The sequence below is a fragment of the Eucalyptus grandis genome, chromosome 7 (genome assembly GCF_016545825.1).
Source record: "Eucalyptus grandis isolate ANBG69807.140 chromosome 7, ASM1654582v1, whole genome shotgun sequence".
Classification (NCBI taxonomy): domain Eukaryota; kingdom Viridiplantae; phylum Streptophyta; class Magnoliopsida; order Myrtales; family Myrtaceae; genus Eucalyptus; species Eucalyptus grandis.
This window is the reverse complement of record NC_052618.1, coordinates 25544830-25616918: the sequence shown is the minus strand read 5'-3', so window position 1 is coordinate 25616918 and position 72089 is coordinate 25544830. Positions and strand designations below refer to the sequence as shown.

At 39.3% G+C, this 72089-nt stretch overlaps 4 protein-coding genes and 2 non-coding genes across 6 annotated transcripts; all 6 read right to left on the bottom strand.

Moving 5' to 3' along the window:
- Positions 1-14934: 14934 nt before the first annotated feature.
- LOC104455286 lies at positions 14935-15598 on the bottom strand. Its single transcript, XR_005553143.1, has one exon. It is a non-coding gene; the product is annotated as an uncharacterized LOC104455286 (transcript).
- A 6934-nt stretch (positions 15599-22532) lies between these two features.
- Positions 22533-23468, bottom strand: LOC104453135 (hypothetical protein). The gene has a single exon (XM_010067657.3). The coding sequence runs from the start codon at positions 23438-23440 to the stop codon at positions 22763-22765; it is 678 nt and encodes a 225-aa protein (XP_010065959.1). The 5' UTR covers positions 23441-23468; the 3' UTR covers positions 22533-22762.
- Positions 23469-44423: 20955 nt separating this feature from the next.
- Positions 44424-45237, bottom strand: LOC104453134 (hypothetical protein). The gene has a single exon (XM_010067655.3). The coding sequence runs from the start codon at positions 45218-45220 to the stop codon at positions 44543-44545; it is 678 nt and encodes a 225-aa protein (XP_010065957.2). The 5' UTR covers positions 45221-45237; the 3' UTR covers positions 44424-44542.
- A 1168-nt stretch (positions 45238-46405) lies between these two features.
- Positions 46406-49359, bottom strand: LOC104455285 (rust resistance kinase Lr10). Its single transcript, XM_039317656.1, has 2 exons — positions 48540-49359; positions 46406-47563 (listed from the first exon to the last, which is right to left on the bottom strand). The coding sequence occupies exons 1-2, from the start codon at positions 49357-49359 to the stop codon at positions 46446-46448; spliced, it is 1938 nt and encodes a 645-aa protein (XP_039173590.1). The 3' UTR covers positions 46406-46445.
- Positions 49360-57945: 8586 nt separating this feature from the next.
- Positions 57946-58623, bottom strand: LOC104455284. The gene has a single exon (XR_005552833.1). It is a non-coding gene; the product is annotated as an uncharacterized LOC104455284 (transcript).
- Positions 58624-58993: 370 nt separating this feature from the next.
- Positions 58994-60605, bottom strand: LOC120296011 (rust resistance kinase Lr10-like). Its single transcript, XM_039317655.1, has 2 exons — positions 59594-60605; positions 58994-59436 (listed from the first exon to the last, which is right to left on the bottom strand). The coding sequence occupies exons 1-2, from the start codon at positions 60603-60605 to the stop codon at positions 58994-58996; spliced, it is 1455 nt and encodes a 484-aa protein (XP_039173589.1).
- Positions 60606-72089: the final 11484 nt, after the last annotated feature.

Sequence of the window (72089 nt, the reverse complement as noted above, 5' to 3'; positions counted from 1 at the left end):
CAGTGCATAAGTTTCATCATAGTCGATCCCTTCTTGTGTGTATCCCTTTGGCTACGAAGTCTAGCCTTGTTTCTTATGACTTTTCCTTTCTCATCCATCTTGTTCCTGAAAACCCATTTAGCTCCAACAATTGATTTACCTTTTGGTTTAGGAGTAAGCTCCCAGACATCATTAATTCTGAATTGTCTGAGTTCTTCTTGCATAGCTTCAATCCAGCTCTCATCGGATAAAGCTTCTTCTATGCTCTTGGGTTCTATTTTAGAAATAAGAGCCATAGCACTAGACTCTTCTCGCCTTTTGGATCTTGTGCGGATTCCTTTATTGATGTCACCAATAATAAGAACTTTGGGATGATTGGACTTATGTTTCCAGTTGCTTGTTAATTTGTCGATTGATGGTCACTTCCTTCACTTGAATCTTCAGGTCACTTGTTCGCTGGTCCTTTAAGGTCTCGAGCTTCTTGAGATTTAGACTTTGTAGAGTCGGAGCGATTCGATCTCTTCAAGATGAGTCGAATAGATTCATTTTGAATAGAGTCTTGGAATTTGACATTCATTGATTCTTCCACAAGTTTTTGAGTCTTCTTGTTGTAGACTCTCGTACTTTGCTAGTGGTTGAATATCCAAGGAAGATGCCTTCATCTAACTTTTCTTCAAACTTACCAACTCGATCATTTCCATTTTTCAATATGAAACATTTACATCCGAATACATGAAAATATGAAACAATGGGCTTCTTTTCTTTAAATAATTCATAGGGTTTTTTTTCTAGAATAGGCCTTAGAAAACTCGTTGATAATATAAACATGATGTTGAAACTGCTTCGGCCCAAAATCATAAAGAGATATTGCTTTCAATTAAAAGAGTTCTAGCCATTTCTTGAAGAGATCTATTCTTCCTTTCCACAACTCCGTTTTACTGAAGAGTGTATGGAGAGGAAAACACATGCTTGAAGCCAGATTCATCACAAAATTTTGTAAAATCTTGATTTTCAAATTCACTTCCATGGTCTGTTTTTATACTTGAAATAACATACCCTTTTTCATTTTGAACCTTCTTAGCAAATTTTTCAAAGTAAGAGAATGTTTCAAACTTACTTGCCAAGAAATATACCCAAGTAAATCATGAGTAGTCATCCACAATTACTAAGCAATATTTCTTACCTCCAATGCTCTGCGTTCTTGTTGGTCCGAAGAGGTCCATATGCAAGAGCTGCAGTACACGATTAGTGGAAACTTGATTTATTGGCTTAAAGGAATTTCTTACCTGTTTTCCCAATATACATGGTGTACATAGATCAGACTTTTGGTATGATAAATTGGGTAGACCACGAACAAGCTTCTTTGCTGAGATTTTGGCTATCTGCTTCATGTTGATATGCCCAAGCTTTTTGTGCCATAAGTTCGCTTCGTCTTGGATTGAGATTAGACATTGCGATTCATCTAGTTTCACGTCTAAGAGATAGATATTCCCATGTCTTCTACCCATGAATGACTGAGTAGAGTCTTTATTGGTTCCTGAACAAATACCCTCTTGAAAGTTGATTTTAAAACCGGCATCACAAAGCTGACTGACACTGAGCATATTGTAATTGAGCCCTTCAATTAAAAAAACATTTCTTATTGAGAGGTTCCCAATCTTTACAGTTCCAAACCCCACTATTTTTCCTTTGTTGTTTCCTCCAAATGAGACATTTCCACCATTCACTTGAACAAGCTTTAAAAAATTTGAATCCCCACGTGTGTCTCTCGAGCATCCACTATCCAGATACCATTTCACTTTTTTCTTGATAGTGACCTGCATTTGAAAAGAAACTCAAGCTTTCTTTGGTACCCATATTTTCTTCGGTCCTTTTGAGTTAGTCTGATATACGGTTTTTGCCCAGACTTTATTGACAGGTCTCCAAACCATAGGACATTCTTTCTCAAAGTGATCTGCACTATTGCATTTTGAACATCTAAGAGCATTACAACCTACTGGTTTTACAAAGTTCCTTTCAAAATGATTTTTGTAAGCATTTCTTGTGGGTTTTTGTTTGATTCTTTCTTTCACTTTAGGAAAATCGATTAAAGGAATGGTTTCAGCAGTCATTCCTAAACCAGATTTATTGAAATAAGGTCTTTGAACAAAAAGTATTTTCTCCAGTTTTTCAGATCCTAGAGAAAATCCTTTGGAGATATTTGAAATATCATTTTTCAAAAATGCATTTTCTTTTAAAAGATTATCTTTACTTTCTCTGAGAGAAGAAACATTCTGGTCTAAGCATTTCACTTTTTCTTCCAAAACATTCTTTTGTTGTTTTAAAACAGAATTTTCTTTTTTGAGTTCGGAAATTCTTTTAAGAGAAGTCTTAAGACTAAAACATAATTCATCAATGTATTTTGAAACTTTAATAGGATTTTGAAATTACTTACCTCGAATTCACTTTCGAATCTGAATTAGTCTCGGAGTTTGATTCTCGAATCTGATTGTGCCATTAGACATATGTTGGCATAATCATTATCATTATCTTCGCACTACGTATCACTCCAGTTTTTCAGCTTTGAGAGCTTTTCGATATTTTTCATCTTCCTCGTGGGGGTTTGATTCATCGGGGTGGGGAAAACTTTGTTTCTTTGCATTGAATCTTCTTCCCTATTCAACTTTCTGAATCTTCTTATCATGAGAGCAAGCTCCTCATCGCATCGAATCGTCATTGGATTTTAATGCAATGGATTTCACACCGTCATGCCATCTCGCCCGTTGAGGTCCGTCGCAACTCGGCCGCACCCGATTTCACTAAACATGGACCGTTTCGCTCCGAACCTCCACCCCCAGGAAGATATTATGTTATATTCAGTAGGTGATAAAGCACGAGCCCTAAGATGATCGAGATTCATTTTTCTACAACGTCCCATTCTAGAGGATCCTTTGATCTTAAGAACGCCTTCATCTTGTTCTTCCATATGTTGTAGTCCTTTCCATCAAAGTAAGGCGGTCCGGTGTTGCTTTGCCCTTCTACCAGCCCTGGAGCCAACATACTAGCCATGGATCTTTTACTCTGAAGTAAAACACTTCAAACAAAGTGAGTACATGAGCTCTAATACCAATTGAGATAACTAGTATAGGCACCTAGAGGGGGGGGGTGAATAGGTGCACAAACAATTTATCGAGATACGGAAGCGATTCTAAGCAACCGATAGAAAGGAGTTCACAAAATGAAGTATGATCAAAGTAAAGAGAGTAAGGAAAAGAAAATTGAACACAAGGTTTATAGTGGTTCGGCTTATTCCTCTTGATTTCACTATGAACAAAAGAGTAGTTAGCCTCCGATTCCCACGATGCACCCATGCCAAATATAGACTCTCTTTTGAATACAATGTTTTGCAAAGGTGTTAAACAACAAGGAGCACCCCATCGCCTCGAATAACTTAGAACGTCTCCTTCATGAGCCATCATACCCGTTGGTACTTACCAAAGGCTAACTTGAATCGGATATTTGAGCCGAGTCGCGCTCATCTCTCCACCACGACGAACTTTCCAAGAATATTTAGGCAATTATGTTCCTTAATCTTCGAGTCAATCTCGATCAATCAAAGAATTCCGTTATGCATCCGGCCATTGCGACCTCGGGATAACATTTCTTCGACGCCATAGGTCCTTTAAATAGCTGAGTCTCGCAAACCTTCGTGACTAGTCGATGGAAATGTTTTGTCAGCTTCAAAACACTTTAAGAAGATTTCTCTAACACTAACGACCCGGTGTTGCTCTCCGCCTTGCTTGTGACTGATGCTAGGAGATTTGAAGCCCCTGCTCTGCTCGCGATGCTGCCCGCCGATCTTGCCGTGCTGCCTGCGACGCCGCGCCCCTGTCCCTGCCACAACTTGACGCCACTAGAGCCCGCACCACCATTGTTCGCCTCCGCCCGGCGCCTGACAACTAGCCTTGCGCCCACGCCGCCGCTGCTCACCTCACCCGCGTTTGCACCACCACTGATCATGGTTAGGTCCATTTAGCTAGAAATTACTTGTCACTAGGTTAGATTGCATTGCATTGCATAACTCTCATTAAATAAGCGAAGACAAACAAAAAAGAAATTGCGTGTTAATTAGAAATCATATCTAGGTTTAATGATGTGAATTTTAATCTCACCATGCACATGCTTTCGTTGCTAAGAGGTAAGTTCCGTAATTTATTCATTGTTTTCTTGCGTGTTAAATTGGTGGTTTGTGCACTCGTATGATCACCTCACATTTCAAGGAATAGATTTAAAATCAATCCAAACTGCCCGTAGAATCATTTTTGAAAAAAAAAAAAAAAAATGGTACCGAAAGGGCATTAGAGAAATCTAGTGTAACCGAGTCCCCGTACCCAAAGTCTCTAGTTCGTAGGAGTAAAGTAAATCTCCCGTTACTTTACTTAGGTGTCTAATCGACCTACCGTAAACATATTAGTGGCGACTCCTAGATAATAATCATTTGCATGTTAAACATTTGAACCTTAAGTCACAAATTGGTATGGGCTTAGAAGAGCCCGAGCTAAGCTTAAAGACTTAGTAGTCCATTAGCCTAATTTTAAGTGGTGCACCCGAAAATTAGGTCGCGACAACTTGGCGACTCTGCTGGGAACTTGAGTTAAAACTCTTAGTGAACTTAGGCTAATTTTCTTTTTGAAAAAATATTTTTGTTTGGCAATAAGGATCTTAGGTACGTTCTAACATTTAAGGTGTTGAATGTTCTTGCAGATGTGGAGATATAAGGGGAGTAGTCTTTGCTAACCTTTGTCTTGCAAGTTGAAGTTGGGGATGAATGTTTTAAATTCAAGTTGTTGAAGTGTTCCTTGATTTAAATTGTCATGCATGCCTTGCATTTAGCACTTCATTCTTGCACACACAACCTACCACTAGACCTGAGCCGCACTAAGATACTTAGGATGGTCTTGAGTTGGATACGACTTCGACCGTGAGACCACGTAGTAAATGTTGCCCAACTCAATCCCGAAAGTTTTTCTTGGTGTCAAGAATGTTTACCTCTACCGGCAAGGCTGCGTCACATTGGGGTATCATTTTTGACTGAGCCGGAGTTAGGAGGATTTGACTTAGCATGCGAGACTGCAACTAAGTGATCCCACCCTTTTAACTCAATTTTGCTAAGCCGTCTAGATAGAAATTGAGCCTCACACTTCATGTGTGTGTCTGTGTGATTGTCATCCCTTCCCGGTAAAAGTAAGTTGTCCGAATTTTCACTTCACAATTTACTTACTTCATTGCAATTTTTGTCGGTCCATGACAAGGTTTCACATTAGTCTTGTTTTATTCCTTAGGAAAAACCGGCGTATTGTTCACTTTTAAGGTTTAAGATAATGCCATATGGTCTCGGAAGAATGGGTCAAGGCATTCGAAACCCCACTGAAGCCTCTCGGAGGTCCCATTCTGTTGGATTAGGACACCATGGAAGAGGTGAAGAAAATTTTGGAGGACAAAGACAGGAAAGGTGGAACCGCCCACCGATCAAGGGCGAGGGAGGCAAAACCCACTACCCTTGAGCATTCACGAGATATTCCCTGGTCCTCCAAGAATGATGTAGGATGAAGCGGAGGTGATAGATACTCTAGGGCAGCTTAGTGGGAAGTTCGATTACCTGGTGAAGTATTTGGCCCCTCCTAGCTTTTATATTGATCCTTGAGATAGTCCTAGATGGATGGGGTGGCATGGATGATCCAACACCCCGAAGACAGAGAACCCTGATGATGTGTTGGAAGGAGTTACAAACTTGTTCGACGACCTTATCATAGGAGCCATTGATGAAGGACCCCCTGAAGAAATGGGTCTTGGCCCACAAGAATAACTCTTTTACTGCTTTTGCACATTCCCCTACGTGGGAATTTTTATTTAATTTTTTGAGAGATGTTTTCGGTTTCTTTTTTTTAGTGATTGAGTATTGCATTTTTTTCCATTCAATAAATGTAATTGATTGATGAATTTCAATGAAATTACAAGTTTAATTTTGAGGACATAATGAGGCACACCAAACCAAGCCGGGTGACGATATCCAACATTGAAAAGAAAATATCATCCAAGAAGAATTCTGAGGACTAGGCTTCTTCATGCTTTCTCATCCAAAAAAATCCCAATATATATATATATATATATATATATGTATATGTATTTGAGGCCGTTTCCAAAAGAATGTGTTAGGTTAGCCTTGTTTAATTTTCTGACTTATTTACTTCATGTTTCAGAGCATTACTTTTTCGGTCTGATGAGAAAGCATATGAAAAAGGCACACCAAGTTGTAATTGGCCCAACTGTCAATGACATATTTCTAAAGAGTTAATGTGACAAATTAGGGGGATGCCAGATTTTGGTAGTGACCTGACTCAAGATAAAATCTCGATCCGAGCCGAAATGGAAGTGCAATTTGAATTTACTTTTATATTGCATAAGTATTATATTTATGTATGTTCTCTTGTGCAGGGGCAAAAACATATTTAAAGAACATCCATTTTGAGGCAATCCCTTTGTGGAACAATCCTCCACATGAATGTTGGAAATCATTTTTTTTAGTGTGGTAAATTGTTTTGAAATTGACAATTTTTCATGCTTAAAGCTGTTGGGCTCTTTTTAAAAGGGATCTTGCATAGTGACACTTACATGTTTTGTCCACCAATTCCACTAAAGAATATCAAAATGGACTAATTTAATGAATGATGTGGAATTGATTGAGCATACTAAATGAGACGAGTCGGGATGATGAAATGCAAATCTTATCCTATACACAATCCCCTACTCATACACTTGTGAGATGAGTGTAGTAAGGTTCATATACACAAGGTAAAGAGTTTTCTTGCAAAAGGTATGGCAATCGAAATGATGAGAGGCAATTCATTTCTCTATCCGAAACACTACAAGTAATCCATTGCTTAACCCTTTTTGAGCCCATACACTTATTTATATTCTTTTCAAATTACCCCTATTAAGAATCACCCCACATTGGGACAACTGGGAGATAAAATGGCATAATGAGGTGAGGAAAATGAATTGAAATTTTCTTACTCTCACTTGCATTAATCTTCAAGTCATGCTATTACATTGAAATCATGTGTTAATTTAAGTGCCTTAAGATGACAAAGAGCATTTCTTTCTCTATCCTACATACTTATACCATTTGCATAGCCCACTTGAGCTTTGCAATTTCATTTCTTTAAACCCAGTTGGTAATCATCCCCCACACTAGGGCAAGGCAAAAGGCAAATAAAGACTCTTGAAAGTTTGAGTGTCATTCAAAGTGTTGCTTGACGCATGCATTGTGCACAATGATTGAAATCAAAATAGAACTAAGGGGCATGAAAAAGCAATGTGCTTGGTAAAAGCAAGGCTAATGCCCGTGAAAAAGAAGTGAAAAAAATTTAATGAGAACTAGGGGTACCGAAAAAGCAGTATGCCTGGTAAAAGTAAGGCCAATGCCCAGAAAAAAAAAAGAAATCAAACTCTTAATATAGTGAGTCGTATCCCCAACAAGACGATACTAAAAAAACTCAAATGCTATTACAATCAATGGAGTTGTGATATAAAATCTTCGACAATGGAGAAAGAAAGTGAAGGAAATGTCAAGATGATCACCGACTTTAACCCCCTAAACACTTTTTGAGCCTAATGATCATTTCATTTCTCAACCCATGAGCCAAGCTTATGTTACGTCCCTTGCAAAGTCTCTTCAGATTAGGGCACTTGAATTAACGTAGGGGTTCATATGTTTATAAGTATCGCTCGAAAAAGTGCGAGTAAGATTATTTCTTTCTCATTTTGCAGGGTTCTTGACTTATAAACCCGGAGATGATTGCGAAGCTGTTCTTTCAACAGCCTTGACTCAAAGAGTCCCTTTGTTAAGCTATTGACCAAGTTCACAATATGGTCCATGTTAAAGACCTCTTAGATTGGTAAGGTCGTATCGCTTATGAGAATACTCGGACCCCTGTCGATATGGTGATTCTCTTTTAAATGAGAGTGAGTGAAAGTCCTTTCTAACCGAAAATCTCTCATTTAGTATTCTTAAGAAATCTTTGTCATTAGTGAAAATTATCTTGAACGGTAATTCTCTCTAATGGAAATTTGGGTAATGCAAAGGTCATTATGCATGAACCCCGATTGAATTGATAAAAACTTCAGTGGATTTTGAAGTGTGCGTTCCAAAATAGCATTAATTGCTTATTTCTTTGGCGAATGCACTTTTGCTCTAATCATATCTGACAGGTAATATTTTCTTAAAGACCAAGAGCTCCTGACATTCAAGTTCCTTTCAGAATGCCTCATGATATTAGGAGATGAGGAATCATCACGAACATTCAAGGTCCATCCTTGATGTTCCAAAATTTTACCAGGGGGTGAAAGACCTCCACAGGATATCTAAATTCCAAAAGACATATCCCCAAGAATCAAAGATATCACTAGGTAAGTATATCTCTACCCATACTCTAAATAATTGTCATTGTGTAGGTATTCTCTTTCAAGTGCATCAACACTTGACTTGGTCAAGCTGTCTTCTATATTGACTTGGCATGCTTTCGTAGCCCAGAGTCCCTTTCATCGACCCGGCATGCTTCCGTAGCCCAGTGTCCTTTGTATTGACCTGGTCCCTTTCATCGAGTCCCTTTCATCAATGTACTTGGCGTGTAGCCCGGTATCCTTTATATTGACTTGGCATGCTTTCGTAGCCTAGAGTCCCTTATATCAACCCGACGTGCTTTCATAGCCCGGTGTCATTTATATTGACTTGGCGTGCTTTCATAGCTCAGAGTCCCTTTCATCGATCCGGCATGCTTTTCATAGTTTGGTGTCCTATTTATTGACCCGGCGGATCCTTGGATATGACCCGGCGTCCTTCTGTAGCCTAAAGTCCCCCTACCAAATTGGCGTGCTTCCGTAGCCCAAAGTTTTCTTCAACATGGTGTGCTTTCGTAGCCCAAAGTCACCTCATTAATTTGGGAGACATATTTCTAAGGATCAGAGATGCCACCAAGTAAGTATATCTCTATCCATACCTTAAATACTTATCATTGTACATGTATTCCTTTTCAAGTACTAACACTCAATGGAGTTGCCCCCAAAGATTTTTCCAGATTCATTCTGATCAGGCGATCGTAGAATGGTACAGGTCCTGGAAAATGAATCCTAGTTTAGGCAATCATAGAGTATGAGTCCTAGACAACACCTATTTCCTCATTTAGGCGACCGTAGAATGGTACGAGTCTTGGAAAATGAATCCCAATTTAGGTGACCGTAGAATGGTACTGGTCCTAGGCAACACTCATTTAGGCGATCGTAGAATGGTACGGGTCCTAGGCAACACCTATTCAGGCGATCATAGAATGGTACGGGTCCTAGAAAATAAATCTCAGTTTAGGCGACCATAGAATGATATGGGTCCTAGACAACACCTATTCAGGCAACCATAGAATGGTACCGGTCCTGAAAAATAAATCCCTGTTTAGGTGACCGTAGAATGGTACGGGTCCTAGACACAACTAAACACTGTCATACTAGGCGACCGTAGAAGGGTATGGGTCTTAGGAAAGCAATCTCTTCATAAAGTCATGTTACTATTCTAGGCAACAATAAAATGGTACGAGTCCTGGACATGTGACACCAACTATCTTGAATCACTCTACCCTCCTTGAAGGTAAGTTATTCTAGGTAAGTTCATTTATCATTTGCATTAGCATTTCCATGCATCATATAAATTGCATTCAAAAAATAGAATTCATTTTCAACAAAAAATCATTTAGTACATGTGCATGATCAAAATTTAGGTCTCAACTTGTCTTTGAAGGCAACCTCTATGAGCTCACCTTCAAAGAGGGGCAGTTATTGACACCTAATTTTAGCAAGTCTAGGGAAATAAGAAAAATAAAAATTGCATTTGAATAAATAAAAGGAAAAAAATGAAAAATTGGAGGAAATTGATTTGATTGATTATGCATGGAAAATTGGAATTCTTATGGATATTTGGATTTTGTTAAATGCAGAAGCAATTTAAAAATCAAGTGAATAAGGGGCAATAATTTTGCAAAATGGAAGAAATCTGAGCAAGATTGAGCTAATTGTGAAATCATGCTCTAATTTACAGATTTGATTTAATGTGGCAAGAGATGGAAACTTGGAAAATGCCATAAAAATGCAGCCATCTAGAACCACTATAAAAAGAGTGCTGTATTTTTCAAGAAAGGGGGGGATTTTCCGAAGAAAAAGAGAGAGCAAAAATTTAGAGAGAAATTTTTGTGAGAAAATTTGAGCAAAAGAAAGAGAAAAAAAGAAGTAAAAAAAAAAAAAAAAAAAGGGTGAAAAATGAGTGACGTGAAAGAGAGAAAAGGTAAAAAAAAAGAAGAAGCCCCCACGCGATTGTTCATCTTCCTTGTGGGGGGGGGTGTCCTTCCCGGTGCCGGTGCCACTTGCCCGCACCGTCGCCGTCTTGCCCACCGCCGCCACGACTTGGCCGCACCTGCGACACCGGACCACCGCTCCGAACCTCCACCCGCGAGCTCGCGTCGAGCTGTCGCCCATTACTTCGTCACGCTTTGCCTGCAACCTCTCGTGGGCCTCCGTTCGTGAGCGCCCACGCCAGCCCCGTCGACGGCGTTTGCAGCCCGACGCCTTGCCGCGTCTCCTTCACGAGCCGCCCCTTGCAACTTGTCGGATCTCCGACCGATTGCGCCCATCTCTCCACCACGACGCCTTGCTCCGCTAGATCCAGCCATCGCGACCTTTCATCAGTGACTCGACGCCACAGATCTAGTGACCCAATGACTTGGTGTTGCTCTCCGCCCTGCTCGTGATTGACGCCAGGAGATCCGAAGCCCCTGCTTTGCTCGCGTCACCACCCACCGATCTCACCGTGCCGCTCGCGATGCCGTGCCGCTGTCCTTGCCGCGACCTAACACCACCGGAGCCCGCACCACCGATGTTCGCCTCTGCCTGGTGCTCGACAGCCAGCCTCGCGCCCACGCCGCCTTTGCTTGCCTCACCTACGTTTGCACCAGCACCTGACATCCGCGAGCCCCCTCTTTGACGTCGTAGCTTCCCCTGCGACGCCCCTCACCATTGCCCTGCTTTGCCGAAGTCCCTCATCGGTAGCTGCCCTTGCTACTCTAGCCGGACGTGCTGCTTGCCGTTGATCCCCTCGCCAGAGTCTGTTGCCGGCGAATCCACTCACCGGACCAACCATCATCTTTGCTTGAAAAAAAAAAATCAATTTAGGTAGTTTTTTTTCTCTTTTTTATTTATCTTATTTTATTTTCATTATTTTTTTATTTTACTTTATTTGTTCTTTTAGTAAAATTAGTCCTTGATATATGATTGGAAATTCCAACATATTACTTGATTCGCAACCGCGCCTGGTTTTTATTTCATCTATAAGGCTTTAGATGAAATAATTAATCAAGCGGGAATAAAATTGATATTTTGATCTTTAAGGCTTAAGATCAATTTATTGATTTTATTAGCGAGATATTATCCATGGATCTGAATAATGTATTATACTTTTGGGTGATTTTGAATGGTTTGTCTTGTCTTAATTGCTTTCATTATCTTGAAATATGTTTGGGTTAGAATATTGCATGCTTTAGGGTTATTTGCATATTTAGATTAAGCATTTTATTTATCATGGATTGTCAAAATTTAAATAAAAATAAAAATAAAAATAAAAAAAATTAATTTAAATTATTTAATTATTTAATATTTTTAATTTCGAATTTAAAAAGAAAAAAATCTAGAATTAGGGCATTCTCTGCACGTCATTGCATATTAGGGTAACATTGCATATAGTCTAATTCTAGATAATAGTTTTAGTTTATTATAAGTTTAGACAACTTTTTAGATAGATTGCATTTTAGTTAGGGATTTCTAAGTTAGGGTAACATCCTAGTTTGAATTAGGATTTGACTTAACTTCATTCCTAATACAAATTAGATGATATTTTAATTTAGGTAGATAGTTTTTGCATTTTTCTAATTTCGAATTTCATGAAAAATACAAAAAATGTTTTAGTATAAATTAGTTTCCACCCTTAGGATAAATTGCATTTTTTTTAGGAAAATAAAAATGTCATATTCATGCCATATAGAATTAGGTTCATAAAATGCATGTTATTTAGTGATCATGGTTAGGTCCATTTAGCTAGAAATTACTTGTCACTAGGTTAGATTGTGTTGCATTGCATAACTCTCATTAAATAAGTGAAGACAAACAAAAAAGAAATTGCGTGTTAATTAGAAATCATATCTAGGTTTGATGATGTGAATTTTAATCTAACCATGCACATGCTTTCGTTGCTAAGAGGTAAGTTCCGTAATTTATTCATTGTTTTCTTGCGTGTTAAATTGGTGGTTTGTGCACTTGTATGATCACCTCACATGTTAAGGAATAGATTTAAAATCAATCCAAACTGCCTGCAAAATCATTTTTGAAAAAAAAAAATGGTACCGAAAGGGCATTAAAGAAATCTAGTGTAATCAAGTCCCTGTACCCAAAGTCTCTAGTCCGTATGAGTAAAGTAAATCTCCCGTTACTTTACTTAGGTGTCTAATTGACCTACCGTAAATCGATTAGTGGCGAACTCCTAGATAATAATCATTTGCATGTTAAACATTTGAACCTTAAGTCGTGAATTTGGTATGGGCTTGGGAGAGCTCGAACTAAGCTTAAAGACTTAGTAGTCCATTAGCCTAATTTTAAGTGGTGCACCCAAAAATTAGGTCGCGACTAGGAGCTTCATTTGAAGTCCATTTGTGAACTAACTCGTTGATTTGGGAGCATCCGAACTAAATCGGACATTGTCTTGTGTAAAGCGCATTAGGGCAAGTTCACTATCCCACGTAAAATGCATTAGGGCCTTTAGGTGATCACACGGGCATACCATCACACACCTTATTGCATATCTTTCTCATTAGTCGATGTGACACCCACACAATATGCAACAACCATTGCCATATGCCACATGTCACACTTGTGTCACATATTATGTCATGCAAATGCACCAATCAATGTACAAGCCCATGACATATAGATCGCTCATCAAAGTAAGATAAATCATTGTAATGGAACATAAGTTACTAGAATAGCCTATCATATGCCATCATAACCTATCTAGTAATTCATCTTCCATTAATATAACATATCATATATCACATACCTCCACAAAATAGTTTAGCATCCCTTTTATAACATAACATTTCTACTTATCACACTTCATTTGTCACGTCCTAATAACTTATCGCTTAAAAAGGGATACCTATTGGTAAAATTCGATAATCTATCATGATAAGCTAATAGTGAATCTTGATAATCTATTGGCAAAACTCAATAACCTATCGATAAAACATGATAACTTATCACCAAAACTGATAACCTATCATGATACCTTATCAATAAAACATGATAACTTATCTACAAAACTCGATAATCTATCGTGATAATCTATTGATAAAACATGATAACTTATCATTTAAAACTCACTTATCACATCATCAAAATACTGTTTAACCTTAATCTATTCCTAAACTAACTCCTAAATACAATAACAACCCTATGTAAGGGCTAGAAATCCACTCACACCCAAGTCCAAGCTTTAACAAGCGTTGGGGGAGGAACGGCAAGGTGGGACAGCTATTGAGATGGCCAGACTAGAATTGACCAACCCACAATGAGGGTTATGGAGATGTCCTGATGGTGGTGTGGTGGCAGCACAGTGGTTGGCTGGGCGGCGGAAGGTCTCTAGGCTTTGCGGGGGCCAAATTGAAAGAGAAAAGAAGAGGGAGGGAGCTACGTGAGGGGCTGGGCAACATTTTCCTCGACTCCAAAGTTTTGACATAGTTGCAAGAATGTTTGTGCAGAATGGTGGTTCAATGGTAGTGGTGTGGTGGATGGTCGTTGGTGAAGAAATGAGAGGAAAAGTGAGGGAAAAAGCTTGCAAAGATGGGGAAAATGGAGATGGAGGAGTTTGGCTATGGCAAGGAGAGAGAGAAAGTGAGATTGTAAGCAAAAGTGAAGAAAAGAGAGAGAGAGAGGAGAAGAGTCTGACGGTTTTGGGAGGGAGAGAGAGAGTAGAATGATGAGGAAATCTAGCCATTAAATGACCATCCCATCTAAAACCTTAGAACCCCTTTCAATGAAGCAAATGGAAGGTACTTGATGGAGAAAATCCAAGCATTGATGAGAAAGATTGGCACATGGGAGAATAGGGAAGTAGCCTAGGCTAGGTAGTCAACATTCTTAGGCAATATTGGAAGAACTTTTTCTCCGACGTCGATTAAGCCAACGTTTCAGTGAAATGCTGGTACCATGCTTACTGTTGTTTAGAAATGTCACTACTTCCAAAAAAGAAGAAAAAGTTAGAAAATGTCTGCTTTTTTATGGTGGCGGTTAATGTCGATATTCACTTTCAACTGCTAAATAACAAAAATAGCTTATGAATTCATTTAAAATTAATTCAAGTCATTATCATAATTTGGTTTTAGGTAATTTAGGTTGAGAGACCAAAAGAGAGAAATCTCTCCCTTAAAGAATGGTATAATGAATGAGATTATTTAATTGTAAATTGTGCAAATCATCAATTTGACGGTCGAACTGGTTAAACTAGTTACCTTGAGAACCGGAAGTTAGACTGGTCTGGATTTAAAACCGCAGAAATGAATATTGAACATTGAATCATGTGAATATTGAACATTGAACGTGGAGCCAGACACAATCTATGTGTAGGCTCAGATAAACCAGGTGGAATGCCATCAGAATTCCTCTCCGTGGCCACATAGAGAAACTAGTCATACCGATATTTACACGAACAGCCAGAAATAGATGCCATATTCAATTAGTGTAAATTGTAAAAAATCGAAATTTGATTTGTATATGTTTTCAACCATGCTTTTCATAGAGCAGATACATAAATCGACCGGGTATGGACTCAAGTCAATTAGCATATGCAGCCTTGTATTCACTCCACAGCTGGTCAACGGTCTTGGCCAGCAGGTCAACAAAGTAGTTATCACTAAAACCAGTCTTCATCTTCTTGTTCAGCTCAGCCACGAACCCATTTCTAAGGCCATCGCAATAGTCAAGAAACCGTGCCGTCACGTCGTAACCCTGATCCCATCTATCGCCATGGCCCGGCTGCACCCAGTGGCCCGGCACATACCCGGATCGGAGCCTCACGAAATCCGCAATCCCCTCAATGAGCCCGCCCGGGGCCTGCCCGGCCCCGTTCCACTGCCACACGTGCGTCATCTCGTGGTACAAGACTCCCGTGAACTCCCCCTTGACATCCCCTGATAAGCCCCCAAGGTACTTGGCGCTCACGTGGATCTCGTTGTTGCTCGTGTACGCCACCCCGTCCATGTTGTCAACGAAGAGGCTCACTCGGGCGACCTCCTTTCGGTCTACAAGATCGATCTGTTGGAAGGTCCTCCATATGAAATCGGTCGACATGGTGAGCGTCTGCTGGCTGTGCAGGATCCCGATCTCGTCAATGAAACGCATGCCGTCGGGAGTGTCATCGGCGTTGTTCATTACGAGGTACTCCACCGCCATGGGATTGCGCGGAAGACGATAGAATCACAAGCGTAGCAAGGAACATAGACACCGGGTAGTTGTTTTGGGCATGGAGAATGTTGTGGAACTAATTGGCTATTTATGGAGGACGATGAAGGTGATGATAATTAATTTGGTCGGCCGCTGAAAGAAGAAGTTTCATAAACTCTCCTAATCTAATGCTTCGATTTAACTTTTAGACAATGACATATATGTCGGGTCTAATTAAAAAATAAAAGTATATAAACCATTTGTAATCATTTAGTGTCGTCTCTTGATTAGTGAAAAATAAGATTGATTAATGCCGGATTTTTTGCTTAGGTCTTGGGGCCTTATTCTCATTCTTCCTGGCTATTTCGGTTAGGATAAAAATTGCCGTTTGGCCGGCCTTTTGATTATTGCCGGATTTTTTGCTTAGGTATTGGGGCCTTATTCTCCTTCTTCCTGGCTATTTCGATTAGGATAAAAATTGTCGTTTGGCCGGCCTTTTCCAGTCCTACGGTCAAGCTGTTTTTGTTTATGATAATGTAGTATAATTGTAACTGTAAATGTGATGCACGCTAAAGCTTATTAAGGATTGAAAATGGGTGTGATTTGTGGGGAAAAGCTTTGGTTGGATCTCAACCCGAGAACCCGAGTTTCATAAATTGGGCATATTCACAATTGTCATATCATGAGAGATCTATATAGATCCACGTGATTAATGGTTATAATTGATCCGATTAATCAAGAAACGGATCCATGCAATTTTTTCCCATAGATTAATTTGAAAGAAAAATGACCACATGATACTCATCGATTTCCGTGAATTTCTTTTGGGTTTCATGTCTTCTTTTTCTTATATAGGCATGGATTTCATATATTATATGCTATCCATGAAATAAATAATGTGCTATGTGAAGGCCAAAAAAAAAAATATTTGAATGTAAACTTGTTGTTTAGCATCACTCTAGTGTTGATAGATACAAAAGATGAACGACTTTCTCACCTTATTCTATATGTATCAGGTTGTCGAGGGAATAGGTAAACGCACACGAAAAGAGAGTGCAAAAGCCGAAAACCAAAGCTATGCATGATTAAAAGGGGACCTGTCCTTTTGCCGACCTCGATCTGATTAATAATAGAACTTAGAACTGGTCTCTTTCAACCACCATAGCAAAGCTAATTCGTTTTGGCCAAATGGGAAGTTTAAATGTGAGTGTTGTACTTTATCAATACGTCCATGATGGGGTGTAATTAAAACACACCGTTTCGTCTTAATATGTTATGATGGAAAGATATCCTTTAAAAAGGTATGAGAAAGTTATACAAAAAACTGCTGAAGATAACCATTGAAAATATTGGCAGATAGAACGTTCAGAAAAAAATTATCCTCTCTTCCTCTCCCCTTTCTATCAAAGAAAAAAAGGTGTTCCATTACTTTTTTTTATGAAAACAATTGGCATTTACACTATGGAAATCAGATGTTTTCCTCGTGATTGCATCCAGACCATTGTGAAGTTATATTGTTCGTTGATCACTTGTAATTCAACGTTCTTTAAGAGGTAAATTGTTCATTGCAAATCTGAAAAAGGTTAGTCGTCTTCAGCCGACTTTCTTCCAACCTTGGTATCAGAGCCCAATTGTGATTTCTATTTTGTTTTTCCATCGAATTTTCTCATTTACCATTTGATATCAGGATCAAGAGAATGAACTTTACATTGTTTAGATGTTTATTGCTCGGAATTAAACCTGAATCCTCGAAAATGAATCAAAACGAAGAACAAGATAGGAGGTCGCGTGTACCCATACGGTTATATTGTTCGTTGATCACCCGTAATTCAACATTCTTTCCGAGGTAAATTGTTCATTGCGAATCCGAAAAAGGTTAGTTGTCTTCCCCAACTTTCTTCCAACCTTGGTATCAAAGCCTAGTTGTGATTTCTATTTTGTTTTTCCATCGAATTTTCATAATTACCATTTGATATTGAGATCAAGAGAGTGAACTTTACATTGTTTGGATGTTTATTGCTCGGAATTACAATTTGAATCGTCAAAAACGAACCGAAATAAAGAACGGGTTAGGAGGTCGCATGTACCCATACGGTTTTGGCCATTTTTTGAAATTTTTTTCGGCCAAAATCAACTTTTAAATATACAAGGTGAAAGTACTCATCAAGACGAGTCGAACGGCAAGTTGATCGCCATTGGAGGACGCCGGACGTGCCCACATGCGCACATCGACAAATCGTCGTGTGCTGACGTCATCCATGATGTCATCATGACGTCATCCAATGGTCAGTAACCGTTGAATGACTTCATTGATGACATCACCCTACCAATGGTAGTTGGCTGGCTAGCAACCGACCAGCGACCCGACCCAAGACCTGTGGAGACCCAACCCAACCCGACTCGAGATATGACGAGATATGACCCAACTCAACTGGAGATCGAACCAATCAACTAGTCTGGCAGTCGGACTAGTCGGACCGGTCGTCAGTCAGACTGGTTAGATCGGCCAGGAGCGTCAATGGCTCACTGGTGCATGCGCCACACATGCCGCGCACTCAGGCGGGGTGTGTGAGCGCATGGGTGTTTTGATTGGTGTGTGGTTGGTGGCATTTGGTTCATATGGATATTCTCTACACTATGGTATAGTTATTTACATGTTTGAATTTTTTAAAGGTATAAAAATACAGAACCCTAAGTACGCATATTTTTAGGGTAAAAATGTATTGTTTATTCTTTTTTTTTTCCTTTTTAGCCTGTATTTTCTTATGGTTTTGGAAATACAAAATCTAGCTTACATGAAAATGGTAACATATATGTTGTGTAGAGCTTGGTTCAATGATAGCATGTATATAGTTTAATATGCTTGCAATTTCTTGATTCTAAGTAAATTTGAACAATGGTTGGAAATCCTTGATTTTTCATTACATGTTGAATTATGATTTTGATTATAGTTGCTACATGATTTCTTTTTGTATGTTAGTTCACATCATGCTATGCTTTTTGTGTTAATAAAAAAATGTAGAAATTACATGAGGTCATGTAATTATTATTTTTTTATAGTGGGAGTTTGTAGGTTGGTAGAATTCAAAGAAGTTCTCACTTAGAACTTAAAATTTACATAAATTAAACTAATTAATCATACTAGAACAATTGTACATAGAAGTTTATTGGACGCCGATAAAAAGATAATTTGGTCAAATGCAGAAGTTTTCATATTTGGATATTGTTTAGTGTAAGTGGATTGATCATCTTCATAATATATTTTAATTATTAAGTTACATATTCCTCTAATAATTTAAGTTTTTAGAACAGTCCATAATTGTCCCAAAAAATCTCAAATGGTATTAGAGCAGTAGACTTTGAGTTTAAATATTTTCAGGTCCCTATTTGCATGCCTAATAATGTATGTTAATTCTTAGTAATGGGCAAAAAGATCAGATCAAGCATAAAGAGTAGTGATGGAATATCTAGAAGTTAAATCATATAGTTTCTCTAACAGTTTAGGTTATTAGAATAGTCCATAATGATCCTACAAAATCCCACTCTCCATGAGTGAGTCCATGCTGCTTTCCCTATCTAGGCTCCATTTGGTTCAACATTCCAAATGGGTTTTGGAACTTCAAGTCTCTTGGCTAAATGCAAATAGCGTTTAGTTTGTTTTTTGCTCAACTTTAGAGAAATATAATTACATCTCTAAATGGCTCTAAGGGCCTTTAGCTCAAAACAAGTTTGGAGGTCCTTTGGAAAGTTGCATTCTTGGAATGCAAATCTTGGGTCTCATTCACTGTTCATCTTCTTCATTGTTTGCATGGAGAAGTTGATTAGACGCTGATGACCACTAACCAAAGGGGTCACACATGCTAGTGACCGCTACCTAGGGTCAAGACCTCAAGCGGTGCAGTGGCCCAGGTGATGGCACCTGGGTTGGCCGTCGGCCGTTGGCTGGCAACTGTTTTAGCCATCGATGGCTCAACTCCACCCAAAAAAAATTAAAAACCTTTAAAAAAATCAGCAAAAGTCCTTTAGAAAATGTAATTTTTACCATATGGCATTTAAGCTAAATATGTTTCTCAATACACTTTAAAATTACGATTCACTAAATACTATTTGCATTTCAGAAAACCCCTTTAGTCCAAAGGTATTTGTATTTTCTTAAGGATATTTTCCCAAAACCGAACCAAATGGAACCTTAGTCAGCTAAACATTTCAACCAATATAAATATTGAAATAGTAACAAAACCGAACATTAGTTCATTAGTGTCCGAAAGTTGTGAACCTCAATCTACCAAATCAAAGCAAAGGTGAACTCATTCCTCACCTTGGTGCGTGTCTGTTTCCATCATTTGTCATGATTGAATAGGTCAAAGCACTGAAAGGGACTGCAAAAATGGCCAGCAAGTCTTTATTGACTTTGACTGTGGACTTTGTCCTTTTGCCGGCCTTTAAATCTCAACTAGATGGGGAAATCTGCGGCGATCTTTAACTATTGGTATCGGTCTCTTTCAGCCACTGGAATGCGCGGCCGCGCTTTGTTGTCTTTATTTTTATTTTTACCACCAGAGCGATTAGTCTAGTGACCCAAAGGAATGTGATTTGACGAAATTACCACGCATATGCTAGCGGCTTCTACTGTATTGCTTAGCCGCACATGTTTCACGTGGGGAGATTTATTGGCTTCTAGCATCTTGATAAAGCTACAATGACAGATTAGCCAACCTCAAACCTCCAGGTCGTGGGCAAGGCGAAAATAGTGATGAATCATTTAGAACTTCTTATAACTAGAAGATGATATTCATGGTAACTTCCGAAGGAGGTGGCTTCTAGTTCTTTTTTATCATAATAGTAACGATTTCACGGAAGTATGGCAGGTACACTTGTCTAAAAGGCTCGGAATCATTTTGAATTCATATTTGATGGTCCGGGTCATTAGATTTGACAAATAAGTTCCAAATAAATTTTTTTTTTGGTAAAAATAAGTTACAAATAAGTTTAGAATTGTAAAACCAAAGAAAAATATCGGCATTAAATGAGTTCACAGTGTATCTAGACCAAACCTATCTTTGTGACTTTGTCTCACCTCATCAATTTAGCTTGCTTTGCACTCTAACCTCACTTGAGCAATATCTTAGGAAACACCAACATTTTCTAAGAGCTTTAATGTAGTGTCCAATATTTCGATATGTGTTTGACATGCTCCGACATAGGATCAATAAGTGTTGGAAAATCCAACATGTGATTGGTCAAGTCTCCTAACACGCTCCGACACGTGAGTTTAGAATTCAAACACGTGATTCCGACACACATGGTCAATTTTAAGAATTTTCAATAAATGATTGATATAAAATGTAATAATAATAATAATAATAATAATAATAATAATAATAATAATAATAAAAGGGGAAGAAGAAAAACCTAACTTTTTTTTTTTTCCGACTCTCACTTCCGTGACTCGCAATTTTTAGTGTAAATTTATTCTAGGCCCTTGTCTTATTGTAAATTTATTTTCTAATTTGAATCAAATCAATTTGATTTAAATAATTATAAAAATGGTAATTAATCATGTATATATAAAAACGTACATTTAATATATATCGTGTTCAAATATGTTGGAATTATCTATATTTTGAGAAATGATGTTGGTGTATTATATCGTGTCATATTGCTTGTCGCGTGTCAATGTTGGTGCTTCTTAAACAATATCATTTGTCGTCCTAGCTCTCTCTATCTCCACACTCTCAAATTGAACGCCATGTCCAACTAAGGTGAATCATCCAACGAAAAATCCCCAACTCTCTCTCTCTCTCTCTCTCTCTCTCTCTCTCTCTCTCTCTCTCTCTCTATCACTGCTTGCGTCCGAAGCAATACAGAAATGGGGGCTGGTAGAGGGCATCCATTTCTCTGGACGACGTGAAGGACGCAAACGTGATGCAGCTGAAGAAGCTCAACACTGCCCTCTTCCCCGTCTGCTACAACGATGGGGGCTGTCTCAGAGGGAGTAGTGTCGAAGCTCGGTTGCTCGGGTGGCAAAGGAAAGGTGGGGCCTCGGCGTGCGGCACTTAGGCGGAATAAATCCTGGTCGTGTTGGATTCTGGTTGTCTTCTGAGATTCCTCTAATTTTGGGTGTTTGGGATATATTGAGATTGAAATTCTTATATTCTTTCGGTTTGCCCGCGAGTCGTTTGAAGAAATGGCTATCAAGGCTTTCTCATGGAAGTGGCTGATTAGATGGTTTGAGAGGGTGAAAGTTGAGCTTGCGAACTATTTTCTTGATATGTTGCTTTTCGAAATTACGGATATGTGCTCCAAAAGAGAATGCATTGGTGGGATTGCCATTGTGTACATGTATGCAATGACCATAATCGAGGTATTAATGAAATTTTATTTTGAAAAAATAATAATAACCATTAGCTACAACGGTAAATATATTTATTTTGACTGTGTAAACATTATTTCTAATTTCAAGAAGAATAATATCAAAATACAGATAAAATTAGAAAGAGTAATCAAATATAGGGGAAAAAAAGTAGCTGAAAACGTACATGTATCCTAATTATGGGTTTTAATGGGTTTGAAATGAGTGGGTACTAGTTTTCATAAGTTGAATTAAATATTAATGTGTTTTAGTAATATGGGAAATGTCGGGTGTGAGTTAAAGGTTATTAAATTTATGTCACATAATGGGTTAAAATGGGTTAAGTCAGTTGGTTTGGAAATTATCTTCGATTTGACCAAAACCCGACTAGACCCTCATTTACAGCCCCAATCGTAGGGTAAACTTTTTCTTATAAATTGAAGTTGCCTGTACTCGAGTTTAATGTGGTCGTATAATATGATTAATTGGAGGAAGAAAGGGGTCACGATTGCCATAAAAACATTTTTATATGACAAACACCATTTTCGAAATTAATATACAAAATCCGAAGAAATATGTACCGTTGAACTTACTGTTTTAAAGAGGGTAAAAGTTCACGCAAACAAAAAGAAACACGTGATATTAACTGTTAATATGCATTTATTGTAAAGATTAGAGAAGGAAGCTAAAAGTACGAAAAAGCGTAGCACATTGGTCATGAATAGAGTAGCACATCCTTGTAGATCCATAGGAATGTGTTAAGGTAATATTCGTTCCATCCCGTGGAAACAGGACGTGTTCCTAATTCTTATTCTCAATATCACGTCTTATTCTAGGTGTGGATAAAACGCCCCAATTCATGGCCAGCTAATTTCCGTACTTGGCCTTGTACTCGCTCCATAGTTGATCAACCGTCTTCCCCAGTAACTGCACAAAGAAGTCATTGCTGTAATCATCTCTCATCTTCTTGTTGAGCTCGGCAACGAACCCGCCTCGCAAACTCTCGCAATAGTCCAAGAAATAGGCCGTGACTGCGTAACCCTCATCCCAGTTGGTCCCTGATCCACGCTTCGGCCAGCTAGCTGGCGCGTAGTTAGCCTTTAAGCGCACGAAATCTGCCACCCCCTCGACCAATTTCCCCGCTTTCCCCTTCCCGTCCCATTGCCATATATGTGTCATCTCGTGGTACAGCACCCCGTTGAAATCCTCCTTAATGTCGCCCTTGATGTTCTTGAGGTAGTTTGGGGCGCCCATGTGAATCTCGTTGTTGCTGGCATACGCGATCCCATCGTAGTTGTCGATCACTAGGGTCACACGGGCCACGCTCTTGCGGTCGGCCTCGGAGGTTTGTTGGAACAGCTGCCATATGAAGTCGGTCGCAGAAATCATGGTTTGCCGGGCGTAGTCATCGCCGAGCTCGTTCGCAAAGCGGGCCCCGCCTTCGGTGTTGGGCACCGTGTTGGAGACAATGTACTCCACGGCATGGATTCCGTGGAAGGCTGATGAAACGAGGAGGAAAGATACGAGGAAGGAGAGGTGAGCCATGTTGTTGTCTTAGTATCTGGTTCTTGGATGATGCTTTGCCTTGTGGGGTGTGCTTAGTCGACTCTTATATAGAAAGGGCGTCGGTAATGTTCGTACCATGGTCCAGATTTTGACCCGTCAAAGTTAGGTAGGTTGAAACTTATGCACATCTTTTCAGACAGTCACTTCATCAAGTAAAAGACGCGTCTGCCCTTGGCTTTGATTTTTCTTCTGATTCGAGAAGCTGGAAATGAGCTTTACTCACCGTGCTTTGACGGGAACCTTTCGAAGACTATGACATTTGAACAGTTTGTCACTCGTGATCATATTCTTCAGTTTAGGGGAAGCTCCTAACATTAAGATCCGTATAATCTGATATATCATTTCTATTGGACTCATGTGAACACAAATCGCTCATGAAATTGAAGAAAATCATTATGACTGCGAGTTCAAAGCGCATCGAGCGCTTCTAAATTCAAGTTTGGAGAGAGGCATTTTTAAGGTCCATGAAAAAGTCAAGAAAGACTCAACACGCAATGCAGTCCAATGAAGATATTTATTGATGAACTAATTATGTGCCTATAAGTTCGTCATTTTTCAGGTATAATAATGAACCATGAAATGAGTTTAACATAAAGTTGTTTTTCAGCACAAGAACACTAAAAGTGTCAAAAATTACGTATTATGCTTACTTTAGTGCCAATTTATTTTTGATCACCTAATATTAGTTCTTTAAAAGAAAAAAAAAAATCATTTAAATGCTAATTCAAGTCATGGTCGTTGGAAATCCGACGTTGCAATTTTTTATTAATTTAAAGGATGTCATTTTGCTCAGTGGCGTGCCCATTTAATTTCAATCCGAAGGACTAGTGATGGCCGACGATAGAGTCTCGATGCTAACCGGAGATAATGGACCATAAATACCGACGGGGAAGCCTCTGGAATCACGATGATGGCGAGGTAACAGAGGACATCTAATGTCTACCACTTCGACCGCTTGTGCCTCAAAGTCACCGCGAGTCCTGAAAATTTAATCTCTCCAACCTTCTCGACAAAGAGCAAAATTTTGCTTCAGCGAAATGACAGGACCCATTTTCCCACAGTGCCAGAGCAAAGCATCCTAACCAAAGAACAGAGCAAACGACCAAGAGAGCTCACATTACGAAAGGGCGGGGATGAAGATGAGCTCGGACGCACAAATCCAGGAAATAGCAATGGGCTTCCGTGAAACTCGAATTGGGCTTCAAAGTCTCTCTCACTTGTCTTGCGTTAGAGCAAACACAAGATGGAGAGAGCTCCACAAGATTGAGGACCCATCGGGCGATCATTGCAAAGTTTTCATTTGCCGGTAGAGATGTCACAGAGCCAGAACTCAACAGAACTGAGAGCCTGAGAACTCTTCATGAACATGAAACCCTCAAATCCTGCCAAGGAAAAGAGGATATATCAACTTTCTCCTTTTAACCACTGAGCCTTTTTGAGTTGAGGAGAGACTTGTGAGTCAAACCGGTTCATTGCGGTTCTATCCTAGAGTGGCCTCACTGACTGGTTCTGGCCAAGAATCAGAACCAAACCCATTAAGGTCGATTCTCAATTTTCGGACCCTTTGGTGAATTGATCAAGTAAGGCCAGTTCGAACCTATTCCTGAAGCGAATCGGGCCATTTATTCAACTCTATCCGTCATGGTCATCTCCTCCAGTGATACTTTTCCCGCTTCAGTTCTGCGCCTAGTGAGCCCTTATGTCATGGGCCCTGGGAGATTAAGCCATCTCTCCGGTTAGGTTGACCCAATGAAGATTCCTCCTTATGGGCCTTTAACCATTCACTACTCACCGTTGTAAGTACTCCACTGCTTTGAGCTTCATTTCCACATCCCCTCAAATTCCAATCGCCGGAGGCCGACCTGGACCCGCTTTCGGAGGCCTTCACCACTGTATTGCCTGCACTAACCATGGCGGATAACCTGATCACCCGGTGCACGTTTCTTGCTCCAATGCCACCCCAATTGTATCACAATTCCCACGACCACTGGTGGTGAAGACGACTGTGAGCTGTCCTGTATGCATATAAATTCCCACTCACTTAAGCAGGCTCTTTTTAATTACTACCTTCACACCAGATGTCGCACGTGTTGGGATGCTAGCCCTCCATGATGAAGAACTAAAATTACATCAAAATTAGTCTTTTAATTAGTTTTGTTATCTTTAGATTTTTTAATATCAAGTTAAAATTTCTGTTGAAACTGTTTCTTTTTTATTGTTTATCCAATTAGGAAACTAAGTTTACCCATGGCACAATATATCGTTATCAATGCATTTCTTTAGCTAGCTTTTGATTAGGAACTGACATTGAGATTATTTAATTTATTGTCATGCTTTTTGTGTTTCTTCTCCTTTCCTCTGCCTTTTATCTGATTTCCTTCCCTTGCTTGTCATCTGTTTATCCATCATTTCTACGATTCTCAATCTTCTTTTCCCTCCTTCCGTTGTGCATTAGTTTGGCATTAGAGCAAAAATTCCAAAGTAAATTGCAGCTGGAAATCACCTTTAAATTGCATTAATTTTGTTTATCGTCGAACAAGTTAAAGCACTAAATCTAGTCATCTGATTTAGGGCTTTAAAAGAAAAGGAGGAAAGAGGAACTTCATATGAAATATTGGGCTAATATTCATTATATTTGATAAGTCAATTTATAAGTCGATTGTTAATGATTCCTTGACTTATTCGCATGTTGATGAGAATGAATGCAAAAGAGCTAATGATCTTTGGACTTTTATCCGAATTACTAATAAGGTGTGTAAACTCTTTATTCAGAATGGTTATTCATAAAATAGTACTATCAGTTCTCTAATTAGGCTTTTGAAAATCACTTCTAAATTGCATCCAAACCTACATGAAATTTCTTTCGGCGATGGTAGTTCTAGAGTTATTTCCAAAAGATTTCAAATACCTATTGAGTGAAGGGTATTAAACTGGCTCAACAGACCTTTGAGAGGTTTGGATTTGATGCAATTGAACAATCAAATTTTGAAATTTCTTTGTCGCTAAGATGTGATATTACTCATGATCAATAAACAAAAGAAAATTCTTTTGGCCAAAATTCTATTGTGTGTTTGAGTCTCGCGACTTACCTCTTGATAAAAATATTAGTGCAGTACTCAAGGTCGACAAATGTAAAATTCTCTCGACATGTAGAGCTTTTCTCTACCTTTTGGTAGTTCTTCTCTCCTCGAAACCCTTAATCCCTCATTGAAGCTCTTCGCAATCCTTCGTTTCATCTTTATTCCAGCAATTTGCTCAATCTCGTTATGGCTTTTCACCTAGCTACGAACCCCATCCCACCTTTGTAGTCTCCGCCACCTCATCTCGGTTAGATTTTGTCTGGCCTCTCCTTTTCATCCAGTCTTGCATGTCTCAATCGATCTGAGCAAAAGGTGTCAAGCTCATGCTACCTCCATTCTCTTATATTCGGCGGTAGAAAAAGGGGCGGAATGCCATATCTGAGCCGCTGGATTGTCAATTTACACCAAAATTTGCTACCCAGATAGAATTTGGTCCGTTTCTGTGGAAGGGACCGCCCATGCAACGAAGAGGAGGCTCACCTCGCAGCCCTGTGCTATTGCATGGGTCGCCTCTGGTTTGAGCAGCAGATTGAAGTCTGGGACGAGGCAGCTCCTAGCAACAAAATAGAGGAATGCCGATTAATTTTAGTAGGTAAGATTCTTACTAATCCAACAGTCAATTTCCAGGTTTTTCAAAATACTGTGAAAAGGGCGTGGCGAATTGATCAAGTGGAAATATCCCAAGGCGAAGCGGGTCTATATATTGCGAGATTCAAAATAGAGGAAGTAAAACAGAGAGTTCTAGATAACGGACCTTGGTTATTTGCTAATCATCTGGTCATCCTAAAACCATGGGTACCAAACACACCGCTGCACTGTTACAACTTTAACTCTTGTGCGTTTTGGGTTCAAGTCTTTGGACTACCTCTTGAACGATGTACTGAATCCATGATCAGCAAAGCAGCTAGTCATATCAGCAGGGTATTAGACGTCAAAATAGAGCATAGAGATGGTTCTAGCCTTCGAGCAAGAAGGGCCTGTGTGGGACTAGACATCAAGCAGCCCCTTAAAACAGGGATTCTAATTAAGGTGGAAGGGGAGAATCTCTAGTTAGACTTTCAATACGAAAGACTATCTCACTACTGCTATTCTTGTGGCAAATTGGGACACTTCACAACGTAATGTAAAAAATTTCCTTTCGATGAAAATAAAATGGAAGGAAGTGATAGCATGTTTTATGGCCCATGGCTTTGAGCAAAAGTAAGGGAACACAATCCCTATTGGCGTACCTTTTATAAGCCACATCACATTTCGGAAGTAGAGGAAGAGACCATCCCGGAGACCCCACAACCTCCATCTACTATCATCGTTGCTCAGGATCATGTCTCCTCGGCCTCTATGGACCAAGCACTACATAGAAAAGATAAACAGATCATGGAAGCACCTATTTGTAATCAACTAGTAACAGTTACAGAACCCCTTCGGTGGCAACCTCTGGTTGAGGAATCTTCAAGAAGAGATGAGGACACTGACAAGCTACCGCCACATCAGAAAAAGGTAAACTCAATGAACAGGCAGCATGTTCTCTCAAGTTGAAGAGAGTTAAAAGTTCCCCTTTGAGTGCAAAATCAGGCCAAATCAAGAAAGCTAAAAGACACAATACGCATGATACACACATTTAGCTTCAGGAAGGACTCGATGAATCCCTTCTATAAGATGCTCCTGTTCTGGCCGCAGCTGATTTTGCTTGTTGGGCCATGGTGGTTGGCCCTGAAAAGCCACCTTTTGAACAATGAAACTAGTAAGCTGGAACTGTTAGGGTTTTGGTAATCCCCTGACAATTCAAGCTCTTAGGGTCTTAGTGACCCAGGAAAAGCCTGACATTTTGTTTTTAATGGAGACAAAAAATCAAGAAAGGAAGCTTATTTACCTTCAAAAGACTTTGCGATACTCAGACAGTTATATGGAAAATCCAGCAGGTTTGGCAGGTGGCTTAGCAATTTTTTGGAATGAGTAGGTGTCATTGAAAGTGGTCCGACACTCTTCGGCTTTACTAGACTTGATCAGCACGGATCTGGTCCTGGATGTAGAAATGCACCTAACATGTTTACATGCTCCAGCAATTTGTCATCTCAGACAATGGTTATGGGAGGAAGTCAGACAAATCGGTAGTTGTAATAATCTACCTTGGCTGTGTGTAGGTGATTTCAATGACATTTTGTATCCTTGGGAGAAAGTCAGAAAGCATCTCGCCGATCCTCACCACATGTTTTCTTTCCGTGAACTCCTCAATGATTGCTCCTTGATGGATCTGGGTAGCAAAGGTTGCGCCTACACATGGATAAACAACTGAGATGGCGAAGACATTGTCAAAGAAAGGCTAGACAGAATGCTATGCACAGAGAAATGGCGACTAACTTACCCTTATGCGGAAGTCTTGGCTTTGCTAGCTATTGGACCCGATCACAGCCCATTTCTATTATCTATTGAAGCTTCTCAAGTTAGAAATTGACGAACCTTTTACTTTGAATCTTATTGGCTCCTAGACAAGGAGTGTCGATACATAATTGGTGAGTCCTGGGCTTCTCATCAGCTTGGATCAGAGAGCTTACCCTAAAAATTAAGTGTTGTTTTTGCTGCTCTTTCAAATTGGAGCCGTTCTAAATTCACCAATGCTAGACAATAGATAAATTTCCTTTAGTATTAGCTTCAAGCTATAACCAATCAGTCGTATGGTCATCATGACAAGGATACGATAACCAACCTGAAAGTGCAAATTCAAAAGTTGTGGCAGCAAGAGGAACAATTCTGGGTTATGCGATCAAGAGTTAACTGACTTCAGTGGGGGATAGGAATGCAAAGTTTTTTCATGCAACTACCATTCAACACAGACAACGCAAGAGGATAAGCATGCTGTAGGATGATCAACTTAGATGGGTATGTGATCAGCACCAACTCAAGGAGATGACCTCACTTTTTTTGAAGCAATTATACACTTTAGTAGGGAATCGAGACTACAGGCCAACTATTGCAAAATGTAGTCCGGTGGTGATTGCAGAGATGAATGACAAACTAGTAACAGAGGTCACTAGAGACGAAGTCCGACTTGCAGTTTTTCAATTAGGCGAACTTAAAGCCCCGGGCCCTGATGGTTTAAATGGTCAGTTTTATCAATCTCATTGGGATATATTACATCATGATATTTACATGGTTGTGTAACAATTTTTTCAGATAGGGGTGATGCAACCTCAATATAATAGGACTTATATCTCTCTGACCTTAAAATATCTCACTCAGAAAGGCTAGATCAGTTTCTACCAATATGCCTTTGCAATTTTATCTACAAAATTATTTCCAAGGTCCTAGCTAATCACCTCAAGCCATTGCTACCAGGGCTGATAGTGCTAGAACAAAGCGCTTTCATCAGTGGGCGGCAAATTCAAGACAACATTATAGTGGTTCAAGAGGTGCTTCACCACATTAGGACCAGGAAAAGAATCAAACAGTTTAAAGCGGTGCTTAAGTTAGATATACAAAAGGCTTATGATAGGGTGGAGTGGGATTTTCTTAGTGACTACCTACTACAACTTGGATTTCACACTGGATGGGTTCACTGGATATTACAATGTATTTCAACGGTCTCTTTGAGTGTCAAATTTAACGGAGAATCTCTACCCTATTTTCAGCTGACTAGGGTCTGAGGCAGGGCGACCCTCTCTCTCTGTATCTATTTATACCGATGGCCAATGCCTTATCTACTCTCATCAAAGAAGTGGTGGTCATGGGAAATCTCAAATGTATCAAATTAAACCGATGGTGCCCTACCCTATCTCACTTATTTTTCGCAGATGATGCAATCTTCTTCCTAGAAGGGAAAGTCCTAGAATGTCAAATTTAGCTAATGTGTTGAACGAATATTGTTTAGCAATAGGACAAACAGTAAATCACAACAAATCAGGCATGTTTTTCAATAAGAACTGCCCTCTCAGCCTCCAAGCGAATTTGGCCAGAGAACTTAGAGTCCCAGTGCTAGACAAAACCAGTAAGTATCTTGGAATACCTTCAAACTAGGGGAAATCTAAAAAGAAAATGTTTGCGTGGCTCTTGGGTCGTGTACAATCCAAGCTAGAAGGATGGAAAGAGAAGCTCATTTCAAAAAGGGGGTAAGGAAGTTTTGATCAAATCAATCGTTCAAGCAATCCCTCATTATGCAATGTTCATTTTTAAAATCCCAATGTCTTTGTGTAAAACAATAGAACAAAAAATAGCAAGATTCTAGTGGAAATCTAGCAACAACAGATTTGGTATACATTGGATGAAGTGGGAGGTGCTTAAAAATAGGAAAGATGAGGGGGATTGGGTTTGTGTGACCTTATTGCTTTCAATACAGCCTTACTAAGCAAACAAGCATGGCGGCTATCTCAGCAACCTTCATCTCTATATAGTAGATTATTAAAAGGCTTGTATTTTCACTCCCAAGACTTCTGGACCGCATCAAAGGGAACTAGACCCTCCCGGGGATGGCAGAGCATACTAAAAGGCCGGGATTCTATTGCAGAAAATACACAATGGTCTGTGAGGGATAGGACACGTATTAAAATCCAAGAGGATAGATGGCTGGCTAAGGGAGTTATTGGTGGACCTACACCTAGAGGAGAACCCAAAAGAGTAGCAAATTTTATAATTCCGAATAGAAATGAGTGGAACACTCCCCTCCTACGGTAGAGCTTTGATAGTCAAACAGTGGAAGAGATTACATCTATCTCAATTCGGCCTTAGTGCACAAATGATAGGCTCATTTGGAGAGGCAAGCAAAATGGTTCATTTACAGTTAAAAGCTGCTACAATAGTATCGGAATACAACAAATCAGAAATAGCCAAAATCATCCATCCTCCTCTTTTCAAGTACCTTGCAAACTATGGAATGCAATTTGGAAAATGAATTCTATGCCCAAACTACGATCTTTCCTTTGGTCAGTTTGCAATAATGCTTTGGCAATTAGAGAAAATCTCTACCACCGACACATCATATCAAATCCAACCTGCTATTTGTGCAAAGATAAGGTCCTAGAGACACCAGAACATTTGTTCTTGCTATGCCCATGGACAAAAATATATGGGTCCATCCAGTAATCAACATCAAGCAATAGACCAGTGGAGTTCATTAGATAGAATCATGGTTGGTCGAATTAATAGAACACAGAGACAACTCACCAAATTTGGAAACAACTGCATCCATCCTCTGGCAAATTTGGAAAGCTCGCAATAATTTCGTCTTTCGCCAGCAATAGCCCAACTCTGAACAGGTGTGTAGATAGCCTTAGCAAACGCCAAATCCAATAGAAGCCTAGATCGGGAGAAATCAAGATGAAGCGTGCAAGCAACAGAACATGATCAGTGTTGGCGTCCACTGGATCAAGGAGTGATAAAAATCAATATTGATGCAGCTCACCAGCCTGATCATAGCGAAGCTTTGGTGGCCTACGTAAGTTGAAATTCTTTTGGCATCGTTACTGATGGTTTTGCACAATCGGTTGTTGCCTCCTCGGTCCTACAAGCAAAGGCGATGGCGCTGAATTTCACGTTGCACTTCTTGATATAGAAAGGAAAAGACACAAATTAGATGAGTCTAGAAACCGATTACTTATCTCTCGTTGATGCCATTCGAAATCCTAACCTGATGCCTTGGGATATTAGACCTTTGATTGAAGAATCCATGGCGTTGCTTCCTAGGTGCCCTAATCTTCAGATAAATCATTGCAAGCGGGAAGCGAATATGGTAGTAGACCAGGCGGCGAAGGCCCATCGGGCACTTTTACTTCCTTCCAATTGGGTGTACAACCCTCTTTTGTTTTTGCGAGATCTGTTGTATCTTGACATCATGCAAAACGCTACCTCTAATTTGCGTTAGTAATATATTATCCGTTTTAGACCAAAAAAAAAAAAAGGTCAACAAATGTATGCCTAAAGAAAAAACTATTTGGGGAAAATCTTATGTTTGGAGATCTCTTTTTAGGAGATTCAATTAAGACAAATTCACTTCCAAAGCTACATGATTTTTTTGAAGGGTGCGAGAGCAAACGGGGATGTAACTATGAAGATGGTTCCTAATGTAAAAACTGGGAGACACGTCTTTCCATGTTCAAAGAAGTTTCGGTGCTTAAATCACCAGAAACGACATTCACATAATTCCCCATGTGGGAAGCATTTTTTTTTTTTATTGATGAAGCCGTCCACAAAATTTGCGGGAGTCATGTTTTTCTTGCTAGCAGAGAATGACGAAGAACCAAACTTAAAATGAGATTACAATTTTAATTAATTATCTTATCTTTAGATATATATATATATATATATATATATATATATATTTATCATTGAGCTCTTAGTGTAACACCCTTGATTCTGAGTCCATGAGGATTGGTCATAAGGTTCAAAAAAGATTGATCATGGGCCATTGGCCATGGACCGATCGGTTCGATTGGCAAGGAATCACAGATTAGTCATGGTCTGACCGATCGATTGCTCATGAAATGGTCGAGGTGTCGGCTGTAACGCCCCAAGCTCCACTGTGTAATATTGTCCGCTTTGGATACTAAGACCTCACGGCTTTAAAACGCGTTATGCAGGGGCAGAGGGCCATCCCTCGGGCTTTCCCTCTCCCAAACCATAATATTGCCACTGGCCGCCCTCACTCACGGCTTTGTTTTCAGCATAGTGGAAGCGTACGTGAAACACGTTACACATGATAGAAAACCGAAGTCTTATAAACTAGGTCAAGACTCCCCTCTAAGTGATGTGGGGCTAGAGAGGGACCTCTTCCCCTTCCCTGTGCACATCTGGGGACCGAGGTGCAGATGCACCACCATCCCTCCTCCCTACGCACCGCCGCTTGGGCTATCACACTCTCCACTCCTTAGGAGTACAACGTCCTCACTGTGGCCCCACACGCAGTCGAGAGTTGGCTCTGATACCATTTGTAATGCCTCGGGCCCCACTATGTAATAATCGTTCACTTTGGACACTGAGTCCTCACGGCTTTAAAACGCATTATGCAGGGGCAGTGGGCCATCCCTCGGGCTTTCCCTCTCCCAAGCCATAATATTGTTTGCTTTGGAGGCGTGGCCCACAGGCCCGCTCTCCCTCATGGCTTTGTTTTCAGCGCAGCGGAAGCGTACATGAAATGTGTTATACAAGATAGAGAACCCAAGTGTTATAAATTAGGTCAAGACTCCCCCCCCCAAGCGATGTAGGACTAGAGAGGGACCATTTCCCCTTCCCTGCGCATGTCCGTGGACCGAGGCGCAGACGCACTGCCATCCCTCCTCCCCACGCACCACCGTTTGGGCTATCACATCGGCGTGAATTTTCTACCGACTATACCAATGGGATAGGATTACTAGCTCATAAGATGACTTTTTTATCACAAGGATTGGTCATAGAGTGATTTTGGATCAGTTGATGATATGGGTCAATCTGACCGGTCGTAGTGCCCAACCGTGGGTGATTCCATTCGGCTATGCACCGATACATGGATGATCCAACTCAATCAAATGCAATCGTCTTCTGACCAAAAATGCATCATTCTCTATTTAAATCTTAGTGATCAGAAATAATTCTTGAATTGGTGATGTCAGATCGTGGATCGGTAATGCGTCGACCATGAACCATATGAATGGATTAGGTGCCAATTGGAATGAGCTCAGAGATAGACCCGACTATTCTGTCACTAATTCTAAGGTCAATGAGTGTCTTGACTTAGTGTTAGGCCATGGGTAGCCTCAGGATTAGCCTTGAACCGATCGAAGGACAACATACTCTCTAGACCGACCAACATCCAAATGAACGGTTTAGGCGAGCATGGGGTGTGATAGCCGAACCTCGGGTGTACGTGATTCGGTTTTTTCAAAGTGTATCTAATCATCCCTTTCCCGACCCCAGAACCAACTTAGATGATGGAATTCTTTAGACCACATTCTTGATGAAGAAAATGACAAAATAGAACATTCTAGAATATCCTAGGTTCTTCTTGAAAAAAGACGATTCACCACTTTGGGTATATATTTCTAGATTTGGTAATGATTACGAAAGATTTGCCTTGGGAATTAAGTAAGGGACTCTTGGACAAATGAACCAAATAAGATAAGACATAGAAGATTCTAGAATGCCTCATTAAATGTAAAGATGAGTCATCCCACTTAGGTGTCCCTTGAAGATTTGGTAATAATAGCTCAAGATTTTCCTTGGGGAAGAAGCAAATGACTCAAGGGCTTAAGTAGACCAATAAGAATAGAACTTGGTGGAATATTATAGAAGGCCAAAACTTAGAAAGCAAGTTCTTGAATTTAGGCATGTACTAAATATCCAAACCCCATGATTAACTAAATCTAAGCATTCAATAAGAATGGTGAGTCATTGGCTTAGGTGTCCATGAAAGATATGATCATCATTACCATAAGATTTTCTTTAGAGAACAAGTAGGCCAAGTCATATGGCATTGTATGAATGGTCCAATAGGAATGAAACAAGTAAGCCTCCAATTATTACATTAGGCCATTAGGTGTGCCACCTTTTAAAATAGGCTTATCACCTTGCAACTTAGGTTTACCACCTCAATTATTACATTAGGCCATTAGGTGTGCCACTCCAAGAATATGATTGGGCCACTTGGATGAGTAATGATGAGGTTGGTGTCTATAAATAGGAGGAGCCCCATTCATTTACATCATTGGAACCCCTTGCCATTCACGCCTACCCTCCTCCCCCTTCTCCTTTCTCTTGACCTCACATCTTCAAGCCATGAAGCTATATAAGTTGGTTCTCAAGTTTGCCAAAGTAAGTAAGGTTCCTCTTTCTCCTCTTGTAAGGTAGATTTCGTTGTTGAGACTAGCTAAGTGCTCACCCATCAAGCCGTGGGTAATGTGTGATGTCTTTTATTTGGTTTTACTTGCAATTGTGTTTGCTCGTGTGCTTGTGTCATGTACGTCCATAAATGAAACTGAGATTCGCTTGGATTGAGTTCATCACAAGGCAAGGTCATCCAAACCATAAGGCTTTGAATCGGCATAAATAGTGTACCGATTTTGAATGTTGCTTGGTGCGGGGATCGCCGAAGGCCGCAAGGTCCAAGATCCACATTGAGGTGTGCCGATTCTAAACCGTGATCGGTACGGGAATCACCCAAACTCATGAGATCTTAGTATGGCATAAAAGGGTGCCAATTCTAGGGTTCGGTTCGATGGAGAACTTGCGCTTGATGTTGAATCAAACCAAGAGCTGAGGATCATTCGCGGTATGTGGTATGTTCACATTGGGTCTAACCAAGGTCCCTCAAGCTTAGGATCTTCACCTAAGCGAGATGTACCCAAGCCTCAAGGTCACAGATCGGCATTGAGGCATGCCATTTCTAAGCCTTGTTCGGTGCAGGGGTCGATGCTAAGTGATCGATTCAAGTTACAGACCAAGGATTGTTCCTGGCATGTTTATTAGAGTAGTGCATGAGCTCATGGTTCACGCGAACGAATGAGCATGTTTTCGGGCCATGCATGTGTTAGCTAAGAGAAAAGATGAGAATCGACTTGTATGAAGCACTTGTGTGTGCACACTCAAAAGAGGAAAAAACGCCCGTCGTCACATAGCGTTGGCGGTGATGCTTCGTTCATTCAACATGATGCCCCGGTTGAGTCAGGAAGTCCTTGAAAGTATGTGATGCTTGACCTAATGACCTGATGTCTTGGTTGAGCTAGGAAGCTCTTGAAAATATGAGAAGCTCTTGAGAGCATGGGATGCCCAGCCTGAGACTAGATGCCCAGCCTACGGCTGGAAGCCCATGAAAGTATGGGAAGAACCGTTTATACAGTTAATGAACTCATTGAACATGTTACTATGTGATGTTGATAAGCTTGTTTGATGAAATATCTTATTTGGTAAGTTGAAAGTGGATCACATACAGATAATTGAGAGGTGCTAATGGACTTGCGATTGATCTGCCATTGATACTGTTTGCAAGTATTGTACTTGTTAGGCTTTAATGATGAGATGTTTTCCTAGTAAAGAATTAAGAATTTTATTTACTGAGTTTCCACAAAACTCACTCCCTCATCTTTCAGTCTTGTACGCATGGAAGTCTCACATCAGTTTGGGAGCTGTAGTCACACTAGAAGAGATAGGAATTCCCTTGGCCCATATGAAAAACTTTTAGTGTGATGCAAAAAGAAAAGAGGGCCCATAGAGAAAGGGCTTGTAAAAGTCTTATTATAATATAAATCGGTGTGTTATGTGTAATATATGTCCCAGTCTTCCAGCTATTGTTTGTCTAGGGAGTTATTTGTTCACGTTTCCGCATGAGCATGATAACAAGATAAAAAGAACCGAGACGGCGATGAACTTGGGATGTCGCGAAAATAACCCTCGTCACTTGTGACCTTGGAGATGGAGTTGAAGTTGTGACACTTAGTTGATGATGTTCCTTATCTTTCTTGTTGTTAATCTCTCCTTCCACGAATCTCAATTGTGATTTGCCACCCTTTTGTCCAGCAACAACCTTAGCAAGCGCCACTTTGATGCCCTCCACTCGACTTTGTGTGCAGTTCTTTTGAGTGCGCATTCTACTCTTAGCTTTTGTAGAGCTTTTCCGAATGAGAATACAAAAATATTAAATAACTTTCTTCTAACAATTTAAGCATTTAGAACTATTGGCATTGTGAAGGACATTCTTACTTCAAATCTTTTTAGGTCTCTATTTGTCTCACTTAATATATATATACCATGCCTAATTCATGTTGTGTGTGAGTGGATGTGTTAGAATATACAAAAATTAAACTAAAACTTTTCACGTTTAACCTTAATTTTTGAGTGCGTATCATCCCAATGGGCTCGTCTTGAGTGTAATGGACAGTGAATCGGCCTTAATATATCCGAACCGATATTTTTCCAGCATAAATTTGTTAACAAAGCGTAAGGAACCAGTCAACCAGAACAGGAAACTTGAAGCTCAAGCTGATGCTAAAAGCCTCATATAATACAAGTCAAGAAAGCATAAAGGCCACACCTTGAACCTTCGATTCAATTTTTAACCAACTTCTTTACCATATTCAAGCGATAAATTAAAAAACAACCTAGGCTGAAACACCACATCAAAAAATAAAATGAAACAAAAGTTTTATTTGTTTCATGGAAAATGAGTAAAAACATTTTCCTAAAAATTATATGTTGTTTCATTTGAATTAATTAGTTGAGGAAAAATATTTTTATTATCGATAACAATTTAAATCTAAATACTTTCGTGATTGATGAAATTATTTGTTGTTCAATTATTTTTAATCACTTTTAGGAAAATATTTTCCAGATTTTTCATTTTTTACAAAACAAACTCATCTAGAGGAATAGATAGTTCTCCTTCGTGTAGTAAATTAGCAAGTGGGGTAAGCTCAACGACATGATTTTGTTTCACGGGGTAGTGGATGGTGAATTGACCGAACCAATACTCTTCCAGCAAAACTTATGGTAACAAATTGTCAGGAATCAACCAACCAACGCAAGAAACTTGGAGTTCATACTAATGCTAAAAGCCTCATATGAAACAATTCAAGAAAGCATAAAGGCCACACCTTAAACCTCCCATTTAATTACGAACAAGCTTATTTACCATATCCAAGCGAGAAACTAGAAAACAACCTAGGTTGAAACACTGTATCAAAAAACAAAATGAAACAGAGGCTTCATTTGCATTAGGAAAAATAAATGATTTGGACAATATTTTCCCAAGAATGATCATTTGTATCATTTGAAATAATTGATTGATGAAAAGTATTTCATTATTATTTTTGTAAATAATAAAAACATTTCTCGTTCATTCATTTTTTAAGTGATATCAATAATCACTTTTAGGAAAATGTGTTCGAAATCGTTCATTTTTCTCAAAATGGATGACCCAGAGGGATAGATGTTTCTCCTTGGTATAGAAAATTAGCGAGCGGAGTAAGGTCAACCACACATTCCTACTTTACAGGGTAGTGGATGGTGAATCGGCCCCCATTTATTCGAACCAATACTTTTCCAGCATAAATTTTGGGAGCAAATTGTCAGGAATCAATCAACCAGAGCAAGAAACTTGAAGCGCATACTGATGCTAAAAGCCACGTATGAAACAAGTCAAGAAAGCATAGGGGCTCCACCTTAAACCTCCGGTTCAATTACGAACACGCTTCTTTGGCATATTGAAGTGAGAAACTAGAAAACAACCTAAAGCACCATATCAAAAAAACTGAATGAAACAAAGACTCCGTTTATTTCTTAGAAAATGAATGATCAAGCGATTGCTTGCATTACTTGATATAATTAGCCAATAAAAAACATTTTTATTATCTACAAAAACTTAGTTCTCAATATTTTCATCGATGATGAAAATATTTTTTTAATTCATTCATTTTTTAAGTTATACAAATGATTGATTTTAAGAAAATGTCTTTCAAATCATTCATTTTTTGTGAAATAAACGCACCTAGAGGGACAAATATTTCCCCTTACTATAGGAAATTATTAGCAAGTGGGCTAAGCTCAACCACACGATTCTTACTTTCAGCCAAATATTTAATAAATTTCTTGGAACCCAAGTCAATTTTCAAGAAAGAGAAAATGAAGGTTGTGATAGAAATTGTTGAAGATGCAAAAATTCCATTATTCAAAAGGGTTACTATTATGAAAATTTCAAACTAATACACATGTGACAAATTTATTCTAAACTACTATACTAAATTTTTAACCACATAAATCCCAAACTCGGACACTTACTCTCTATTAATTTTTTAGGTTAAATTTTACCTTTTTTTTTTTTTTCGAACAGTCAAATTATTAAGTTGGATAACACATAACGGTTAAGGGGTATATCAGTTTGGGGTTTCACCATCCGTTTGACACATGTTTACTAATTTGTAGTTTCTTTGTTATATTAATCTAATTTAATGGAAACTAACAAAAGGTAAATTTATCACAAATGTATCATTTTTGGGTTTTTTGTGGTAAAAAATTAGTTTATAGCAAATTTGTCACAAGTGTACATGTTTAGAATTTTTGGTGGTCAAAAATTAATTTTGGATAAATTTATCACAGATGTATTCGGAATTTTCATGGTATTAACTTATATGAAATTAGGCACATAAATATTTCCAATCATATATTACTTTACCATAAGTGTTTGCCAGTGGAAGTGCAGTTATCCTTCAAAGAGTTCTCCATTAATTGTTGAATAAACATAACTCTGTTAAGATGATGCTTCGTACAGAACAATATCCACTATTGGAATTTGTTTCTACGGTGTCCATGGCCATCCATATGCACAAGAAATTGCGTCTAGGAACATTAGGATGGAATCAAATGAGTCTATCTTACCGCATTTCATTCCACATTTACTCAGCGATTTCCATGGAAAAGAGTGAGAGCCCACCTTAAATAAATAAATTCCATATCAGCAAAATACCGATCAATAACCTCATGAACAAGTGCACCCATTTACCCAAATGGCAAGGTGATACCAAATTCATTTAAGAGTGATTGGCAAGTTGTCCAAATTTGATTTACGTATATTCTACTTGGGAGAAATGAGAAGATAATGGCTCCACTTCTCTCAAATGAGTGACGGGGCTACCTCTGCCTATATATGGCCCCAGAAACCGAATAAGTTATTTTTCCGGTCTCCAAAGGCACCTTACTTGAAGCATTAAATAAATCTTACTTGAGTTGGACTTCCTTCGGCTTAAGCAGGTAAATCCCACTCAAGTGGTTTTCTTTTTTTCTTTTTTAAAGAAAAAAAGAATAAACAAGATATCAAAATTTCAAAACCACAAGAAAAAAAAAAATGGGAGAAACAAAAAAATCCTCTATTTCATTCTTTTTTCTGATGTGGTGTATCAGCTTGGGTTATTTTCTAGTTTCTGGCTTGAATATAGCAAAGAAGTGCATTCGCGATTGAACTGGATGTTCAACGTGTGGCCTTTATGCTTTCTTGCTCTGGTTGTTGATACACCACAATTTGTGAACAAAATTATGCTGGAAAAGTGTTGGTCTGGATAAAGGGGAGTTGATTCATCATCCAATACCCTGTGAAGTAAAAATTATGTGGTTGAGCTTACGCTGCTCGCTAATTCTCTATAGTAAAGAGAAATATAGGTTCCTCTGGGTGGGTTTCTTTCACGAAATTAAACAATTTGGAAAATATTTTTCTAAAAATAATCATTTGTATTACTTACAAAAATAAATTTACTTAAAATATTTTCATTATCGATGAAAATATTTAGATTTAAATTGTTATTGATAATGAAAATATTTTTTATTAATTAATTACTTAAAGTGATACAAGCGATAATTATTAGGAAAATGTTTTTCAAATCATTTGTTTTGGATGAAACAAACATAGCTTCTATTTTCGTTGCGGTGTTTCAGCCTAGGCTGTTTCCTAGTTTCTTGCTTAAATATGGCAAAGAAGTGCGTTCGTGATTGAACTGGAGGTTCAACGTGGGTCCTTTATGCTTTATTTTTTATTTTTTTTATTTTTTTTATATGAGGCTTTAAGCATCAGCCTGAGCTTCAAGTTTCTTGCTCTTGTTGACTGACTCCCAACAATTTATTACCCAATTTATGCTGGAAAAATATTGGTTTGGATAAATAGTAAGGAGAAATATTTGTTACCCTTTGGGTGTATTTGTTATGCAAAAATGAATGATTTTGAAAATATTTTCTTAAAAGTGACCATTCTTATCACTTAGAAAAATGAATGATCAAAAAATTATTTCATCATTAACGACAATATTTAGATTTTTATTGTTATCAATAATGGAAATATTTTTCAAGAATTAATTATTTTAAGCGATATAAATGATAATTATTAGAAAAATACTTTTTAAATTATTCATTTCCTACGAACCAAACAGAACATCTTTTTCATTCTTTCGTTTGATGTGGTGTTTTGCCTAGGTTGTTTCTAGTTTCTCTGGTGATTCAAATAAGTGCATAAATTTGAGGGAGTTAATCTGCAGGAAAATCATTACATCTTCGATCGTGCCTCATAGTAAATTGGTACAAGCACTTAGCATTTGACTAAAGTATGCATTAACCTTGTTTAGGCCAAAGTTTTAAAATTATTTGTTTTAATTTCCCTTTCAGTTGCCATATAAATTGTGTGTCTCCACTTTTACCATGTGTTGGTCCAATCTGTTAGAATAGTCTGGCCCAAAAGCTTAAGTTAATAGATGGAGAGAGACAATATGAATATAAAGAGCATTTATGACAAATGATCAATATTTCAACACTCCTTTTTCACGTGCAAATCGGATTAGGAGCAGTACATAGAATTAACTTATGGGAGGTTGATGCACATATGTGAAAGGGATAGCACCGACTTTGATATTATATTAGAAAGTCTAACCTAAAAACTTAAGTTATTAGGTGCGGGGAGACCACATGAATCTCAAAAGCATGTAAGACCCATTGTCAATTGAAATGAGACTATATTTTAACACATTCTCTCACATACAATTTATATTATGAGTGGCACATGGAATTTGATGAGGGCGGAAGCACATAGGCAAAAGAGATAACACTAACAACATGTTTTAAAAGCTTAATTTGCATTGGACTTTCTAACACTGCCTTTCATGTGCAAGGCAAATTAGGAGAGGCACGTAAAATTTGACTGAGGGGGGATGGATGCACATATGCAAAAGGGATGTTATTGTCTTTGATACTATATTAGAAAGTTCAATCCAAAAGTTTTAGCTCTTAAAATAGTTGGTAATTATCCCACAAAATCTCACACAATTAATTGGAGCATGATCTAGTGAGTTTGACCTGAGATTAACATAGTATGAGTGATGTTTAATGATCATACCCCATTTCACACGTGTTTTTTCATTTGGACATTTCATCTAAATTATGCATGTCTTGTTAACTTTATTAGAACAAATATTAGTAAATTTGCTTGTATAGAGCTCAACCTAGAACTATGCAAAGGAAGATAGTTCAATCTAGAACTACGTAAATCGAAAAGGGGTCACTAGGCATTAAAACTTATTTAAGGCATATCGTGAAGATTGATGTCGGGCAAGTAGATGACATGTAAAAATAAAATGAGTGGAAGTGGTCAATGGGTGAGGAGTCTGATTAAGTCTTACACATGGCAAACCATGCAAGTTCACAAAGGTAGTGGAGATTACTAACCTAAAGAAGATCGAGGTTGAATCCGCGTGGCTTAGAGATGTCAACGACCTATTCGGTTTGAGTCCCTATTTATATCCAATCCAATCCGGATACAAAGGTTATATGTTTCTTTTGTGAACCTACACGCATAGATTCTGAATTAAAGGTTCAGATAGAGTTGGGTCTCATTTTAATTTTTTTTTTTTTTTAAGAATTGCTTAGTCATCCTTGATTAACTCGACCCAAATGTTGGCAAGGTTCTGCATATTTTGGCTGCTTGCTTAATGCTTATACCAATTAATTATGAAGCACGATCGAAGAAGTAATGATCATCCTGAAGAATAACTCCGTCAAATTTATGCACTAATTTGAATCGTGTGGGGCATTATTTCCGCTTCCACATTTACTTTACGGAAGTAGGACCAAAACAACTTATCAGCCCACTTCACAGGGTAGTGGATGGTGAATTGACCCCCTTTTATCCGACCAATACTTTTCCAGCACAAATCTCGCAACAAATTGGCAGAAGTCAATCAACCAGAGCAAGAAACTCGAAGCTCAATCTGATGCTAAAAGCCTCATAAGAAATAAGTCAAGAAAGCACGAAGGCCACATCTTAAACCTCCGATTCAATTACAAAGAGGCTTCTTTACCATATTCAAGCAACAAACTAGAAAACAACTATTATATGGCAGCCAATTCATTTCTGAAACTATTAATCATATCATTTTATTCTTAAATCTTTTAATCGTATCAATTTAGTTCTAAATATTTTGACAATTTGCCAATTTAGTCCTAAATCTTTTCATATATTACCAATGTAATCCTCCCTGATAATTTTAGTTGAAAATTGCTAATGTGATAGTTTAGTCAATGCCAACCGTCTTATATGACATATCTAGTGCTAGAGTGGATAATTTTGTAATTATGCCAAAATTTTCCAAAAACTTTATTGATTTTCTTAATTTTCTCTCTTTCTTTTCTTGTTTTCTTCATAGGGCTGATGAGGCCACTAGCCACCGTTGGCCACTAAGCTTGCCTAGATCCAGCAAGGGCCACGATCAAGGTGAGGGTTTTGCAACCTTACTAGACTTATGAAAAAAAAAGGAAAACAAAAAAGAAAACATCAATACAGTTGATAAAAAAATTTGAATTTTTTGAATATAAGCATTGACTATGTCACACAAGACCAATGGGCAATTTTCAATCAAAATTAGCCGAAAGGGCTACATTGGTAATTCATTAAAAAATTTAGAACTAAATTGATAAATTGTTAAAAGGTTTATGACTAAATTGATATAATTAAAAGGTCTAAGGCTTAACTGACCATCATATAATAGGTTTATGATTAATTTGACATAATAAAAGGTTTAAAATTAAATTAACCATCGCATAATAGGTTTAGAACTTTTTGGACAATTTTCTCACAAGTAAATCTCACTCAAGTGGGGTTTGTTTAAAACAAGGAAAATAGAAAACAACACATCGAAATTTCAAAATCATGAGAAAAAAATGGACAAATCACAAGTACCAAAGTATTATCGCAAGAGCAATTGTCAATGTGTCACAAACCCACTGCAAACCTTGGTCCTTGCAGACTTGAAACTTGGGGACTGGCTCAAATTAGGACTTAAGAATCCAAGACATCGATAGATGGATAAGGGATTCCGATGCTTGGAGCCTGGACCTTGTGGCCAAACCCAAGTTTACGTGGAACATACATGAGACCACGAGGCCTAGACTCGATGAGTATCCTTGTCAAAATGTCTTAATATTCATTAATTGTAACAATAAGGGTCCATAGTTAAGGATCGTAAGGTTGGCGATGCTTTTTACAAAGCACGTACATCAATCGAGCGTGCATGGGCTCTAGTCAGGTAGTGTACTTAGCCTTGTAGTCCTTCCAGAGCTGGTCAACGCTCTTGTCTAGCAGGTCAACAAAGTAGTTATCGCTATAGCCAGTCCTCATCTTCTTGTTCAGCTCGGCCACGAACCTATTTCTGAGGTCATTGCAGTAGTCGAGAAACCGGGCGGTGACATCGTAACCCTGATCCCACCGATCGCCCTGGCCTGGCCCCACCCAGTGGCCCGGCACGTACCCTGACCGGAGCCTCACGAAATCTGCGATCCCCTCAATGAGCCCCCCGGGAGCTTGCCCGTCCCCATCCCACTGCCAAACGTGCGCCATCTCGTGGTACAGAACCCCTGTGAACTCCCCCTTCACGTCCCCTGAGAATCCCCCAAGGTAGGTGGCGCTCACGTGGATCTCGTCATTGCTCTCGTACGCCACGCCATCCATGGTCTCTATAAACAAGCTCACTTTTTCGACGCTCTTACGATCCCCAGGGGCTTTCTGATGGAAGACCATCCATATGAAACGGGTGGCCGCTGACAAAGCCCTGCGGCTGTATGGAATGCCGATCTCACTAGAGAAGCGGGCACCTCCGGTAGTGTTGCCGGCGCTGTTCGTCACGGTGTATTCCACCGCATGGGATTGCATGGAAGATGAGAGGACAACTAGCGTAGCAAGGAAGAGCATTTGGGTTGACATCGTTTAGGTTGGATAAATACTTTAGGTTTTTGCACAAGGAAATTGTTGCTCCAACATTGGCTATTTATAGAGGAAACCTATGAACAATGCATGGGGCCGGTAGGTTAAGTTTTTTATAAGAAAGCAATGCCAATTTGGTCAGACACGGAAGATTTCATTTCTGGATTTTGCTTAATGCAAGGGGATTAGTCCTTTGGGCGTGAATCTACCTAGCGATCCACTAGCTACACACTTCACGTACATGTCCACCATGCTTGCATCCAACACCACCATTCGAGCCCAATCCAGACCATATAACTCGGGAATGGAATTGCATCCCAAGCAACAGTAACTCCGTCTCCGAACACGCCGACGAAACAGCAGTGAGCGTAAATCCGTCTGTCAAAGGCCCAACTCAACAGCTGAGTAGATCTGGTCATCGTCAAAAGCCCAAGAAACCACATTCCTCTCGGACATTTCGTCAAACACCGTACGAGCTGAAACCCAATCAGCACTACCCTTTGCAAGATATATCAATCAATGTACACCCAACACAGACATCAGAATCATTAGGGAAAAAGCCCATCTTCAAGTATATGAACGGAAGCATCGACTGGTTTAAACCCATGTGATCATGGAACTCCAAGAAAACAGGTCCCTTTTAGTATCCATGTCCCTAAAATTCCTCTCCGCCTCAGCTCAGTCGACGGATTTTGAGTAGAGACTGATGGGCGAGTAGAGAATCGCCGTGTTGGGGCTCCAACTGGGACCGAGCGAGTGGGCGATGGACACACCTCCCCAGAACCAATGCGCGAGAGCGAATGCAGGACTAGAGGAGGAAAGAGAAAGGTGAGGAGTTCGGGATGGGATCCATCACAGGACATGAGGTCTAGGTGGGATGTTGCTCCGCGGAGGCGGCCAATGCCATCGAGGCGGCTGATGAGGCGGTGGTCGAGGTCGAGGGCGAGGGTGAGAGGCTGTGGCGGGAAGGAGAAAGCTTGATATTGGACAGTAGAGAGAAGGGAGACAGACACGTTGCTCCATACAAGATGAGCTTGGACTATCATATCAAGAGCCCTCAGGAAATAAGTAATGTAACCGTGAGGCAATTCTTCTACAAAACACAGGAGTAACAAATGCTAAAAGCATCTTGGTTCACGAATTACATGACCAATTATACTTTGGATTGCATTTATTTTGCTTAAAATTCATACATGGAGAAGAGAAAATCATAATTTGGAATCAGTCAGAAAATTGTTGGAGTACTTGATGAAATTGAGCATGATTCAAGTTCTATTCCAGTGTAGACATTGTCAACTGGCTCATCCGATGGATATAGAAGCGGCTTCGGGGGTAGTTGCAATTTATTAATATCTCCTTCAAGCATATCTAAAACCTTAGTCATTGATGGCCGATCATTTGGGATTAACTGTATACACCAAAGAGCAACTATTACCATCTTCCTAATTATCTCTCTTTCCTCTTGTACTACTTCCATTTCAATCTCATTTTCTTCATGAAGTTGATCGTAAACCCACAGAGGGAAATAAATTTGACTTGAGCGGTCAGCTTTTGCATTTACATTTCTTCTCCTACCGGCCATTTCCATTAGCAGCATCCCAAAACTGTAAACATCAACTTTATAAGAGACACCACCAATGTCCTTGTAGAATAGCTCTGGTGCCATATATCCCAAGGTTCCTCTCACAACAGTCAACGATACCATGTTATGGTTCGTAGGATAAAGCTTTGCAAGCCCGAAGTCAGAAACTTTTGGAGTGAAATTTTGATCCAGAAGAATATTGTGAGGCTTGATATCAAAATGTAGAATTTGCATATCGCATCCCCGATGTAGATATTCTATACCTTTTGCCACACCGAGAGATATCTCATATATTCTCTTATAATCAATGGAGTAGTAACCATCTTTAGAAAAAATGTGTTTATCCAAAGACCCGTTTGACATGTAATCATACACGAGAGCTTGCTTAGATTTGTTGAAGCAAAAACCAACAAGCTGAACCACATTAACATGGTGGATCCTTCCAATAGTACCCACTTCGCTTATGAAGTCTTGGCCATTAGATTTTGGCTTGTTCAGAATCTTAACAGCAACTTCATTGCCACTTCTAAGTATCCCCTTATACACGGAACCATATCCTCCTTCTCCTAATTTATGTTTGAAATTTCTTGTGATTTTCTTAATATCTGAGTAAGAGTACCTTACGGGCATAAAGTTATTATGAGCTTGTAGGAATTCTTCAATATTTTCGTCCATTGCTAGGTGCCTTCTCCTCCACTTATAGATCAAAAATATCAATGCAAATGGAGCTCCGAGGGTGAATTTTGCTGCGAGGAAGTGGCCTGCAGAGAAATTTGGCCATACCTTAGTGTAGTTTTCTTTTTGTCAAAGTTCTACTTTTTTTTTTTGGTCGAAAAAGTGCTACTTGAAACATTCATATTTGTGAGGAGAAAAAGGACTTGGCTTACCCATGACAAAGGCGAGATTTGAGCTGCATTAAGCGCAACATTATACATGGTACTCCACGTAGAATTACCTGTAGAAGAGAAAAGAGAGACTTCATCCGAGATGACTGACAATGATTATATTATAATTAACGACCAATCAATAAAGAACTAAATCAATGATTTCAACAATTAAACACACTAAAAAAAAAAAAACATAAAACATAAAAAACAGTCACGCTAAGCTATAACCCAAGCCCAAGGTATATTTATACTATCACTGCAAAGTTGCAAAGACTCACTTTTGTTAATTAAAAGTTGCAATGTGCAGAAGTGTTGAACAAGGAACGGTCAATGAGTTTCACTCTCCTTGATGGCGCTTGGATTTAACTTTTTTCTATCGAATCCATGTTATCATAGCATGAATTTTTCTATCTAAGAAAGATGATTTCGCTCCCCTAGATGCACCAATTGATTTCACAAGCTCACGAGTCACTCGCGCATGGCTCTAATTTACAGACATCATCCAGTATGTGCACAATTTATTCACCCACCTAAATAACGGCCATGCAAGGGGCACGAGCTACAATTAAATCTAACATTTCCCCCCAAACAAATATGAAGGAATGGTATCGACTCCAGAAAAGCTATGCTGCCAATTTTATTTAATTTTTTACTTGAAGCGATGCGACGAATTTCTCTAATGGATATTTAAAGAACTAATGACATCATGTTTTGGATCCCACATATTACGATATCCAATCGAAAGGTTTACATCGCTTGTTAAGTAAATTTTGTGAGATCTCATAGTAGAACTAGAATTTAAGAAAAAGTGGAGGAAGAAGAAAGAAAAGTTCCAGTGAAAGTCGCTTACGAACGTGATAGTGACTGCACCCGTTCCTTTGGTATCTAGAACCTAAGAAGCAAAATCGAAAGCTTCTTTCTGCAGAAAGGAGCCCCCAATAGGTGAGATTGAATCCCCCCGCCATCTGATTGTGGAGGTCCTTGTATGGCGCGCTTGCGCGATTATACTGATCCTCTTCCCTCCCACCATAATCCGATGCAAAGGACATCATAGTTATGGTGCAAGAATCCTTGATGTCCCCTGCTGCTAGATAATACCCAGGTAAAGCATATGAGTACACCTCCATTTGGGAAGAATTGGGAGGCATGTCGGCAGAGTGTGTTCCCTCGATACACGGTTTGGTATCGAAATACCGAGTGAAAGCAATGGGTTGTAAGCACTTCACAAAGGCCACCGTCACTCTTTCTGAGAGGCTATCGAGAGGGTAGTATGGAATGATGGTGTTACTGAAATTGGAGTGCCCCAGTGAGTAACGAGGGAGAGACGAGCAATTACCCTTTTGAAGTCCATCATCAACCACCGTGATGAAACCATGGAAGTCTTCTTCATCAAGATAGAAATAGTAAACAATTGACTTCACATAATATCGACCATCAAATAAATATAGGACAGTATGATCATACTCACAAGTTAGTTCAAACTCAGGGTGGCCGCAATATTTTGGGTCGCCTTTCAATCGAAAGGGGTAGCTTATATTACGAACCTCACCACAAGAGGAAACAGGGCACAAGTGACTGTTTTTAGCATCACAACTGATCCCTAGTAGCAGAACGTGTAATGTGAGAAGGAAAACACGGTACATATACATGGCGTTGAAAGAATGAATCATCTTTCCGCGGCTTGGTCTGATGTAGTGAAAAATTTAGCTCATCAGTAATGCGATGCAGCCTTAATGAAGGGGTATTTATTATGACTGAAAAGAGTTGGAGTCGTTGGTCAAATGTCCAAGTCAACCAATAAAACAAAGTCAAGCGAAGAAAAATATAAAGTGTGGGCACGGCAAAAGTTTAATTATATTAGTGAAATTACCTAGAAATCGTTGAACACGCAGTCAAGCTAGCATTTAAAAATTACGGATGGGTTTAACATTAATTAGGAAGGAAACTTCTCAGTAGTTTCTAGATTTGAAGTTCTTTTCTTCTTTCTTTTTTGGGAATTTTGTAAAAATAAATCGATTTGAACATTTTGTACCCTAAATTAAATCAAAGTTCTTTTGAGGAAGGCATCTGGTATTTTATTCTATTTCAAGGCCAATATCTCATAAATGTCACTTTGTTAAATTGTGAAGATGAAAAGAAAAATTAGAAAATTTATGATAATAAAACATTGCTCATCCAGTTTTGATGGGACAATTACCAAATAAATCAGAAACATATTGTATATATGTCAATTCAATTTTAAAAATTTTCAATTTAGCCAATTTTTCTGTCAAATAATTTCACCAATTTAGTCATTAACCTTTTGATGATTTATTAGTATAATTCTTTCGGTCAATTTTGGCCGAGAACACTAAAGTGGACATCAACCATCATACGACATTGCTAGCAGTGGTGTAGATAATTTTTTATATTTTGAAATTTTTAATTTTTATCTAAATTTTTTTATAAATTGTTTTTTTTTTTCCTTTTTCCTACTGAATTCTAGCGAGGGTTAGCCGGTTGACCCTTTGCCGGCCTACAGTGGAAAAATATAAAGAAAGAAAAGAAAAGAAAAGAAAAGAAAATAGTAATAAAAATTCGGAAAATATAACAAAAATGCAAAAAAATTTCGTAGCGTTAGCCCGAGTGTAAGAATCCGATGCAAATGACATCATGATTATGGTGCAAAAATCCTTGATGTGCCATGCTCATAGATAATACCCAGGTAGAGCATATGAGTACACCTTCATTTGGGAAAAATTGGGAGGCGTTTCAGCAGGGTGTGTTCTCTGGATACATGGTTTGGTGTCGAAATACCAAGTGGAAGCAAGGGATTGTGAGCACTTTATGAAGGCCACCGGCATACCGAGAGGAAGGTGTAAATTGATGACGATAGTGAAGTTAGAGCAGGCCAATAAATAACGAGGGAGAGATGAACAATTACCCTTTTGTAGTCCATCATCAACCACTGTGATTGAACCATCAAATTGTCCTTCGTCACGATAGGAATTATAATGGATATTGCAGCTCACGAGGCAACTCAGAATATGCAGATGGTAACTTGCAGCAAACGAAGAATCGACAACTCCTATGGCATTGAGATAACCCAAGCAAATGAAGGGTCTGTTAATATAATCAGAGAATATGGCAAACAGGTACAAAGCTCTGAAAACCATAAACTAGTTCTCTCAAAAGTTGGGAAATGTAGTAAGAAGAATATGAAGATTCAGAAGGCAAAAAAACAGAAGTGCATACTTGAGAAAACCCCTCTTTTGATTGATGATACTGAACTTCTGGAAACCCCTGTGAAGTTGATTGAAGATGAACAAGTACGGGCTTTGGTGGCTAGCCCTAATAAGCCATCAGTGACGCCATGAAAATAGTGAGTTGGAATTGTCAGAGGCTGGGCAACCCCCTGACAATCCAAGAACTAAAAGCCTTAACGGCTAGAGAAAGGCCCAGTTTACTCTTTCTTATGGCGACTAAGAATAAAGAAGCAATGGTGGATAAAGTTTGCAAAAAATTACAATTCCAGAACGTTTTTCTAGTAAATCCATCAGGTATAGCAGGGGGTTTGGCACTTCTGTGGAATGAGGAAGTATCTTTAAAGGTGAAAACCAGTTCAAAGCACTATATTGATATGGATTGTACTGATCCAGACAGCAGGCAATATATGCAAATTACTTTTATTCATGCATCTACTAATTTTGGCGAGAGACTAACCTTATGGCAGATGTTGGAACACCTCAAGCCTCATAACTCCTGCCCGTGGATCTGCATGGGAGATTTTAATGAGATTTTGTATGTCTGGGAGAAAGTTAGGAAAAAAGAAACTGACAACAGTCGCATAGCAGCATTTAGAAACATGATCAATGAACTTTCTTTAATGGATATGGATAGTCACGGGTGTGCATATACATGGGCGAATAACAGAGATGGGGAGGAGCTCGTTAAGAAACGACTAGATCGAGTACTATGTACTTTGGAGTGGAGACTTACCTTTCCTGAAGCTGAAGTGCAAGCATTTCCAGCTGTTGGTTCAGACCATAGTCCTTTGGTTCTTAGCCTCTATCACGGGAAGAAGAAGACAATAAGATCTTTCAAAATGGAGGTTTTCTAGACAGAGCATGAAGAGTATCATGATGTTATCCAACAAACATGGAAATCTGAACATGTCTAACCATGCACGCTTTCAGAAAAATTGAAGCAGACATCAAAAGTATTGGCACAATGGAGCAAAGAGAAGTTTGCCAATGCAAGGTTGCAGATCAAAGAGCTAAATATGACCCTAATAAAGCTTACTAATCAGTCTGACCAGCACACCAGCAAAAAGCAAAAACAGTATTATTCTCAGATTGAAAAACTGCGAAGACGGGGGAGGAACAATTCGGGGTATGAGGTCACGCATTAAGTGGATGCAATGGGGAGATAAAAATACCAGTTTTTTTCATGCATCAACCATACAGAGAAGACAGCGAAATAGAATAACAATGCTGCAACTACAAAATTCAAACTGGTGCAGAGATCCTATGATACTTCGCAATCATATCCTATCTTTTTATAAAGAGCTATACAAATCAGAGGGTCTAAGGCACTATCAACCGATCCTCAACCAGTGTCCATCACCCATAACACAACATATTAATGAAGACCTGGTGGCTGTACCTTTGATGGAGGAAATTTAGGATGCTGTTTTTCAGATGGGAGCACTTAAAGCACCTGGCCCAGATGGCTTCAGTGGCATTTTTTATCAACATTCATGGGATATTGTGAAAACTGACCTATTACAGTTAGTTCAGAAGTTTTTTCAGACAGGTGTTCTGGATCCCCTGCTCAACCGAACTCATCTTTCCTTAATCCCAAAAGTGAAGAACCCTGAAAACATCAGCCAATACAGACCTATCAGTTTATGCAACTTCAATTATAAAGTAATCTCAAAACTTCTAGCAAACAGATTAAAGAAGTGGCTGCCATCCATTATTGAACCGGAGCAGTGTGCATTTGTTCAAGGCAGACAGATACAAGACAACATCTTCATTGTGCAAGAAGTATTGCACCAACTGCGCATCACAAAAAAGAAGAAAAAACATCAGGCCATACTTAAATTAGATATGCAGAAAGCATATGACAGAATCGAATGGGATTTCTTGAGGGACTGTATGTTGCATATGGGGTTTTGTGAAAAGTGGGCAACACTTATTATGCAGTGTGTGTCTACAGTGTATTTTAGTGTGAAGATCAATGGAGAATCCACCCCTTTCTTCCATCCTTTGAGAGGAATCAGACAAGGCTACCCCCTCTCGCCTTATCTATTTATCTTGATTTCAAATGTCCTAACTTGGTTGATGAACAAAGCAATCACTGATGGAAGTATCCAAGGCATACATATTAACAGGTTTTGTCCTAAACTCTCACATCTGTTGTTTGCAGACGATGCAATATTTTTTCTGAATGCTACTATTTTGGAATGTCAAAATTTGGCATTGATACTTAAGCAATATTGCTATGCTTCGGGACAAGCAATCAATTTAAACAAATCAGGGGTGTATTTTAGTGCAAATCGTCCACTACCCTTGAAGAGAAACATGGCCACAGAATTAAGGGTCCCTGTGTTTGAAAAAACAGGGAAGTATTTGGGTATTCCTACAGACTGGGGTCAATCAAAAAAAGAACTATTTGCATGGATATTGGCCAGGGTTAATACAAAGCTAGAAGGGTGGAAGGAAAAACTACTTACTAAGGCAGGAAAGGAGGTGTTGCTCAAAAGTGTTGTTCAATCCATACCTATGCATGCTATGTCCATCTTCAAGCTGCCCGTTTCAATCTGCAGAGCAATAGAACAACGAATTGCATCATTTTGGTGGAAAAAAGGTGATCATAAGAGAGGAATTCATTGGAAAAAATGGGAGGTAATGAAAACTCGAAAGGATGAAGGAGGAATGGGTTTCAAAGATTTGATTACCTTTAATTATGCCATGTTAGGCAAGCAAGTCTGGCGGCTATCAACGTCCCCTTCTGCCTTGTGGAGTAGAGTGTTGAAAGGAATCTACTTTCCTACAGGGGATCTCTGGACAGCAAGCACAGGCCTACGCCCCTCATGGGGATGGAGGAGTCTGTTAATTGGCCGAGACACTATCAAAGAAAACATCAAATGGTCAGTTGGGGATGGTCAATCTATCAGCATTCAAGAAGATAAATGGTTAATGAAAGGGGTAATTGGAGGCCACACGAATCAAACAGAACCTACGATGGTTTCTGAACTAATACAAACAGATGCCAAAGAGTGGAATGCACAGAAGATTCAACAATTCTATAATGCAGATACAGTCAAGGAAATTCTAGCTATCCCACTGAGCCCACAACCGCAACCAGATTCCCTACTTTGGACAGGTAATAATTCGGGGAAATATTCTGTTAAGAGTGGCTACAACAAAGCAATCTCATCAACCACAAATCACAACCACAATACGGCCTCATGTTCGTTTCAACCACCACGCACCTTATGGACCACAATCTGGAGCCTTGCTGTGCCCCCAAAAATCAGAACTTTCCTTTGGGCTCTCTGCCAAAACGCCCTTCCCACGAGAGAAAACCTATACAAACGAAAAATTGTTAATGACCCATTATGCCTACTCTGTCATACGAAGGTTGAAACGTCTGAACATCTGTTCTTTCTATGTAAGTGGACAAAAGGTATATGGGAAGACCCAACTTGCAGAGGTCTCAGTCCCACAAACAAGATCAGACGGACAGAACAATGGCTTATGGAAGCGTTCCGAAAGCATACAGACATACCCGAAAGAGAATATACCGGTCTGGTTCTGTGGCACATCTGGAAGGCAAGAAACGAATGGATTTTTCGATCAAAAGTTCCGAAATCTACAGATCTCCTGCAAATCGTACAAGATCAGCACCTTACCCTGATTAGAGGAAAGAAAATCCAGAATCGCGTTAACCCTAATTGCAATTTACCTGGGCGATGGAAACCTCCGATCGAAGTGGCGAAGATGAATGTCGACGCTTCTTGGATACCGGGCGAGTTTGTGCTCTATTGCTGGTGTCGTGAGGAATTCGTCGGGGCAAGTACGAGGGCTTCGCCTCGTACAGCTAGGGTTTCTTCATCTCAAGAGGCAGAAGTTGAAGCCATCTCACACGGACTCTTTTATATCAAGGACTTACAGAAGCGGCACGTGGGCGACTTCCGAAGTCAATCACTTCGCTGGATATGCGAAAGTGATTGTTCCCCCGCTGTTAACCAGCTCTTGGGCCGGGCCGAAATTCATTGGAATTTAAAAGAGAAGATCCTCCGGTGCAGACATGAACTGGATCAAATCGAAGGGGCTATGGTCAGCTGCTGTACCCGAGAAGAAAATGGTGCCGCGGATTGGATAGCACGAAATTTTCGTTTAAAAAAGCTTCCGTTTAACTGGTGGATTAGTCCTCCATTGCCTTTATGGAATATTTTATGCTCGGACATTAGTCCTATTTCGCCTTGTAAGACTTTTATTAAGTGAGTATAGATCGTGACATCTTTCGTCCAAAAAAAATATATATATATATAGCATTGCCCGGCATACATATATAAAATGGTGTGATTAATTTCGCAAGCTAGCTCATAAAAACGGTGGCCACATCTTTTTGGGTCACTTTTCAATCGAAATGAGTAACTTATGTTATGGACTTCTCCACAAGATGAAACAGGGCACGGGTGATTTTTCTTCACACCACTACTCATCCCTAGCAGTTATACATTCAATATGAGGAGTAAAACAGGGTGCGTATTTATGGAGTTGAAAGAATGAATCATCTCTCCACTGTTTGATCTGATGCAATGAAAGTTTTAGCTAATTAGTAATGCGATGCAGGCTCAATAAAAGGGATGCAAATTGTGATTGAAGAAGACTTGGAGACGTCGGTCACCGAAATGTCCAAGTCAACCCAGTAAAACAAAGTCAAGCAAAGAAAAAGTAAAAGATGTGGACCAGCTAAGATGTGGCAATTACTTAGAAATTGTTGTACATGTAGTCAAGCGGACATAACACAGTGGCGGATTGATTCTTAGAAAGCTTTGAAAATAATTAGAAAGGGAACTTCACCGCAGTTTCCAGGTTGAACGTTTTTTAGCAATTTGATTCTCTCTTGGAATCAATTTTAGTATCACGAAAATGAATCAATTTGAATTGAATCAAAATCCTTTTAAGGGAGGCATCTGGTGTTGTATTTTAATTCAAGGTCATTATTTTGTAAGCATCACCTTTTAAATTATGAAGGCAAAAAGGATAAAAAAAAATTGTTCATCAAGTTTTGAATTGGCATGCAAGTCAAACTTGTCATCGTCACCAAAATTTAGTCTCAATCCTAAATCTAACTTTTCTAGTTTGTTCTTAATATCATGCTAGTTTTTTCTTCGAAGTTTACAAGTTATACAGTTCGTATATTCAAAAATCTTGTCTAATTTTAATTTTTACTCATCAGCCTTTTTTTTTTCTTTTTTACAGATATGCATCTTGACAACTCAATATACCAATATTGCATGCCAGTACTAATAGATTAAGACATATTTCGCATTCATATATGTCATCTATCGTTATCAGCACTATTGGCCTAACTCCACCCGGCCCATAGGGCTTCATGATCAATTTTGTCAACCTCCAATGTCTTGGTCAACATCCGCTACTTTGATTTTTAGTCTCAGTCTGATAAAAAATATTCCAGACGGCTTCCTGAGAAATTGAGGGTGCACGACACCACGTGTTCAATTTCTATTCATCCGTAAAAGGGCAAACTAGTCAGACTGCTTTGTCTTTCTTCTTTGAAATAAGAGAACCGATTTTACCAAATCGATTTTTTTTTTTCGTTTGAAATACATGTAAAAATAGTCACATGCATGGGGCCTCGGTTCATGGACCGTCAGCCCTTGCGGAACTTTCCCCTCTAAAACTATTTGGTAAACGATCCTAGAGTCGGGTTATTCAACGGGGTTTCTCTATATGCATATAATAATTTTTAGTAGGTTAGCAATTTATTTTCTTTTAAATTAAATTTGCTAAAATGACAGAGTAACGACTATAGTATGTGAATTTCTATTTTAATTCTAACATTATAACAAATAATCTTAAATAAAGAGGGATTCAAAACATCCTAACTAATCGCTTGATGTTCGCTACACTCCTTGAATTTTTCTTTGCCTGCGGCCATTTCTTTGGGAGCTAAGAAAAAACAAGTGCGAGAGAGGAATTCACTCACACCGAAGAAAAATGCGCAAAATAAGCTCCTCTTTTTGAGAGATTTTTAGGTTTTAAAGGAAAACCCTTCCCTTTTTTTTTTTTTTCCAAACAAAACCTATTATATATAAGGACCAAACCGATTACAAGCAGCAGCTATCGCATCAGCGTAAATAAGATCTAAAAGAGGAGGAGGGGGGAAAAACAGCCCAATTACTTTGCTTAGAAGTAACCCTATGGGCCTTCGCAAATGCTCTTTCTACCCTTCCCTCTGAAAGGCTAGAAAGAGCACAAACTTTTGATGGGCTGAAATGGCCCTCTAAAGGGCCTGTCCTACCCTTTGCAGTGCGGGCCCATCCTTGCGCACTGACGCAGGAAACTGCCTGTGCGGTAACGCCTAATAATTCAGGCTCAATCAAGTTAGAATCAAATAATTCCAAATTTAGGCTTTTAAATATCCAAATCAAGTATAGTTTAGGAAATTACCTAAATTGGTTTCAAGCCATCATGACAATCGACAGTGAGGAGTGTCCACAGGAAGATCGTTGAGCGACGACTGGAGGTGCTACGGTGATTGGCAGCAGGAAGCAGCCAGGACGGCAACAGCTTCAGAACTTGTTGGAATCAACGTGAAGTTGCTAGTGCTTCTGCTTGGAGATGACGGGGACAAGTTTCGAGCGTTGGGTTTACTCCACTTTCTTTTAAACTCAATTTGGGCTAATTCCAAGATGATTTACGATCGGACCAACGCAAATGCAATTTATGTGGGAATGTTTTTACTAAATGTAGGATGACTTCTAATATTTGATGCGATAAACGAATAATTGAGCTTACCAAAATTTAGATCTCAACATTACCTAGTTGTGCATGTTTTGTGTAAAATTAGCAATTTAAAAGATGTTTTTGCAATTTTGATTGAAATTTTAGAGATTTGTTGTTTAGGAATTATGCACGGACCACTAGAAGTAGACGCTAATTAAAGTAAGTCGCAAATAATTCAAATTTGATTTGTATATGTTTTATTTCTTAATGCCATTGTTAACCACGCTCCAGTCAGGTAGCGTACTTGGCCTTGTAGTCCTTCCAGAGCTGGTCAATGCTGTTGCCTAGCAGGTCAACAAAGTAGCCATCGCTATAACCAGTCCTTATCTTCTTGTTCAGCTCGGCCACGAACCCGTTTCTGAGGCCATTGCAGTAGTCAAGAAACCGTGCCGTGACGCCGTGATCCTGGTCCCACCGATCGCCCTGGCCTGGTCCCACCCAGTGGCCCGGCACATACCCTGACCGGAGCCTAACAAAATCTGTGATCCCCCTAATGGGCCCCTCGGGGGCTTGCCTGTCCCCATCCCACTGCCACACATGCGCCATCTCGTGGTACAGAATCCCTGTGAACTCTCTCTTCACATCCCCCGAGAATCCCCCGAGGTAAGTGGCACTCGCGTGGATCTCATCGTTGCTATCTTACACCAAGCCTTCCATGTTCTCTATGAACAAGCTCACTTTCTCAACACTCTTACGGTCCTCAGGGGCTTTTTGATGGAAGACCCTCCATATAAAATGGGTGGACACAGTCAAAGTCCTACGGCTGTATGGAATGCCGATCTCGCCAGAGAAGAGGGCACCACCGGTAGTGTTGCCAGCGCTGTTCGTCACGGTGTATTCCACCGCATGGGATCGCATGAAAGATGAGAGGATGAATAGCGTAGCAAGGAAGAGCATCTGCGTTGACATCGTTTAGGTTAGATAAGTACTTTTGGTTTGCGCAAGGAAATTGTTGTCCAACGTTGGCTATTTTTAGAGGAAACCGACATACAATGCATGGGGCCAGTAGGTTAAATTTTTATATGAAAGCGATGATCATTTGGTCAGATGCGGAAGATTTCATTTCTGGATATTGTTTAATGCAAGTGGATTAGTCAGATGTTCTTTGGACAACCCAACTGAGTAGATCTGGTTATCATCATAAAACCAAGCAACCACATTCCTCTCGGGCATTTTCTCAAACATCTTACGATGTGAAACCCAATCAGCACTACCGTTTGCAAACATGTCAAACGATAACCCAACACACACATCGGAATCATTAGGGAAAGGCCCATCTTCAAGCATACGAACGGAAGTATCGACTGCTTCTACCCATGTGATTATTGTCCATAAAAATCCTCTGCGCCTCAGCCCAGTCAATGGGTTTTGAGTAGAGACTGATGGGCGAGTTGAGAATCAACGAGTCGGGCTCTAGCTGGGACCGGGTGAGCACACAATGGACTCGCCAACACGCAGGAGTGAATGCAGGACTTGAGGAGGAGATAGAAGGTGAGGAGGTCGGGATGGGACCCATCACGGGACGTGAGGTCGAAGTGGGATGTTGTTCTGCCGAGGGGGCCGCCAGGAGGGCTTGGGCAAGGGGTTTTGGCAGGAAGGAGAAAGCTTGATATCGGACGGTGGAGAGAAGGGAGACAGACTCATTGCTCCATACAAGACGAGCTTGTTCTGCCATATCAAGAGCACTCGAGAAACAAGCAATGTAACCATGAGGCAATTCTTCTACAAAACACAGGAATTAACCAACGCTAAAAGCATCTAGGTTCACGAATTACATGGCCCTTTATTCATACATGGAGAAGAGAAAATCATACACGCATGATTTTGTAATCTTATTGTTATTCAGAACTTGGAATCAGTCAGAAAATTGTTGGAGAACTTGATGAAGTTGAGAATGATTCAAGTTCTATTCCAATGTTGTTATCATCAACTGGCTCCTCAGACGGATACAGAAGTGGCTTTGGGGGTAGTTGCAATATATCAATTTCTCCTTCAAGCATATCTAGGACCCTTCTCATTGATGGCCGATCATTTGGGATTAACTGTATGCACCAAAGGGCAACTATTACCATCTTCCTAATTATCTCTCTTTCCTCTTCTACTACTTCCATTCCAAGCTCATTTTCTTTGTTGAGTTGATCGTAAACCCACAAAGGGAAATAAATTTGACTTGAGCAATCAACTTTTGCATTTATATTTCTCCTCCTACCGGCCATTTCCATTAGCAACATCCCAAAACTGTAAACATCAGCTTTATAAGAGACACCACCAAGATACTTGTAGAATAACTCAGGAGCCATATATCCCAAGGTTCCTTTTGCAACAGTCAACGATACGACGCTATGGCTCGCAAGATAAAGCTTTGCAAGCCTGAAGTCAGAAACTTTGGAAATAAAATTTTGATCTAGAAGAATATTGTGAGGCTTGATATCAAAATGTAGAATTTGCATGTCGCATCCTCGATGCAAATATTCTATCCCCCTTGCCACACCTAGAGAGATCTCATATATACTCTTATAATCAAGACAGTGGATGCCATCTTCAAAGAAAATTTGCTTATCCAAAGACCCGTTTGACATGAAATCGTAAACAAGAGCTTGCTTAGAGTTGTCGAAGCAAAAACCAACAAGTTGAACAACATTGACATGGTGAATCATTCCAATAGTACCCACTTCGCTCATAAAATCTTCGCCATTAGATTTTGGTTTGTTCAAAACCTTCATAGCAACTTCACTGCCACTTCTAAGTATTCCCTTGTATACAAAACCATATCCTCCTTCTCCTAATTTGTGTTTAAAATTTCTTGTGATTTTCTTGATATCTGAGTAAGAATACCTTATAGGCAAAAAGTTGTTATTATCTTGTAGGAATTTTTCAATGTTCACATCCATTGCTAGGTGCCTTCTCCTCCACGTATAGATTAAAAATATCAACACCCATGGAGCCCCAAGTATGAATTTTGCCGTGACCAAGTGGCCTGCAGAGAAATTTGGCCATGGATTAGTGTAGTGTCACAATTATTTTATACATACAAAGTTTTCTATTTTTGCCAAAATGCGGTCTGAGACCGTCATATTTGTGAGGAGAAGGACTAGTCTTACCCAAGACAAAGGCGCTATTCGGAACTGCATTTAGCGCAACATTATACATGGCACTCCGCGTCGAATTATCTGTAAAAGAAAAACAGAGAATTTGTCCGAGACGTTTGAAATAACTCATTGGAATTAACGACTAATCAATGAAGAACTAAATATTTAATTTTAACAGTTAAACATAAAAAAAAGTCCCGTTAAGCTATGAAAGAAGTCAAAGATAAATTCATTTAATCGCTTCAAAGTCCAAAGACACACTTTTGTTCATCGAGAGTTGAGAGTGAATAAGCATAGAATGAAAGTGGATGAGTTTCCATCTCCTAGATGGCACTCAGATCCAACTTTATTCTATTCGGCCACATAATTTCAAAAACAATATCAGCTATTCGTTAAATAAAGATAGAGACAGATCAAATTAACAACCATGCAAAAGACGTGAGCTTCTATCAAATCAATCATTTTCCCCAAACAAATATAAAGTTTAGTGTCAAATCCAGAAAAGCTCCATGGTTTGTTTAAAAATAAAAAGAGCAAAATGCCTCCGAATCTACTAAGAAATCTTACAAAACTTTTTCACGCGAGTGATGTGACAATTTTTTCTAATGGATATTTAAAGAAAGTAATGAATCAATGTTTGCGTCCCTCATATTACAGAAACTTGCCACCTTACTTTTTAAGTAAATTTGGGTAAACATTTAAGAAAAGGAGGAAGAAAAAAGAAAGAAAGAAAGACAGACAGAAAGAAAGAAAGAAAGAAAGAAAAGCTTCAGAAAAAGTTGCTTACAGGAGTTATAGTGAGTGCACCCTTCCCTTCGATATCCGAAACCTAAAAAGCAAAATGGAAATCTTCTACTTCGCGGATAGAGTTGCCCATAGTAGAGTTTGAATCCCTCGGCCATCACGTTATGGAGGTCCTTGTATGGAGAGCTCGCGCGATTATACGGATCCCCTTCTCCGTCCCAAATATAATCCGATACGAATGACATCATGGTCATGGTGCAAGAATCCCTGATATCCCATACTCCAAGACGATGCCCAAGTAGAATGTATGAGTACACTTCCATTTGGGAAACGTTAGGAGGCGTGTCAGCAGATTGTGCTCCCTCGATACATGGTTTGGTATCGACATATGATATAGAAGCAACGGGCTGTGAGCACTTCATGAAGGCCACTGACGGTGTTGTTCGTTTTTGACAAGGATAGTATGGATCAATGGAGAAATCAAAGTTGGAGTGCACCAATGAGTAACGAGGGTGCGACGAGCAATTACCCTTTTGAAGTCCATCGTCAACCACCATCATGAAACCGTCAAAGGCATCTTCATCACGATAGAAATCATAATGGATCGACTTTACATAATATCGGCCAGCATACAGATATAAGACAGTGCGGTCATTTTCACAAGCTAACTCATAATTAGGGTGACCACAATCTTTTCGATCACCTTTCAATCGAAAGGGATAGCTAATGTTACTCACCTCGCCGCAAGATGAAGCGGGGCACAAGCAATTCTTCTTCGCACTGCAACTTGTCCCCAGTAGTAGAACGTGCAATATGAGGAGAAAAACACAGTACATAAATATAGAGCTGCTGGGAGAATGAATCATCATCTCTCGGTTATTTGATTTGTTGCAATGAAAGTTTTAGCTAATTAGTAATGTGATGCAAGCTCAATAAAAGAGATGCAAATTGTGATTGAAGAAGACTTGGAGTCGTCGGTCATCGAAATGTCCAAGTTAACCAATAACACAAAATCAAGAAAAGAAAAAAGTAAGAGATGTGGACCAGCTAAAGATGTGGCAATTACTTAGAAATTGTTGTACACGCAATCAAGCGGACATAACAAGGTAGCGGATTGATTCGTAGATAGCTTTGACTATAATTAGAAAGGAAACTTCTCTGTATTTTCCAGGTTTGACCTTTTTTGGTAAATTGATTCTCTCTTGGAATCAATTTTAGTATTGTAAAATGAATAAATTTGAATATTATGTTCCCTAAATTGAATCAAAATCCATTTAAGGGAGGCATCTGGTGTTGTATTTTAATTCAAGATAAATATTTTATAAGCGTCACCTTTAAAATTGTGAAGAGTAGATGGATAAAAAAGAAATTGTTCATCAAGCTTCGAACAGCGGTTTTATTTAAGCCATTACCGTTGAAGATATTGTTGCCCTGGATTAATCGATCCCATAGCTCTAATTGATCTCAATATGATTCTAATTGATGCTAATTAGTCCATTGATAGAAAACTAGAATATTGTGTATTAGGAAATCATTTTCCTTTACTCCTCTATAGATATTTCTTTCCTTAGTTAATTTAATCCTATGTATTTATAAATAGGACCATGGTTGCACATCAGTGAAAGGAATACACAATACATTTTCCTCAATATTTTTTCTTCACTCAATTTTTTTTTTCATAGTATGAAAGCAGCCTTCTTTTTCAACCTAGCTTTCACATATTGATTCTTCCTCTGCCCAACCTTAGATTTCCTCTTCTTCACTATTCTTCACAAGCAACCTGTGGGGAAATTTTTTGCTTATACCACCTTCATAAAAAGGAGAGACTATTGAAAGAGCTAGTATGAATACCTAGAGGGGGGGTGAATATGTGTGAAAACAGATTCTGCGAAATGCAATGAAAAGCTTTACTTTTAAATTGAGTTTGGTTGATTACAGACTTTGTAGAAGGGTTCAGACTTTAACAACTATTTCAAAACACAAAGGTATATTGCAGTAAGTAAAGTAAAGTAGTTCAGGGAAGAGAAAAATAGACACAAGATTTGTAGGGGTTCAACTTAGATCAAGCATACGTTTACTCTCCCACATTGACAGCCTTCTGACTGGTTTCCACTATGAATTGAAAGAGAATGTTATAGCCCTGTGATCTCGACTTTTCAGTAAGGAGTCTCTACTGTTCTCACAAGATCACTCTATAGAGTTTCTAACTTTTGAATACAAGTTTAAGCACTAAATGATGAAGGTCAAGTGATTTGGAAACTTCAGACTTTGTAATTATTCTTTTACACTCTCTTCGAATGACTTGAAAAACCTCATTAAATACTCCTCCATGCCTTCTCGACCGTTGGCACTTTCCAGATGAATTCTTCCAATCAACCCGTTGAACAGAATCAATCAATGAGATATCGAGCCGTTTGAAGATTGAGATAAAAGTCCGTCAATCATGTTCGCCCATACAATCAGGATCTTGGTTTACATATGTAGATTCTTTCCAAATAAGTTTGCCTTCCAAAATGATTTGCTTCTTCAAAATTGATTCCAATCAAGATAACCAAGATGGTAGGTGATATTTCCAACCAGAAAGCTTGACATATCTTGTATGTACTGATATCTTGAAGAAAATTATCTTGAGTCTAATTAAGTCTTCATTCTTGCGTTCAGTTTGGAATTTGTCTGAGTGGGTAAACTTCTGATTTAAGATAGACTTTGACACAAAAGTTTTGTCAGCTTCAAAACATCATAGGAGTTTTCTCCAACAATCTCCCCATTTTTTATGGTAACAAAAATTTTCTGTAGATTAAAAAACTTATATCCTGCAAAACAACACTTTAGTAGTACGTGATAATTTATAAAAATAGATTGTTATAGATCTGGATAACATTGATTTTGCAACCACAGAAAAACGCATTAATCTCGAAAGTTTAGACAAAGATTCAATCCAAATCCATAATCACAACCACAACCACAAAAGGTTACTACAGAATATCCAACACAGTCAGTTCAAACAAAAACAAATTAAGTTCAAACAAATTAAATTTGCTCTCATTCTCCCCCTTTTTGTCAACAGCAAAAAGAAAGAGAAAGTCAAAAAAGAGTAAAAGATAAATGCAATCAAGGTTGTCTAGGAACTTGAACGAGTTGGAAATCCTCCAGCGACTACACTGCCTTCTCAAGTTTCTCATGGCACCGATGATAAACATCTTCGACCTTGGCTACAATTTGTGAAACTTGCTGATTCAAGGTCGAACTTGAGTATCTAGAGACCGTACATTGCCAATGAGAAAATCTGAAGTAGATATCAAGGCAGTGTGAAGCTTCTGGATCTCAACATCCATTGCATATTGTTGAGCTTTAACCTCCAAAAGGAGCTCTACTATCCTTGGATAGTTTGGATCAGGGTCTGTCTGAGCACTAGCTTCAGCGAAATGAGTATGTGGAGTGTTGAGAGATGAGGGAACATCAACTTGATCGAGGGTAGTTCGTTTTGTACTCTGACTTGGAGTAGACTCTCTAACTTCAACTTCAAGGAACCAGGATGGAAGAACGTCTTCAGGGTTTGCAGGAGATCAGCTTATATCATCATTTGCATTATGTGGGGAAGAAGTCCTTGTTCTCATTAGCTCCCCCTATTTCTGTGCCTACAGGTGGAGAAGAAATTTCTTCTTCTTGTACCTTTTCTGTTTTAGAGCGAGAGTGATGTTCTGTCTCAATTCGTGCTCCTTTAGGGTCATCCCTGGTTGCTTTAGAATCCTCTGATAATGTTATTGCAACAGTCTCTCCATTAGAGTCATTTTTGTCATCATCCTCACCCTTCTCTTCAGAAGCACCTTCTTCTTCTTCATCTTCTTCATCTTATGCTCTTGCTTCTTCTTTTATTGCTTCTTCTTCCTCTTCTTTATCTTGTCTTTCTCCACCTTCTCTATCCTTTGATTTCTCAAAAGCAGTAAAGTCTTGAAGATTTCTTAAGGGAATGACAGAAATGGTTAGATCATCTTTATCCTCTTCATCCTGCAAGATAAGTGATCTCATTTTCTTTCTTGTTTCTTGCACAACTTCCTTGCCTTTGTGCTTTCTTGGAGTAGCAGACCCCTCCTTGATTTTGCTTGAGGATTCCTTCTTCAAAATCTCAATAGCCTTATTCAGATCCTTCAGCCTCATTTTAGAGATCATTTTCAATCCTATCTTCATAGGAGCAACAGTTCTTGAGCATAGTTGAGGGGGAAATTGGATTTGAAAATAACAGAACAACTTTGTAACCAGGGCAAAGTAGGGCAATTAGCCTTTGTCTTTCATGACAGTCCTATACATATGCAGCGGGATAGTATGAGGAAGTGAGAAACGAGTCCCATTGCAGATTGCCCACATGATTCTTGCCTCAAATCTAGAAACATCAGTTTTGGAGGTTGCCTTGGGTCTAATGTAGTTTATGACAATTTTGTACAACAGAATGTTGGAGGCTGGCAAACACGAGTATGTAATACCTCCACTTGGCAGTCTATCCTTTACCAAAAATCTAGTGGCTTGACCGATGGAGATATTGATTGGTTGAAAACCACTTCTTTCAACTTCCAGAATATCGGCCAGAATGTCAACATCCACAACATAAGCTTTGTCACAAACAATAATTTGAATGCGATTCTGATCAAGAAAAGACAGATTTGAGTAGAAGTATGCTATCAATTCTGGATAAGCCATAGTCGTCTCGGCACAAAACTTTTCGAGTTGAAGGAAAGCCAACTTTTCCCTCAAGTTAACTTCTATCGAATCCAAGAAGTCAAAATCTACTGTTCAAGGGTTTATCACCCCTCTGTTCAACATTTGGGCATAAACCCTTTTATGCTCTTTCAAACGAAATAGTTTCGTTCTTTCACCACGGACATTGGTAGCCACACCCATCCTGGGTTGAAAATTCGAAAATATTCACTCATCATCATCCTTATTTTCAGGCTAGTTCACGTAACTAAATCTAGGATCAAAAGGAAAATGCAAAAAAGCCTTTTCTGCCGAACCTTTTGGTGCTACTCCTATCCTTTTCATGATTCTTAAGAAAATAGTTTCGTTCCCATGTCCATGGCCTTTCAGGAAACTAGTAATAAAGGATATTGGAGAACCACCCCGTTTCAGATAACATTAATGCTTGTAAAGAACCTAGGGTGTCCAGACTCTGAGAGGAACTGCATTTTGATCAACTTCTTCTTCCAAAGGTTGATGAGGAGAGTTCTGTGGAGAGTCATCACTAGTAAGATCGAAGTGTGTCGGTCTTTTTGGCATGTTCCGAGGCCATTGACTTGCGATTCGAGAAGATTTCCTTTGGTGTGAGATGGATGCAGTCTTGGAAGATTTCATAAACATGTTCGAGTGAAGAAAAGATGAAAACTTGCAAAGTAATTTTGAGAAGAAAAGTTGAGGGAGAGAGAGAGAGATTAGATGTTAGGGTTTGGAAAATGCTTGTAGTTCGAAAAAGAGAAATCTCGGGGTATTTAACCAAATCGAAACGAGGTAATTGAATCGTCACAAAGGAAAATGCTTTTTCAAAAATAAAAAAGGGTGACTACTAAAAATTTGAAATTGTATTTTAGCAAAAATAATAATTGCCAAAAATAAAATAGGCAAGCGTTGATTCAAATAAAATCATACATGTTTAGAATTTACATTCTAAAAATAAAATACCTGGATTTGAGAATATGTACATTCTGAAGTGGTTTCTTCAAGTTGAAGTTTTGAGTCTGATCAACTTCAGACTTTAAGAGAGATAATATTCAGCTTGATGCGAATAGACTCAAATGAGTTTTTCTCCAATGGTTTTGTGAATATGTCTACCAGCTGATTCTTTGAATCAATAAATTGAATCATAATCTCACAATTCTGGACATAATCTCTTATAAAATGATGTCGAATCTCTATATGCTTTGCCCTTGAATGAAGAATAGGATTTCTGGTGAGATTGATGGCACTTGTGTCGTCGCATTTGATCTTTGTGCAAGATTATTCTATTCCAAAGTCTCTTAGTTGTTGTCTTATCCAGAGAATTTGAGAACAACAACTCCCAAGAGCAACATATTCTGCTTCTGTTGTCGATAAAGCCACTGTACTTTGTTTCCTTAAGAACCAAGACACTAGAATTTGTCCCAACAGTTGACATGTGCCATATGTGCTCTTTCGGTCGATTCTACAACCGGCTAAATCAGCATCAAAATAACCAAGAAGAGTAAAGTTTCATTCTTTTGGATACCATAGACCTAGCTTTGGAAAAGTCGCAACATATTTTATGATACTTTTAACAGCACTGAGATGAGATTCTTTTAGATTAGACTGAAATCTAGCACATATGCACACACTGAATAAAATGTTAGGTCTAAAGGCAATGAGGTAAAGAAGAGAGCCGATCATGCTTCTGTATAGTTTCTGATCTACTTTCTTCCCTCCTTCATCCTTGTCCAGTTTTGATGAACTCGACATAGGAGTTTCTGTCATTTTGCAATTTTCCAATCCAATTTTCTTAATGAGATCTTTGGCATATTTCTCTTGGTGAATGAATATACCTTCCTTTGATTGTCTGATCAACCTTTCATACCAGGCTCGTGGAGCCTGCTTCAGGCCATACAATGTCATTTTCAGTTTGTAGACAAAGTCTGGTTTTCTTGAATCTTCAAATCCCGGTGGTTGTCTCACATAGACTTCTTCTTGAATGAATCCACTGAGGAACGCACTTTTGACATCCATCTGAAATTTTGAAAACAAGCAAAAGCAAGAAATAATCTAATTGCTTCTAACCTTACTACTGGTGCATAGGTCTCGTCATAGTCTATCCCTTCTTCCTGTGTATATCATTTTGCCACAAGTCTTGCTTTGTTTCTGATCACTTTTCCTTTCTCATCCATCTTATTTCTGAAGACCCATTTCGTTTCAATAACAGATTTACCTTTAGGTTTTGGAATTAGCTCCCATACGTCATTAATGCTGAATTGTCTGAGTTCTTCCTACATAGCTTCTATCCAGCTTTCATCAGACAGAGCTTCTTCTACACTTTTTGGTTTTATTTTAGAAACAAGTGCTAAATAATGAAGTCTTCTCTTGCTTTGGATCTGGTGCAAATTCCTTCTTCAACATTGCCAATGATGAGTTCTTTGGGATGACTTGACTTGTGCATCCAGTTGTTGTTTGGTCTGAGAGTCTGTTGATTCTCTGTTCCATTTGAATCTTCTTGTTATGTTTGTTGCTATACTCCAGAAGTCTGAACTTTGCTGGGCGAGACAAACTTTGTTAAGTCTGGAACTAGTTCAAACTCTTCAAGTTGAACCTAATCTGGTTGAATCTGCATATTTTCTTGAAACCTGACGTTCATAGATTCTTCGACAGATTGAGTCTTCTTGTTAAAGACTCTGCAAGCTTTGCTTGTCAAAGAGTACCCAAGAAAAATTCATTCGTCTGATTTTTCTTCAAACTTTTCAAAACAATCATTTGCATTTTTCAAAATAAAGCACTTACAGCCAATGACATGAAAGTAGGAAACATTTGGTTTCTTTCCCTTATATACCTCATAGAGAGTCTTCTCTAGAATAGACCTTAAAATCACCATGTTGATAATATAACAAGTAGTAGAAACTGCTTCTGCCCAAAAGCGAGAGGGTATTTTGCTTTCTATCAAAAGAGTTCTGGCCATCTCCTGTAGAAATCCATTTTTCTTTCCACGACCCCATTTTGTTCTAGAGTATATGGAGAGGAGAAAACATGCTGAAAACCAAATTTATTATAGAAGTTTGCAAAATTTTGATTTTCAAATTCACCTTCATAGTCTATCTTTATGCTTGAAATTGCATAACATTTCTTGTTCTGAACTTTCTTGACAAAGTTTGAGAAGTATGCAAAAGTCTCAAACTTATTTGCTAAGAAGAACACCCAAGTGAAACAAGAATAATCATCCACGATTACTAGACAATATTTCTTTCCACTAAGACTCTGAGTTCTTGTTGGTCTAAAAAGATCCATATGGAGAAGCTGCAAAACTCGAGTGGCAGAAATCTGATTTACTAGTTTAAAAGAACTTCTGACTTGCTTTCCCAAGACACGGGGAATGTATAATTCAGACTTCTGATAGCCCAGATTAGGAAGCCCTCGAACCAGCTTCTTAGAGTAAACTTTGGCAATCTGCTTCATATTTACATGACTAAGCTTCCGATGCAGAGACTTGCTTCATTTTGAATAGAAATAAGGCATGAGAGCTTTCTGGTTTTACGTCCAAAAGATATATGTTGTCATGCCTTCGCCTAGTAAAGGATTGAGAGAAGTCTTGACTTATTCTAGAACAAATGCCTTCTTGAAAGTTTATTCTAAAACCATTATCACAAAGCTAACTTATGCTTAGAAGATTGTAGTTTAAGCCTTTCACCAGGGAAATATTGTTGATGGTCGACTTCCAATCTTCATAGTTCCATAGCCTATAATCTTTCCTTTGCTATTTCCCCAAAAGAAACTTTTCCTCCTTTTAGTCCGTCAAGCTTTACAAAACATCTTGAGTCTCTTGTCATATGCCTCAAACAACCACTATTCAAATATCATTTGATCTTTCTTTTAATAGTGACCTGTAATTAGAAGAAAAACTCATACTTTCTTTGATACCCAAATTATCTTGGGTCCAGAAGTGTTAGTATTAAAAACAGTTTTTGCCCAATCTTTCTTAACGGCCTCCAAACCTTGGGACAATCCTTCTCAAAATGTTCTGAGCCGTTACACTTAGAACATCTTAGAGCACTTCAGCCAATAGGTTCACAAACACTTTTTGAAAATGATTTTGTAAAAGATTTTTCCAGGCCTTTGCTTAAGTCTCTCTTTTACTTTAGGAAAATCAATTAAATGAGTAGTTTCAAAACTTATACCCAAACCAGATTTGTTAAAATATGATATTTGAGCTGCAAGAATTTTCTCTAATTTTTCTAATCCTTTTGAAAACCTTTTGAAATGTGTTGACACCTAAATTTTGTTTTAGGTTATTATTTAGGCTTTAATTTCTTTTAGTCTTTGTTTTTCCTTTTCGGATACTAAACAAAATAAATAACAAAAACAAAAACAAAAAAAAAAAAAAAGTAATAAAAGCAAGAAAAGTCAGCCCCCTTTTCTTTCTTTTTTTCCCTTTCGCACGACCTGGCCCCCCCTATCTTCTTCTTCCTCCTGTCTTCTTCTTCCTCATCCGCCTCTATGCATCACGCACGGCGGCCGGCGACGCGCTCAAGGATAGCCTACGGTAGAGAGGCACGGAGGTAGGCCGCCGAAGGGGAGGGCGACGCACATGCGCCTTCAATGCACGCCTTTAATGCTAAGAAGAGACGTCGGTTCAGCCGGGAGGTTCCGGTCGATGTACGAGAGTCGACGGCCGAACCTCCGTCGACTGGCCTGCTCCTCGCCTATAAATAAAGGAGCACCTCCGTCGACGAGAGGCACGGCGAGCTCGGAGACTTTCCCTTGAGAGACTTCAGGGGAGACTCAAAGAGCGAGCGCGCGAGAGAAATCCGGTCGCGAACTCGAATGACCTCCCCCGAGAGACTTCGGGGAGGCCAACGACAAGTGAACCCGAGAGAGAGGAACGAAGCGAGATCGAAAGCTTACGAGCGCCAGAAGCTTCCCTCGAGAGACTTCGAGGGAGGTCCGAACGCCCGCAAGCCCAGATCTGTGAGCAACTGAAGCCGAAGGAAAGGGGAGGGTTCTGGATCCGCGAAGAGGGGCTGAAGAGGAGAGGAGATCGGAGGAGGTCCCGTGCCCCGACGCCGCCACGGTGCCAGATCTCGTCGTGCTGCCTCACTGTCGCCGCAATTGAGGCTAGGCCGACGCCGTCGCTGTGACAGGTAACGACGGGTCTCGCTCGCCCCGTCACCGTCGTCACACCCCCCTCTCTCGAACCCCATCCATCACCGGATCTCAGCCTCAGTGAATCGGGGCTTTCGTCGCGTCTCCTACCGCCACGCCACGAGCCCCGTCGTCAATCCAGTTGAGCGGCCGGCTGCCGGCTGCCGGCTGGCGGCCGCCGCCCGACGCCGGGCTGCGTTGTTCGTTTGACCCCCTCCGTCCTCATCGGCGCCGCGGATCGCGCGATCTCGCGAACTCAAAGAAACCGGGTCGGCAAAGGGAAGGCGGGTCGAAGTCGGGCGGATACGGGTTGGAGTACGGGTAGGGTTTCCGGGTCGGGCTTGCACGCGTGGGCTAAGTTGTGTTGGGCTAGAATTGTTGTGAAGTGGGCCAAAAAAATTGGTTTTGGGCCCGGAGTTTTTTTAAATAAAGAAAAAAGACGAAAAAAAATCCAGTCGGGCCCGCAACGCGGCCCATCCTCGTTGAATCGCTGGCCGGGTCGGACCCAACTCGCGGATCCGACCCGGGTCAGTTTTTATAATATTTTTAATAATAAATAATAAATATTATTATTAAAAATTTATTTTCGAAAAAATATAAAAATGTTTTAATTTCCACAAAATCGAAAAATATTAAAAATTGTTGAAAAATGTTTTATTTTCTAAAAATCGAGAAAAATCAAAAATAATTTATTTTCCATAA

What these genes read in the sequence shown, in the direction of transcription:
- LOC120296011 (XM_039317655.1), bottom strand. Translation starts at nt 60,605, where the DNA reads ATGGATGTGAACATTGAAAAATTCCTACAAGATAATAACAACTTTTTG. An exon ending in ATCATTCTCAACTTCATCAA is followed by an intron (nt 59,437 to 59,593) that starts GTTCTCCAACAA and finishes TGTGTTTTGTAG; the next exon opens with AAGAATTGCCTCATGGTTAC.
- LOC104453134 (XM_010067655.3), bottom strand. Translation starts at nt 45,220, where the DNA reads ATGTCAACCCAAATGCTCTTCCTTGCTACGCTAGTTGTCCTCTCATCT.
- LOC104453135 (XM_010067657.3), bottom strand. Translation starts at nt 23,440, where the DNA reads ATGGCTCACCTCTCCTTCCTCGTATCTTTCCTCCTCGTTTCATCAGCC.
- LOC104455285 (XM_039317656.1), bottom strand. Translation starts at nt 49,359, where the DNA reads ATGATTCATTCTTTCAACGCCATGTATATGTACCGTGTTTTCCTTCTC. An exon ending in GTGCAGTCACTATCACGTTC is followed by an intron (nt 47,564 to 48,539) that starts GTAAGCGACTTT and finishes ATTTCTCTGCAG; the next exon opens with GCCACTTCCTCGCAGCAAAA.